Here is a 72089-nt window from a genome sequence, read left to right on the forward strand (position 1 = left end):
TCAAGTTAGGGCATGACCCAAGATTAAATGGGAGAAGAAAGTCTGAAAATCTGATATTTGGTTTGATGAAATAATAACTTTAATATCTGAAAATATGAAATCAAATATTCAATGTAAAAGGAGAACATTGTTTCATCCCAAAGGGCCAAAACTACAGGATTGTTTCCACAAAGTGAGAGGTCAAACCTACCCCATCTTGGAACCTGCCTCTATTTTTAAAGAAGGAGGGAAAAAAGGGGAAGCCTCTGAGAACTTGACCTGCAGCTAAACCCAAGCTGCATCCACCCACCAGGAAGGACCCCACGGCTTGTCCTTGGCCAGAGTTCCACCCTAGCTACTTCCTAGCAACCGTTAGTCAAATTAGTCGGATTGCTTCAGATGTACTTTCAGATCATTTTGTGGTTGTATACGGTCTTGCTTGAGAGGACCCCCCCCCGTTGGTACAATAGTCATTCAATTAGATGCTTGCCAGAATGGACACCCCCTTAATTGCCTCCATTTTTTATAAAACTTTGTCTCAGGGGATAGGGAGGAACCAGGGAGGGAAAGGGGATGTCGCAGGGAGGCGGAGAGGGGAACATGAGCAGGTATTTGGGGTGGGGAAAAGGACTGAAATCCCTGAGGGGCAGCAGAAAGAGTGGAAACATGCAACCTCGGAAAGTAGGAGGTTGGGGGCACCCTCCAGAATGTACCAGAGACCCTGGGATGTGAGAGACTCTCGGGACTCAAAGGGAGGGACCTTAGATGAAATGCCCTATGCTGGGGAGAGGGAACTTGTAGAGTCCACCTCCAGCATGAAGACAGAGCATCAAGTGAGGGATGGGGTTGCTATCCCACAGTCAAAACTCTGACCTGTAATTGTTCCTGTCTGAAAGAACTGCAGGGATGGAAATGGAGAGAAGCCCGAGGAAAAGAAGATCCAGTGACAGGCCCAGAGTGGGATCCAGCCCAAGGGGAGGCCCCAAGGCCTGACACTATTACTGAGACTATGGAGAGCTCACAAAAAGTGACCTATCATGACTGCCATCTGAAAAACCCAACAAGAAACTGAGTCAGATGCAGATGTTTGCACTCAACCAATCGACAGAAGCTGCTAACCCCTGTGGTTGAATTAGGGGAAAGCTGGAAGAAGCTGAGGAGAAGGACGACCCTGTAGGAGGACCAGCAGGCTAAACTAACCTGGATCCCTGAGATATCTCAGACACTGAGCCACCAACCAGGCAGCATACACTAGCTGTTATGAGGCCCCCCAACACATATACAGCAAGATACTGCTGGGTCTGGGTTTAGTCAGAGATGGTGCACCTAACCCTCAAGAGACTGGAGGACCCAGGGAGTTTAGGGGGTCTGGTGGGGTGGAGTGGGGACGGGGACATTCTCATGAAGACAGGGGGTGAGGAGGAGGTATGGGATGTGAAACAGCTGGAAGATGAACCAGGAGGGGGAATAACATCTGGAGTTTTAAATACATACATACATACATACATACATACATACATACATACATACATACATGCATACATACATACATAAAATTCATCCCGATGAGAGTTTGGCTGCTTCAAAATTGAGTTTATAATAAAGATACCCTAATGTGATTACATCAGAATCAGCTCCTTGGTGGTCTTTTGGAGTTCACAAATGCTTCCTGGCCCAACAATTGATGTGTTGACAGGGAATTCCAAGGCCACCAAGACCTGACCCGGGTCCCAATACCAGTATGTCCAGGACCCACCCAGCACCATGCAGGCAGTCCACCACCCTACACAAGATGCCCAGAACTAAAGCTACCCACTTTAGTGAGTAGCTAAATTCAGACATGTCTGCGAGTCTGTCTATATCTGTCTGTGTGCCTAATACAGTACCACAATAATTCTGTTCTAAATAATTCTGTAATTCTGTTCTGAGGAGGCCTAAAAATCTATATTTCATGGCGAGAAATGATTAAAGCAGACGAAGAATCCTGCTACAGCGAAGACGCTGGAAGGCTATTACCATGAGGCTTGGAAGATGATCCAGATGGATGACAGAGCAGACATGGAGCCCTACTCCATGCCATCCTGTTTGTTTTCTTTGTTGACTAACTTTCAGCACACACTTGTAACTGTCCTGTGTGTGTGTGTGTGTGTGTGTGTGTACATGTGTGTGTGTGTGTGTCACTTTAAGAAGTTGTTGTCCACTCTGTTTCTTGTTACACAGCCTGTGAATCCAGGGCTGAGGTGCAGGTGACTACAGCTGTGGAGAAACAGTAGGCAAGGGCATGGCCTGGAAAATGAACGGCAGGTAGTGATGGGAACTAGTGTGGGCAGCTACTCACTAAAGTGGGTAGCTTCAGTTCTGGGCATCTTGTGCAGGGTGGTGGACTGCCTGCATGGTGCTGAGTGGTTGTCAGACATAAATGTAGGTCCATTGTCTGACCCTATAAAGCCTAGGAAAACCATATCTTGGCAGAATATTTTTTAGTAGTTCTTTTCTATCTTCTAAGCAGTCTCATGCTCAGTTGGTAAAGCCTCAGTTCACCCTGAGATGGTATCTATAAAAAAAACCAGTAAATATCTGTATCCAAATTTCCCTGCTTTTACCTCAGTGAAGACTGTTTCTCAATAGTCTCCTGGTTTGGTGCTCCATTATCAAGTGCCAGGGTTCTTTATGCTGGCAACCACATTGGTCAGTTCACAGGCATATAGTTCTTAATAATTTAAGCTATTTTTGGAGTTGGCATCTCTAATTCTGATGTGATTCTAGCAGACTAAGTCCTGCATTCTTTGGGCATCTATGATCTTTTAAGGTTCATGAATGCCTCCTGGTACAACCAAAGTACCATCAGAAGGGAGAGGCACGCCATATTTAGAATGAGAGCATGAACAGCAAATGTGTATGCACAGGCCTGTGATCCCAGAATTCAGGAGGCTGGGGCAGAAGGAGTCTAAGTCCAGCCTGGGCAACACACACACACACACACACACACACACACACACACACACACTGTGTGGGTAGTCAAAGAACAGAAAGATACTGAGACAGTAGAACAGACGAGAAAGGAAGGGAAGGGAACTGTAAATTGCTTCTGTCTTTCAAATTTTCCCATCTGCCCAATACATTTCAAAATATGAAGCAATAGTCACAAAATCAGACTAAGAAGTCTTGAAGACAACCACCTAAAATGGCTGTACAAAGGCTGAGGTACAAAATAGTATAATTAGGTTTAAATGTTTTCATTTAATAATTAAAATAAAACAGTATTGATTGTGGAAAGCACAGGCTAGCGATCAGTGAGGGAAGAGAGAATTAATGTTTTCTTTTATACCCTCCAATATTGTTTGAATTTTCCCATCTACCAGTTGTGGTATGATTGTAAATTTATAATAAGCCCACTTCTTAATTTTTAAAAATATGAGTAGTTTTAGCCAAGCCGCTAGTTGCTCTGTCTCGTAATTTCTGCTTTTTAAATTTTATGTTGAACTATGTAAATCTGCATATGGTGATTGTGTGCCTGAGTGCAAGCAGGTACCCGGGAGTCCAGAGGAGAGAATGGGACCCACTGGGGATGGAGTTGGAGGCTGTGAGCCAAGACCTGGGTGCTGAGAACCCAGCCCAGGTACCCTGCACAAAGACTGTGTGCACCTCACCTCTGTGCCATCTCCAGTCCCTCACCTCTGTGCCATCTCCAGTCCCTCACCTCTGTGCCATCTCCAGTCCCTCACCTCTGTGCCATCTCCAGCCCCTCACCTCTGTGCCATCTCCAGCCCCTCACCTCCGTGCCATCTCCAGCCCCTCACCTCTGTGCCATCTCCAGTCCCTCATCTCTGTGCCATCTCCAGCCCCTCACCTCTGTGCCATCTCCAGCCCCCCACCTCTGTGCCATCTCCAGCCCCCCACCTCTGTGCCATCTCCAGCCCCTCACCTCTGTGCCATCTCCAGCCCCTCACCTCTGTGCCATCTCCAGCCCCTCACCTCTGTGCCATCTCCAGCCCCTCACCTCTGTGCCATCTCCAGCCCCTCACCTCTGTGCCATCTCCAGCCCCTCACCTCTGTGCCATCTCCAGTCCCTCACCTCTGTGCCATCTCCAGCCCCTCATCTCTGTGCCATCTCCAGCCCCTCACCTCTGTGCCATCTCCAGCCCCTCACCTCTGTGCCATCTCCAGCCCCTCACCTCTGTGCCATCTCCAGCCCCTCACCTCTGTGCCATCTCCAGTCCCTCATCTCTGTGCCATCTCCAGCCCCTCACCTCTGTGCCATCTCCAGCCCCTCACCTCGGTACCATCTCCAGCCCCTCACCTCTGTGCCATCTCCAGCCCCTCACCTCTGTGCCATCTCCAGTCCCTCACCTCTGTGCCATCTCCAGCCCCTCATCTCTGTGCCATCTCCAGCCCCTCACCTCTGTGCCATCTCCAGCCCCTCACCTCTGTGCCATCTCCAGCCCCTCACCTCTGTGCCATCTCCAGCCCCTCATCTCTGTGCCATCTCCAGTCCCTCATCTCTGTGCCATCTCCAGCCCCTCACCTCTGTGCCATCTCCAGTCCCTTGTTTAGTAACTTCTAAAAAGTCAGGAATTGATGATGCCGCTACTATTTCCATAAAACAATGGTGCGTTCCTCCTTTTACTGTAGTAGTGGTTGAAATCTGTGCAGCACTCTTAGATTTATGTTTGGTATTTGTATTAGGCAATCCAGGGCTATTTGATAACATAATTTAGTCTGAGTAACTTTAAATAAGAGAATTTTATACTTCACAGTTCTGGTGGTCAGAAAGCTCACCAGAAGCCCTGGCCAGTACCTGGTGAGACCTGGTATCCTTACATCATAGAAGAAACAAGCCCACTATGCTTCTTTTAAATATAATGTTAAGGTGTTTAGTTTGTCCCCAGAGGCTATGTGCTGGAAGCCTGACCCTCAGTGTAGTAATGCTGGTATTGATGTGGTGGGACCTGAGAAGGAGGTGTTTGTGGAGCATAATTAGGTCCTAGAGGCTCCAAGCTCATAAAGGAATTAATACCTTCTCAAAGAAGCGGACGTTTCACGTGCCTGGATTCGTTTTATAAGTTGCTGGTTGTTACAGAGCGAGACCGTATATGTTCATGGACACTCTGCTGCACACGTCTCTTTCCTGACTCTGTCATGCTGTCTTATGGCTAAAGGGCCTCACCAAAATGTTGTCATGCTTTCTGGACCATCCAGCCTCTAGAACAGTGAGGCAAATACGTGTATTTTCCTGTAACTAACCGAGCCTGGAGTATTTTTGTCATATGATCCAAAATATTTGAGGATGAGTACTAATCCTGTTCATAAGGACCCAATCTTCATGACCTATTCGCCTCTTACAGCCTTCCCTTCCCATACTAATGAATTCAGTGTAGTAAGGATCCGGCTTTAACATTTGACTCTTGGAGGGGAAAGAGACTGTAGTGCTTTGACGTTGCTGATGAAGGAATTCTAGCATAATGCCAGCATTGTCAGTGAGACTTACCACGCAGATCTTCAAACTCCAATTACAACTCACTTTCTCTCCTTATCACCTGTGTTGGACAGCATTTCAGGAACAGTGGAAGGAAAGTTTCTCGCTTCCAGGTACTATGCCGTTTGGCAAGATTAACCTCAAGAAAGAGTTAATTAAAATAAAGAGGGCAGCTCCTCTAATAACACCCCTTTATCCGCCTTGCCCAAATTGGCATCCGCTTGGGTGGTTTTGATGCTGAGGCTTAGCTCTCCTGTCACTGTGCGCAGAGTGAGCTTTGTTAACCAGCACAGCCTGAGCTTTTCCAAGAAGCATTATTCTAAGGCTGCTGACGCCCAGCTGCATCTAGATATGCAGAAATGTGCTTGAAGTGCTCTCCCAGGAGAAGCATTAAAATTGGGTCACGGAGAAAAACAGGTTACAAAAGCCTCTCTGAGCAATGAGCCCTTCAAAATGAGTATGAACACAAATGGCAAGAAGGCTAGGAAAACAGGTAAGCTCTGATCAAGATTATCTCTATAGGGTCATCCTCATTGGTCTTACACGGTACGTTACTATCCAGTCATTATCTGTGTGCCCATCTGCATTGGGCTTATGCTAGTGCATATCCTGTGTGTGTGTGTGTGTGTGTGTGTGTGTATACACACACACACACACACACACACACACACTTTCTTCCATCAAGCTACATATCAAATTGTTGCTTCAGAGTTGAAGAATGTTCTATCATATTTTTCTAAAGTCTTTGGGTATTTTGCACATGTATAAAATATATTTTGCTCATATTTTCCAATACCTCTCCCCTTAACTCCTTGCAGATTCATCTCATTCTCCGACCTACCCTACCTCTGAAGTTCATGTTCTTTGTATTTTTAATACCCCATACTACAGTGTTATCTGGTTTGATCTTGTGCAGGCAACCACAGCTACCATAAGTTCATGAGCACAGCAGAAATTTTCCAAGGCTGTGAGAAACAGATGTAAGGCCAACCCACCTTTATTTTGGAATTGGCAGGCATGATGCTCTTTGTCCTTTGCCTACTCTGTTTCACTTGCTAAAATTTATACTTGAAGTGAGTCTGCCTTCTGGTTTGATTTTACTGAACTTTAACCAGAAAGGCAGAGGGACTGCAAAGCATCAACAATTACCTAGAGTTCATCATAACTGTAGATACTCTCTCTGTCTCTCTGACTCTCTGTCTCTATCTCTCTCTCTTTCTCGTGTGTATGTGTGTGTGTATGATGTTCACAGAAAGATCCAGTGAGAGAAACTAACAATCAAATAAGAGAAAACTCCCAGTATTTCTCAGCAAATCCCACAAGAAGGAAGGTTTTTGATTGCATGCTACATACTACAGAATTATCAATGTATTGGCTCTCCTTCAGCCCAGACCTTTCAAAGCAGGAAGCACTTCTCAGCTTGCAGATAGTTCACAAAACTGCCTACACACTGAGGAATGCAAGGGGGTGGCCACAGCCTGACTTAGGCGGGACACTGGAATTTTAAATAGTATAGATGGGAGTGTTTTTTATTTATTTAACATGAGTATATCTGTGCCTCTATTAGACAGCAGATTTATCTCAGGGCTTGTGGGAGTTAAAAATAAAAATAAAAAGCACTCATTCTCCTTCCGTAGCCATGTTTAAAATCTCAAGTGAGTGAGGAGACAAAAAGATGAAAATCAGTAAGCAAGATTGATCTTTCAGACAGTTACTTGAAGACATGGCTTAGGTTGAGATTTCTGACCCAGAAGCCCCCGACTGCACATCTTTGCAAGCCCAAATATAGGCTGCACTGAAAGCACAGGCCTGCATTGTGAGGATTGCCCCAAAATACATAGCACTAAGGAATACGTCAAATAGCCTCTTTCCTAGAAACAGAAAAATCCCACAAAGAGCGCATGCAGGTGTGATACCAGACTGAGCATGCACAGCTCCTGTTCACAGCTCCCCGGGTGACGGGGGCAGACAGGGCGTGTGGAAAGCATTCCCCTCCTGACAGAGGTCTAAGAGCTCTCACTTTTGACCCAGGCTTTACCCACACAGATCTGTACAGTTGACCTTACTCATCTTCGACTTCATTTCGACCTCATTATTAGGGTATCACGTGGTTCTAAACTTGGCATTGGCTATTCAGACTGACCTCATAACCTGCAAAAGAGACTGTTGCCAGCATTTGGGTGACTAGAGACCTGATGGGCTCTCATCCTGCTTCTTTCGGCTTCAAAACTTTACTCTCCTGCGCTGTCTTCCTTTCTGAGATATCCCGGGTTCTACTTATGTCAAATGCCATTGATATTCAACAATGTGAACAACAGGAAAAATGAGTTAAAACATTCAGAGTCATTTACCATCCTTATCAACTTAAGAACAAAAGTTCAGAGAAGGTAAATGTTAAATCATTTTAAATGGACTAAATGAGCATTCAAGAGCAACACAAAGTTGTAATTTATAATTCCATCCTCTGTGAAAACATGGTGCGCTCAAAGATAGCATTTATCTATATCATGCGTTTTGCTCATACCTATTACTCTAATGGATTTTTTCTTTTCACTTTGAAACTTGTATTCATACCAAAAATAGCTGGGCTCCCAGCATAAGGGCAAATGTACTTCTAAAGCTATTTATTAATATTGAAATATTCTAAGAGAATAACCATAGATAAATCAAAGTCATTGACAAAATAGTCAAAGTTAATAAACAAGGAGCAGATGGACACATATGGCCTCTATCCGTGCAGTCAGTAAGATCTTTCCTAGAAGATGTGTTAGGAGGCATGTGTTAGGAAGGGATGTGTTAGGAGCTGAGGTTTATACTAGTAAATAAGGCTAAGCCCCTACTTTAGACTGTTTACCTGAATATGATAAATGCATAAGTTATATATGTATATATTTTGTGTATATATATAATTTCACAAATACACACACACACACACACACGTGAGCATACACACAGACATTAAGACATGAACTATCTTAAGCCAAACATCAGAAGCCATGCTAGAATGGACAAACCTAAACAGGGTGGTTTGTTACATTGTTTATTTGTGCCAATTTCCCCAGACTCACAGTAAAGCAAAGGAATTAGATGTGTATACATGAGAGGAGGCAAGCATATGGTATTTTGGGTGAGGCTTCAAAGAATTTCTGGGAAACTCATTCTTTAGGCTGATCCTAAGCTCTCCAACATTTTTGGTTCAAAATAATGTTATATAAAGTATATGGTTCAGTAAATCATTGATTTTCCCTTTGCTGGCCTTATTTAACAAACTAAGAAGCTAGCAGCCCTATGTGAGTTCCCAAATTATTTCGGAAACTGAACTTGTTCTTGATTTCTGGAAGTCTGAGGATTCTGTTAGAAAGGAGGATGGACCTGAATGGGCTGAGTTAGCAGGCACGCTGAATAGTGAAATAAAGCCAAAATCGTTAAACCTCAAATTAATGAGCATTAATATAGAAGGAGAATCAGGCCAACACAAGGCAGGTGCAAAATCCCTACATCAGCACTTTTAATTTGTAAGTTGATTTTCAAGACTGCTGGAGATCTGAATACCTGGGAATACAGGCCTGACACGAATGCAGAGAAAATACGACTTTGGAAATTCAGAACATTCTGGGCAGTTCTCCTTATCTGTCTTTTACTTGTATTTGAAATGAGGCCGAGGAAGAAAGAAGCTGTTGGATTTTTCTAAGGGGAATACGGAACAAGCCCATGTGTGTCCAGTTCTTTGTCGTTTCACAGTGAAGACCTTACACTCCGGTCTCTAAAGCATGCTGCCTGCTTTTGTCTGCGACCACATCCTAGTGGTGTCCACTCATTTCTATACACAGTCACCTCTCAGGATAAATAATTTACAGCGAGTGAGACAGGGGCATCCACTGCCAAGGCCTAGAGTCCTGTTTGAGAAGCAGCTGTCCCAGACAGGCTGTTTACACATCCCTAAAATTCAGGCATGCAAGTCCCAACCCCAGCGGGACAGTATGTGGGTGTATGGACAACGGAAAGTGATCAGGTTAACAGGGGTCAATAGGTGGAACCCCTGGGATAGCGCCATTGTAAAAAAGGAGAAGTGTGAGCATGCCCTATATACATTCGCAAGGCAAAGTTCATGTCCCCATGCAACCAAGACCCTATCTCCAACTCGCAGCTCCAGAAGCATGAGAAATAAAATGATAGTGGGTCATAGAAACCAGACAGGAGCCGAATGAAGCTCAAGAAGGAAGACTGAAGGGGGAACAAAATACCCACAGGAGGAGATACAGAGACAAAGTGTGGAGCAGAGACTGAAGGAAAGACCATTCAGAGACTGCCCCACCTGGAGATCCATCCCATATACAGTTACCAAACCCAGACACTATTATAGATGCCAACAAGCAAGCACTTGCTGACAGGAGCCTGATATAGCTGTCTCCTGAGAGGCTTTGCCAGAGCCTGGCAAATACAGAGGTGGGTGCTCGCAGCCAACCATTGGACTGAGCACAGGATCCCCATTAGAGGAGCTAGAGAAAAGACCCAAGGAGCTGAAGGGGTTTGCAGCCACATAGGAAGAACAACAATATGAACCATCCAGAACCCCCAGAGCTTCCAGGGACTAAACCACCAACCAAAGAGTACACATGGAGGGACCCATGGCTCCAGCCACATGGGTAGTAGAGGATGGCCTTGTCAGACATCAAAGAGAGGAGGGGCCCTTGGTCTTATGAAGGCTCCATGCCCTAGCGGAAGGGAATACCAGGACAGAGAAGTGGGAGTGGGTGGGTTAGTGAGCAGAGGGAGGGAGGAGGGGATAGGGGGTTTTCAGAGGGGAAACCAGGAAAGGGGATAACATTTGAAATGTAAATAAAGAAAATATCTAATAAAAAATAAAATAAACTTAAAAAAAGAAAAGAAACCAAACAGGAGACTGAATTTAATCCTGAGGTGAGGTGCTGCTTTAACAAATGCATATAGTGTGACCGAGGCTATGACTGGCTAACAGCAAAGGCTAGGTGAGCATGGAGGCGATTTCCCGAAACAGCTGGTCCTGCCAGAAGAACCACGGTGCGGTGATTCTGGCGAGGGTTAAGGACAAGATGGAAATAGAATTCCAAATAGAACTGTCTTATTAGAGAAGACAAGAATCATCACAAAGGAGTGTTGGTAGAAAAGAGTAGGAGGTGCCGATCTGCTGTGCTCTTAGAGGGAGCAGCGTGCTTCAGAGACAGGAACGTTCGTAACCTTGGTTGTGAAACAGCAAAGGGTTTTCTGTGAGAGGAAAGACATGTAAACATTAGGTATTTAGCTAAAGAGACTTCTCTAAGTATCGGGTCAAAAAAAAAAGCAGCTTGGTCTGTGTGTCCTATTTCTGTGTCCCATTATCCAGTTCTCCCGTTCTTGAAGAAGTGAGTTCAGTTTGGCTACACTACTAGCAGTATAGTCAAATGGCCCTTTACTGTACCAGTGTGGCTATGAGGCCAGCAGGAAGGCTGCCTGTCAGAACTGAAGGTGGCACAGACAGGAGAGGAGAGAAAGCTGCCGCTGATCGCCTGGGATTTTATAAAAAACAAAGCAGAGATTCCCTCCAGCAGTGGAAGCACCTGGTCCCCCCCCCAAAAAAAAATTCTAAGCAAACAGGCTTTTATTCAGTGGAAAGAAATCTGAAATATTAGTGAGGGCGAGTTGTAACTAAATATTGGAGAAAAGTAAATAAACCATCTAGTTTAGTTTAAAGATGGAAGATAAAGTGAAAAATAAAATCAAATTTTCCATGAGATAAGAAGCAGCTCCTAATAAACAAAATAATTAAAAGGAGGAAAATAATTAAAATAATTAAAAGAAGGAAAAAACAGCTCAGATTATGGGAGAAACTTCTAGAACTTTCCATTAAAGATAGAATATCTCTAAGTTGCCCCTATTCATATCAAAGACAAAACAAAAGTGGTCTCATTAAACCTGGCCTAATTATTTATAAAAGTATGCTGAGAGTAGTGACTGACCACACCTTTTATGGCTGCTCTGCTAGAACTGCTAATAATGAATCTAGGACTACGTGTTTAAAACTCTTAAAGTTGAGCTCATTTCCTATGTCATCTCTCTATCCATAGAGTTGAGTACATTTGTTTCTTTCTGAGACTTTTTGTCCAGCCAGGAACTGCTCTTTCCTTAGCTGTAAGGCTAGCAGCCCCATAAATCAGCCAACAGGCCCATTTGTGGAACAGTGCTTTGCAAACATTGCGTTAATAAGCCAATCTTAGTTTCTCTGCACCATCTGAAACTGATTCAATGCACCCCATCCTCAAAAGTGACAGGGCAGTCAGAGCTGTGGTAATATAAGCAATGTTTCAAGGAGAAAGTGCTTTAAAGAGAGGGGGGGTGAGGAGTAAGACAGGGAGGGACGTAAGGAGGGGGGAGAAAGAGAGAGAGAGAGAGAGAGAGAGAGAGAGAGAGAGAGAGAGAGAGAGAGAGAGGAGAGAGAGAGGAGAGAGAGAGGAGAGAGAGAGGAGAGAGAGAGAGAAAGAGGGGAGAGAGAGGAGAGAGAGAGGGGAGAGAGAGAGAGAGAGAGAGAGAGAGAGAGAGAGAGAGAGAGAGAGAGAGAGAGAGAATGGAACTATGTCTCTTTTACCCTGTGAATCCTCTCAAAGACAATTGAAGGCTCTCTGGAAGAGCCTTCCCAGGATTCTTACTCTGCAAACATTTCATTCTTCAGAGCAAAGAAAGAAATCGAAGACCTCAGAAAATGGAAAGATCTCCCATGCTCATAGATTGGCAGGATCAATATAGTACAAATGGCCATCTACAATACACAATCTAGCAATATACAAATTCAATGTAATCCCCATCAAAATCCCAACTCAATTCTTCATAAAATTAGAAAGCACCATTCGCAAATTCATCTGAAATAAGAAAAAACCCAGGGTAGTGAAAACTGTTCTCAACAATAAAAGAACTTCTGGGGGAATCAGTATCCCAGACGTCAAGCAGTACTATAGAGCAATAGTGTTAAAAACAGCATGGTATTGGTACAGTGACAGGCTGGTAGATTAATGGAATAGAATTGAAGACCCAGAAATGAACTCACACACCTATGGTCACTTGATCTTTGACAAAGGAGTTAAATCCATCCAGTGGAAAAAGATACCCTTTTCAACAAATTTCTTTATCCTTAATTGATTTAACAAAGAAGTTTCTTTCCAAAATGACAATAATAGCTACAATGCCTCTGACTATGTACCTGTTGACATATATCTTGTTCATATGTGCATATATGCTTATATCTGTTTATATACAAGAGAAGTGAAAATGACTGATAAAAATACAAGAGGGAAGAAATACTCCTTTACTAGCATATATGTATATATGTATATATACTAGCATGTATATATGTACATATACTAGCATTTATATGTATATGTACTAGCATGTATATACATCAAGCTATAAAGCAACTACCTAAAAACACCTTAAAGAAATATAACTTATATGTGAAGGAGAATAATAATATGGCATTATAAACATGTTCTATTGAAACAAAACAAGAAAAGTGACAAGACAAAAAATAGAAATGAAATTAAAACAAAACAAGGTATGGCTGAAAGAAGCAATGCAAAGCCCAGTATCATAATGTCAATCATCAATATCCCTGCTCATCAATGGATAGGTCAAGCAGGGAAAGGAGCCAGGAACTATAAAGTTGAGCCTCACACAACCAACCGATGTGACAAATGTCAATAGACGACTGCTCTAAATAGCCACAGTATAGCACACATTACTACCTCAAACAGGACATTCACAAAGAAAGGCCCCATGCTAAGCCATCAGGCAGACCTGAGCAAGTGCACAAGAACAGAAATGCAGATGCCTATCTGCACACCGCATGGAAATTAAGCTAGAAACCAGCAACAGAAAGATAAGTGAAAAAACCACCAAACCCACAGAGACTGAAACATGCATTTCTAAATACCACCTTAGAAAGTACATTTCTAAATATTTTTTAATATAGTGAAAATGAAAACCCAGTATAACAAAATGTATAGGTGAAATACTAAGAACATGCTGGAAAAATTGTCGTTGGAAATTAGAAAATGCAAAGTAAACACATAAAAAAGAAAAAAAAAGGAAAATTCAATGGAGCATCAATCAGTGAAATTAGAAACAAAAATAAACACAGGAAAACAATGAATCTAAATTAGCTTTATGGACCTTGAAAAGATAATAAAATTGATAAACCTCTAGGAAAGATAATCTAAAAGAAATAATAGAATACTAAGTACCATCATCAAAATTGGACATAGTCTCTACATATTGTGTATGATAAAAATGCACTGAACAACTCCATGTTCACAAATTCCATAACATAGTTGAAATTTACTAATTCCATAAAAGGTATAATTTGTCAAATGTGGCATAAAAAACAAAAAATATTAAATATGTAGCTATTAAAGAAATTGGGTTAATCTGTAGCCTTCTCAACTAGAAATTACCATGTAAAACCTATCAAATTCACTGGTAAAGTTAACCATATATTTGAGAAAGAAAACTATACAAATTCTTCAAAATCCACAATCTCCTTCAAAAGATAGAACCAAAGAATATGTTTCTTTTTTTGATATATTTTTATTTACATTTGAAATGATTTCCCCTTTTCTGGCTCCCCACTCCCTGAAAGTCCCACAAGCCCTCTTCACGCTCCCTATTCCCCCATCCACCCCTTCCCCCTTCCCTGTTCTGGTATTCCCCTATACTGCTGCACTGAGTGGGTCAACAGATACCAAAAACCTGGTAAAGATATTATAAAAGAAAACTATAGACCAATTCCTCTCATAAATACATATGCAAAGTCTCAACAATATGTTAGCACCGTGCACCAAACATGTATTAAAATAGTTAGGCACCATGACCAGATAGAATTTGTTTCAGACCCATAAAGATGGCTTAACACCAAACAAAAATACTCAATAAATTAAGATTAAAGAGAAACTCATAGCAGGATAAAAGTTATCTCCAAAAATTCTTTGGTTAGCATCATGCCAATGGAAGCTTAAGAAATGGAAAGGGGCTTTAAGATCAGAAATACAGGGGAAAAATATCAGTTCTCACATTACATTTTGAAATTTATTTATTTTGAGATTTTAATATATTATTTCCCTTCTCTCTTTCTTCCCTTAAGCCCTCCCATACACCCCTCCTTGCTTTCTTTCAAATTCATAGTCTCTTTTTCATTAATTGTTGTTATATACATATGCGTGTATACATACATTATTTCTTTTTTATTTTATATTCTATATTCTTTTTTATCTTTTTTTATTCTATATATTTTTTGTTTACATTTCAAATGATTTCCCCTTTTGTAGACCCCCACTCCCAGAAAGTTCCATAAGCCCCTTCCATCCCCCTGTTTTCCCACCCAACCCTTCCCACTTCCCTGTTCTGGTTTTGCCCTATACTGCTTCACTGAGGCTTTCCAGAACAAGGGGCCACTCCTCCGTTCTTGTTGTACCTCATTTGATGTGTAGATTATGTTTTTGGGATTCCAGTTTTCTAGGTTAATATCCACTTATTAGTGAGTGCATACCATGATTCATCTTTTGAGTCTGGGTTACCTCACTTAGTATGATGTTCTCCAGCTCCATCCATTTGCCTAAGAATTTCATGAATTCATTGTTTCTAATGGCTGAATAGTACTCCATTGTGTATATATACCACATTTTTTGCATCCACTCTTCTGTTGAGGGATACCTGTGTTCTTTCCAGCTTCTGGCAATTATAAATAGGGCTGCTATGAACATAGTGGAGCATGTATCCTTATTACATGCTGGGGAATCTTCTGGGTATATGCCCAGGAGTGGTATAGCAGGATCTTCTGGAAGTGAGGTGCCCAGTTTTCAGAGGAACCGCCAGACTGATTTCCAGAGTGGTTGTACCAATTTGCAACCCCACCAGCAATGGAGGAGTGTTCCTCTTTCTCCACATCCTCGCCAACATCTGCTGTCTCCTGAATTTTTAATCTTAGCCATTCTGACTGGTGTAAGGTGAAATCTCAGGGTTGTTTTGATTTGCATTTCCCTAATGACTAATGAAGTTGAGCAATTTTTTTTAAGATGCTTCTCCACCATCCTAAGTTCTTCAGGTGAAAATTCTTTGTTTAACTCTGTACTCCATTTTTTAATAGGGTTATTTGGTTTTCTGGAGTCTAACTTCTTGAGTTCTTTATATATATTGGATATTAGCCCTCTATCTGATGTAGGGTTGGTGAAGATCTTTTCCCAATTTTTTGATTGCCGATTTGCCCTTTTGATGGTGTCCTTTGCCTTACAGAAACTTTGTAATTTTATGAGGTCCCATTTGTCAATTCTTGATCTTAGAGCATAAGCTATTGGTGTTCTGTTCAGGAACTTTCCCCCTGTACCGATGTCCTCAAGGGTCTTCCCCAGTTTCTTTTCTATTAGCTTCAGAGTGTCTGGCTCTATGTGGAGGTCCTTGATCCATTTGGAGTTGAGCTTAGTACAAGGAGACAAGGATGGATCAATTCCCATTCTTCTGCATGCTGACCTCCAGTTGAACCAGCACCATTTGTTGAAAAGGCTATATTTTTTCCATTGGATGTTTTCAGCCCCTTTGTCCAGGATCACGTGGCCATAGGTGTGTGGGATCATTTCTGGATCTTCAATCCTGTTCCATTGATCCTCCTGCCTGTCACTGTACCAATACCATGCAGTTTTTAACACTATTGCTCTGTAATACTGCTTGAAGTCAGGGATACTGATACCCACAGAATTTCATGCTTAAATTGTGGGAAAGAACAGGAATTCAAGGCCCATGCCTAAACATAGTAAAAGCAATATACAGCAAACCGGCGGTAGCCACCATCAAACTAAGTGGAGAGAAACTTGAAGCACTCACACTAAAATCAGGGACTAGACAGGGCTGCCCCCTTTCTCCTTATCTTTTCAATATTGTACTTGAGGTACTAGCTCGGGCAATTAGAAAACATAAGGAGGTCAAAGGGATACAAATTGGAAAGGAAGAAGTCAAACTATCATTATTTGCAGATGATATGATAGTCTACCTAAGTGACCCAAAAAACTCCACTAGAGAACTCCTACAGCTGATAAACAACTTCAGCAAAGTGGCAGGTTATAAAATCAACTCAAGCAAATCAGTAGCCTTCCCATACTCAAAGGATAAGCAGGCTGAGAAAGAAATTAGGGAAATAACCCCCTTCACAATAGCCACAAATAGTATAAAGTACCTTGGGGTGACTCTTACCAAACATGTGAAAGATCTGTATGACAAGAACTTCAAGACTATGAAGAAGGAAATGGAAGAAGACCTCAAAAAATGGAAAAACCTCCCATGCTCATGGATCGGCAGGATTAGTATAGTTAAAATGGCCATTTTGCCAAAAGCAATATACAGATTCAATGCAATACCCATCAAAATCCCAACTCAATTCTTCACAGAGTTAGAAAGAACAAATCCTCAAATTCATCTGGAATAACAAAAAACCCAGGATAGCTAAAACTATTCTCAACAATATTTTCTATATTCTATGTTTACATTCCAAATGATTTTCCCTTTCCCGGTTCCCCCCTCTCCATAAGTTCCCTAAGCCCTCTTCCCTCTGCCCATTCTCCTATTAACCCCCTCTTACTTCTCTGTCTTGGTATTCCCCTAAAATGCTGGAACAAGCCTTTTCAGGACCAGGGACCTCTCCTTCTTTCTTCTTGGGAGTCATTTGATATGTGAATTGTGTCTTGGGTATTCAGAGTTTCTGAGTTAATATCTACTTATCAGTGACTGAATTCCATGAGTGTTCTTTTGTGACTGGGTTGCTTCACTTAGGATGATATTTTCCAGATCCAACCATTTGCCTAAGAATTTCATGAATTCATTGTTTTTAATTGCTGAGTAGTATTCCATTGTGTATATATACCACATTTTCTGTATCCATTCCTCCATTGAGGGATATCTGGGTTCTTTCCAGCTTCTGGCTATTATAAATAGGCCTGCTATGAACATAGTGGAGCATGTGTCTTTATTGCATGCTGGGGGAATCCTCTGGGTATATGCCCAGGAGTGATATGGCAGGGTCCTCAGGAAGTGTTATGCCCAGTTTTCTGAGGAACAGCCAGACTGACTTCCAGAGTAGTTGTACCAACTTGCATTCCCACCAGCAGTGGAGGAGTGTTCCTCTTTCTCCACATCCTCACCAACACCTACAGTCTCCTGAGTTTTTAATCTTAGCCATTCTAACTGGTTTAAGGTGAAATCTCAGGGTTGTTTTGATTTGCATTTCCCTAATGATTAGTGATGAACATTTCTTAAGGTGCTTCTCAGCCATTCGGAAGTTTTTCATGTGAAAATTCTTTGTTTAGCTCTGTACCCCATTTTTAATAGGGTTATTTGGCTCTCTGGTGTCTAGCTTCTTGAGTTCTTTGTATAGAGTGGATATTAGCCCTCTGTCGAATATAGGCTGGTGAAGATCCTTTCTCAATTTGTTGGTTGCCATTTTGTCTGCTTGATAGTGTCCTTTGCCTTACAGAAACTTTGTAATTTTATGAGGTCCCATTTGTCAATTCTTGATCTTAGAACATAAGCTATTGGTGTTCTATTCAGGCACTTTTCCCCTGTGCTCATGCCTCCTATCTGATCACTATGGAATAAGAGTGGTCTTCAATAGCAACAAAAACATCAGAGGCTGAACAACACTCTACTCAATGATACCTTGGCCAAAGAAGAAATAAAGAAAGAAATCAAAGACTTTTTAGAATTTAACGAAAATGAAGACACAACATACACAAATCTATGGGTAACAATGAAAACAGTGCTAAGAGGAAAACTCATAGCCCTGAGTGCCTCCAAAAAGAAAATGGAGAAAGCATACACTAGAAGCTTAACGGCACAACTGAAAGCCCTGGAACTTCCGGAGGACCCTGCTATACCACTCTTGGGCATATACCCAGAGGATTCCCCAGCATGTAATAAGGATACATGCTCCACTATGTTCATAGAAGCCCTATTTATAATAGCCAGAAGCTGGAAAAAACCCAGGTGTCCCTCAACGGAGGAATGGATACCAAAAAAAAATGTGGTATATATACACAATGGAGTACTTACTATTCAGCCATTAGAAACAATGAATTCATGAAATTCTTAGACAAATGGATGGAGCTGGAGAACATCATACTAAGTGAGGTAACCCAATCTCAAAAGATCAAACATGGTATGCACTCACTGATAAGTGGATATTAGCCTAGAAACTCTGAATACCCAAGAAATAATCCACATATCAAGTGATGTCCAAGAAGAACGGAGGAGTAGCCCCTGGTTCTAGAAAGGCTCAGTGTAGCAGTGTAGGGCAATACCAGAACAGGGAAGGGGGAAAGGGGTGGATGGGGGAAAAGGGGGAGGGAAGAGGGTTTATGGGACTTTCAGGGAGTGGGGAGCCAGAAAAGGAGAAATCATTTCAAATGTAAATAAAAAAATATATCGAATAAAAAAAGAAAACGAAGAATTCGGTGCTCACATGATGGCTAGGAGGTACCGGTTTCCTATCATAGTTTTTATTACTACATCACTTCTCAGCTTTATGGGTATGTGCTGTTTCATAATACAATTCTCAGTTTGGCAAAAAATGTTTAACATACTCCAGTATGTATAACCTCCCTATACCAGCATATAAATAAGCCAAATAAAACAGCAATATATATTTTAGTAATCATACTTAAAAATTGTCTACATATTTTATGAGTATTGATTACTTGACTTAGAATAACCCTAAAGTTAAAAGTTACCAAAAACATTTTGGAAACTTACTTATAAGCTAGATACATTGTAACATTTTATAATAGCCAGAAGCTGGAAAGAACCCAGATGTCCCTCAATGGAGGAACAGAAAATGTGGTATATTTACACAATGGAATACTACTCAGCAATTAAAAACAATGAATTCACGAAATTTTTAGGCAAATGGTTGGAACTGGAAAATATCATCCTAAGTGAGGTAACCCAATCACAAAAGAATACACATGGAATGCAATTTCTGATACGTGGATATTAATTAGGCCAGAAGCTCTGAATACCCAAGGCACAATTAGCATAACAAATGACTCCCATGAAGAAGTAAGGAGAGGGTCCTGATCCTGGAAAGGCTTGATCTAGCATTGGAGGGGAGTACCAGGACAGAGAAAAAGGAGAGAGGTGATTGGAGAATGGGTGGAGAGAAGAAGGTTTATGGACATATGGGGAGGGGGTAACTGGGAAAGAGGAAATCATTTGGAATGTAAATCATTGGAATGTAAACAAAGAATATAGAAAATAAAAATATATAATAAAAAAAGAATTAGATATCATCTCAAGGTTTTTCTCTGTTAACTACCTTCTTTGAAAATAAATCTTCAAAGATGTACATGAGTATTTCACTGCATTTTTGAAAGTACACTGCATGTGTTTCTGCTATCCAATAAGGTTATAAAAGCATGCTGGATCCCTGAAACTGAGTTACCATTATGAGCCACCAAGTGGATTCTGGGAACTGAACTACAGTCCTCTAAGAACAATAAATATGGTCTGTGAGTTGTACCTTGGGTATTTGGAGCATCTGGGCTAATTTCCACTTATCAGTGAATACATACTATATGTGTTCTTTTGAGACAGGGTTGCCTCACTCAGGATAATATTTTCTAGTTCCATCCATTTGCCTAAGAATTTCATGAATTCATTATTTTTAATAGCTAAGTAGTACTCCATTGTGTAAATGTACCACATTTTCTGTATCCATTCCTCTGTTGAAGGACATCTGGGTTCTTTCCAGCTTCTTGTTATTATAAATAAGGTTGCTATAAACATAGTGGAGCATGTTTCCTTATTACGTTTGAAATTAAAATAAAGAAAATATCTAATAAAAAAGAAGCAGACTGCTGTGGCACTGAATTCTACTAGATAAATATTATCTTAATTTCTGGAACAATAACAATTTATAACTGAAAATTATGCAGAGAAAAACTTAATCATACCATAAATTTGTAATTTATGATTTTGTAATTTTGCAAATAAATTATTTCATTTATTTTTTTTAAAAAAAAAAGAACAATAAATGCTCTTACTGGGTGAGCCATCTCTTCAGCAACATTTCCCCTGCCCTGTGAACTACTTTCAATCTCCTTTATCTGATAACTCAGGTAGATCAAAAGTGTATGTTTATATATGCTTATGCTGATAATTCAGGATATATGACTGATTTTATTAAGCCAATAATACTAAACTAGTCATATTGAACAAGATTCACCCAGCTTATGTGGATATGAAAAAACATTCCAGTTAGTTTCTGTACTTCCAATGTATTTTATATGAGAACTTACTCAGATATCTATAGGATATTACCAATAAATTTGCTAATAGCATCTGAAAATAGGGAAAAAGCATATATATATAAAACATACATATACCCTAATACACAAGAAGATGCAGATAGGCCTATAGTCTAATTTTCTAAGCTTTGGCTATTGATAAAGCATTATAATTATAGCATGAAGCTCACTAAGAGAGCTCAGATACGTGAATTGGCTCTCAGTTTTGTTTACTTCTCCCTTTTGTCAATATTGTGTTTTACCGACATTGGTGTAGGAGACTTGAGATTTTCATTTAGCCTGACATCCAATCTTACAAAGGCTATGGATTACGTTTTAGCAAGAGACCAAGAGGTTATTAAGCATCTATGGGTGTACTCAATCCTTGTCTGAGTAGACACAATGCTCTGCCTACTTCCAATCAGTTTCAAGATGGTTTCTCTTGGGATCCGTGAGCTCTTTTGAGCCCTGATGGGGCAGAGACTCTTGAGGGCTGGGGAGTAGGAAGGGAGTGGTCTTGCATGAGGAAACAGAAGGATGAAGGAGGTGGAGGGCCTTGTCTACTGTGGAAATAATTAGGATCAGGAGCAGAGAAGACCAAAAAAAAAAAAAAAGTTAAGAGGGAGCAAATTTAATGTCTAAAAATGTATTAAACAGACATAGTCATAATGCACTCCAAAAGTGGAGAAGTGGGCTGAACGTCAGAGTGGGCTGACCTGTGGAGTGGGCTGACCTGTGGAGTGGGCTGACCTGTGGAGTGGGCTGACCTGTGGAGTGGGCTGACCTGTGGAGTGGGCTGACCTGTGGAGTGGGCAATAGCAAGAGACTTTTGTAAGAGGTTTTTATGAATATCTATGGAATGGGTAGTATATTCATGGATGTAAGGTGACCACCAAAACCACAGAATTAATTATAAGGACAATCTAAGCTCTTTGGGAGATACAAACCTTTCCCAGTAGTTAGCATTATGGTCAGTAACACTAGCGTGTCGCCTAAGCTCCCAATACAGTAGAAAGAACCTCACCACAGTTTCAAGGATGTTTCACTGCAAAGGACATTTTAAGCATTATGAGATAACAGCTTCTGTTTCCTTGGTTACCCAGCATCTACCTCCTCTCCCAACTACTCTTACTAAAACCTCAAGGAATTTGTCATGTTTAGGACAGGCTTGGGACCCATAGCCTCATTTTCCCTCTCTCTTCATTTCAGAAAGAATGTGTTTGATCCATCAGTGTATTTGAGAAGTTCATACCGGGTCTGGCTTCACAGTTGAAGAATTGTGTGAAGGAGTCGCACAGAGCATCTCACTTATACCTGAGTTTAATGATGTTTAAATGAAACTTCGAGTTTGGATTTAGAGTTTATTTGGAATGAGTTAATACCATGGCAGCTTTTCAGACAAAATAAATGTATTTCACAATTCTGAGAGTCGTTGTCTGAGACGGATAGAGTGGGTTGTGAGTGCTGTGTCCCTCTCTAATTCATTATCTGAAGGCCTAATCTCAGACGTGGACTTTTAGAAAGTATCTAGGATTAGAACAAGTCAAAGGAATCATTCCCCCATTATAGAATTATCTCCATAATTTCAAGTGATGGGATGGCAACAGCATGTGAACACAACAGCAAGAAAGGGTCCATCACCAAACCAACAGAGACAACTCAGCAATAACCAAATCAGGAAGCGCCTTGATGGTGGAAACCTCAGCTCCAAAAAGTGTGGAGTATGAAGTCCTCTTGTTTAAATCACCCAGGCTGTGGATTGCTATTTATTATTGCAGGATAAAGACACTGAAACAGGAGCCACAAGTTTCCTGTGATGTGGGTAGGGGGATTACACAACGTACAATGATAAGGTACGTGCTTTGTAGACTGCATACCCTGCCGTGTTCTCTGCAGAAGCTGAGAGGTGAGAGCAGTGCAGAAAGAAGCCAGCAGTGAGCCTGGGAGAGCAACAGTGGCAGGTTGGCCACGAAGGCCCTAAACGCAGACTTTATGTCCTCTACCCCTCTCCCCTCTCTTCATGACCCCATGTTCCAGTTTACTGTTAATTCCTGCTTCAAGCTGTAGCACCATCGTTTTTCATTTGGTCCCTTTCCTTTAGTTCTCTCTTGCAGGTGCATCGGTTGCTATGGGAACCATGATGCTGGTTCTAAGGGTGGAGTTCAGAGAGGCCCACAAGCACAGAGGAAAAGAAATTTAATCACCAGGTTTGAAATATAAACCCCAAGTTGGAAAATCACGGAAGAAACATGGGCCTTCAACCTCACAAAAACATCCTGTGTTGGACCAGCTCACCCCCTCAGGCCGTAAGTAATAAAATTCTAAGAGTAAAATCACCCTACAAAGGCAGAAGTTTCTATGCTACCCTTCACTGGAGCTTTTTACATAAACAATCCATCAAGGAAAGTGCTTCTCATAAAAACTTCCGACTGAAGGATTTATGTCTTCTCTTCTTTTGGATGAGAAATACAGTTAAGCTCTTACAAACTATTGACTTGTTATAGGTACATTGCCTTCTGCTAAGTTAGAGCTCTCAAATCTTTCAAACATATTCAGTCACCAAAGAGGTTTCTCCAAAGAACTGTCAAAAGGCAAGATCTAGATTCCTTGAGTAAATGTCTCTCTCCAATATGGTATCAGTCATTTCTCTCTGTCTCTGTTGTTCTGTCTCTCCATTCTGTCTCTGTCTCTCATACACACACATGTACAAATACACACATAAGCACATGCATGCATGCATGCACTCATACACATACATTCACACACATGCATACACACGCACACATGCATGAGCATACACACATATACACACATATGTAATTATATAAATAAAATTTATATACGTGTGTGCTGTTGTCGTTTTTATAACCCAGAATGTTCTAAGAATCACAATAAAACTTATACAAGCTCCAACTTATTTAACTCCTTTTCCCTTGTGAGTGTTCATACTGATGAGAACCATATTCCATGATCTAATGAACTCATGCCCACTCCCAAGCAATATTCCACATATTCTGTGGAACTGAATCTTGAAACTGTACAGTCAGGTTAAGACATTCCAGGTCCCTCCCTCTAATATGTGAGTAGGGCAGCACCAGCCTTCCTAGTCTGTCCCAGGTTACAAACAAGGTACGTGAGCAGCTTTTGATTCTAAGATGTAGCTGGACATATGGGAGCGACCAAGGAATCTTGCATACAACTAGAAACACTAAGGAGTCGTTTTTATCTGTTGACATGTGTGTGTGTGTGTATAATGAATTTTAATCATTTTCACCCAGATATCCTCTTCTTTCCTGTTGAAATTCTTATTATTTCAAGCCCTCTTCCTATGTGTATACTCATGTGTTTGCATGTTTTTGTATATGTGCCCCACTGGGTTTAATCACGGCTGCTTGCATGAACACTGGTCTGAAGAGGCATAGGAAAAAGAAGACAATGAAGCCAGTGAGAAGCTGTAGGAGAGAACTAAGCTGGGAGGGGCACTGGGGCCATTAGTGGAAGGTGACGAGAGCCACAGGATTGAAGGGAAGAGGTAAACAGATACACGCATTAACCTATGCCCCCTTCTGCTCTCTGCCTCCCCACACATCCTCTGTTTGGATGCACCAATCCATACCATAGAAAACATGAGATCTGCAGTATCCTTAGAGGTCAGAAAAACTCAGGGTGTTTGGATAGAGATCTGAAGATGTAGAGAATATCTTTTGTGTGTACACTTAAAAAGAAGCCATTGCCCAGTAGGGAGTCCCAAAGCTTCACACAACTATTAGAAAACTAAAGCCTGTCCTTGATGTTGAAAGAGACATACACAAACAACCAAAACAAAAGGAAAAACAAACAAACAAACAAATGACCGTGTCACAGAGTGACCACCAAGTCCAATGACTCACAGGTGTTTCTGGAAAACTGTTTTCTGCAAGAGAAGCATCTAGACCTTTAGTTTTTACGTAGACTAAGATACCAAGCTTCTGGAGAGGTCAGCTATAATCACAACTATAATAGCTAATATTTAATACATATACTATATGCTGCAACATTGAAAACACTGTACCTTAAGTAATTCAAGCGCCACAACTATATGAATCTTGTCTCCAAGATAACAGAAGGTGAATGACAAAGAATGGAGATATTACATACATGGCAAAGAAATATCTGGTTCTGAGCAAAGACACGCTGACTCTAGAATCTGTACCTAAGTATTCTCCATCCCTGTGTTTGTTGTCATTTTAGCTACTGTGCTTCTCCACATTGTTCATGAACTGTGTCTGAACAGAAGCAAATGTAGCTACCCAGAGTTACAGAATTTCACAGCTGAAGGTAACAGCAGCAGCTCTTGTTTTATCAGTGAGGAGCTATGCACAGCAGAAATTGCACAGGGATGTAAGATATATTTGACCTGCAATGAGCATGCCTCACAGAAAATCAGCAACTCCTCTCCTGACTACCTGCCACCGTGCCTTCCAACTTCACTACCGCTTCCTCTAAGTGCAAAATAACCGACCCAAGGCATTGTAAGAGATCAAGAAAGAAATTACCCCAGTACTTGCCTTCTAGGTATGGCCAGAGCACATGGAGTGACGATAGATGTCATCTCTGAAGTGTATAAGACCTTGCTCACTTCCTGTGACTCTCCAGGAAGTGCTATGGAGTCCAGGAAACCTGTTTACTTTCAGAACAGCATCTGGTAGGGTTGGGTCCCACAGACAATGTCTAGTTTAGAATGTTTAGACTATGTGTACTAACAGAAATCATTTCTAGCCCAGAGAGTTTGTCTAGAGCTAATAATAACCTATCACATTAGAGGCAATATCACTGCTGTATACAAATCCACATGGTTTGAATCTTCTGAGTTTGTAGGCTAGATGCTTTACAGATTATTAAACACCAAGAATGCTTAGCCCTTTGTCCCGCCATTTAAGAGAGTCTGCACACCAACTCACATGGATGCAGTCACCCAGGAGCTCTTACCCTTAGAATTGAGCTATAAATATAACTATGGGCTTGAAGAGAGGGAGTGGGGCTTTCAACAGCAGGAAGAACTACAGAATGTTGCCGAGTTGCATTTGATTTTGCTGGCCTTGAGTGCAGTAGTTTTTGTGCAGCTGCAGTTTTGGTACCTCAATGGTATGAGGGCACTTTACCAAGAAGAATGCACTCCGGCCTTTATGATTCACACTAAAAGGCCCCAGCAGGATGCATGGTCCTCTTTCTCTCATTCTATGAGGCGAGCTAACTACGGAAAGGTTGTCTATGTTACAGGTATTTGTGCTTTGCATTGCCTCCAGACAGAACAAACGTATTTTGCTTCCCTTCATCAAGGTGTTCGTTCCCTTGAAACTCAACTACATCAACTGCAAAACCCTCTTTTTGTGATTCACCGTCCATAGCTATTGAAGGCCTGACAACATGGTCTGAATCCTTCCCAACGTTTACTTCTCTCCTCTGAATATCCCATCCAGCTATACCAAAATTCTGTCACCTCCCAATTTTACATGAATTTCTTGATGCAGATATGTGAAATTCCTTTTTGATATATCCAGCAATGCCTCTCACCAACAATGCAGAGTTATTTAAATTTAATACAATTAAATGGCATGGAGGTGGCACAACTACAAAGCTAATACAAAGGACTCCCCAGGGTTTGTGCTTCCTTCTCCCTTTGACACTACAGTTTTAGCGATTTCCACTTCTCTTAGAAGAAAACACTCTTGAGCATTTCCCAGGGCACTATGTTTTGAGTTGTCTCCGCACAAATACTTAAACATCTGCCTGTAACTAACCTCACTGCCTCCTCAATGAGGTTTCCCTGAAAAGTCAGGTCAAGGCCTGTTCCTGACAGCTGTCCTGTTGGTTCTCTCAGATGCAGAGTGCTAGGCCTGAACCTCTTATTGATCTCATCAATCGGGTTACCTTACCTTACCTGTGACAATCACCCAACCTTGAGGATCACATTTCCAATGAAGCACAGTACACAGTATATGTGGCTATCCATCACTAAAAATAGCATCAGATTCCAGCTTCCCTGCATGGCTTTAACACTTGCAAATTGTCTAAGTTAGGGTTTCTATTGCTGTGCTGAAACACCATGACCAAAGAAACTTGGGGAGCAAAGGGTTTGTTTATTTGGCTTACACTTCCACATCATTGTTCCATGTCAAAATCAGTCAGAACTCTGGAGGCAGGAGCTGATGCGGAGGCCATGGAGGGGTGCCGCTTATTGGCTTGCTCCACATGACTTGCTCAACCTGCTTTTTTATAAACCCCAAGCCCACCAGGCACCACTCACAGTGGGGTACCTGGCCCCCATATCAATCACTATAAGAAAATGTCCTATAAGCTTTCTTACAGAGTGATCTTACAAAGTCATTTCCTTAAGTGAGGTTCCCTCCTCTCAGATGACTTTAACTTGTGTCAAGTTGACATAAAATGATCTGGTACACAACTCCTTATGGTTTATGGAAACAAACCAGTTCCCATCCACAGGCCAGTGATTCAGGGGTTCAGACATAGTTTGGAGTAGAAGGTACATTTTGTCACACATAACATGTTGTGTATTATATCTTCTGTCAAGCTACATCAAAGATGTCAACTTCCACATTGATTTGAAAAGGATTCTTATCAGTAATACTAGAATAACTATATATTCTACCATTAAATAAATCCAAAAGCAGATAGTATGTAACCAGTGACTTAGAAGAGCCCTCCTCCCTGATTTCCTGTAGACAGATATGGCTCGGAGATAGTCCTGGAGGAGGAGAATTCTGAACCAAATAACCAAGGAAAATAACCAATAAGCTAGATAAAGCATGTGGAATAGCCAGGGATGGTAAGCTATGGACCAGAGTCAACAGAATGCCCTATGGTTGAAGAAAGTGAGGCACTGCTGAAAACACAGCTTTGTGCCCAGCTGTGGAGAACATCTGCTGTAATACTTAACTCTGAGTGCCACAGGATTCATTGTCAGCTATCAACAGCAATGCACTTACTCTCAATGCAGTGACCTTCTACTGTTAGAAGTGTGTCTGTCAGCACTAGCTATGCTGGCATGCGAAATTAGAGGCTTCTTCTTCTCTGCAGGCAGTGACTGCTAAGGCCTACACGAAGCAAGACACGCCTTCAAAGATCAAATGTGAAAAAAGAATGTAAAGTATTGTAAGAATTTTTTATTGGTTGCATGGTAAAGTATTAATTGGAGAATATTGAGTTAAATAACAACTGTTTTGGTGATTTAATCTACTTTTTTAAATATGGTTAGTGGGAAAGTTTTAATGTAAGTGTGGTTGAAATTTTATTTCTGTGGAATTTTGTTGGTCTAATACACAGTTCTAAATAGAATCACAAAGGCCCTCTGTCCCATCTAGACACCTGAGGGTCTTTCCAGAAACTATGAGGGACTGTGAAAGATTTTAAAAGATCTCCAATCATTGCTAGGGGCATAGAATTTCTGCAGTTGTACATTGTTAGTGTACTCCTTCAGTTTTATTTCAGTTTATACAACACTGTTTGGGGAAAGCTCATTATATATCAAATTCCAGCCCCAGAGAATCCAACATGTCGTGCCAGAGAAGGACTGGAGACTGCCTGGGAAATCCACTTATCATGTTCTCCACAGGCTCTGAGGCAGGTGACTGAAGACTACACTTGGACAAACACTGATGTGAGAATGAGAACTGTGTAGACAGATGGAGAGCCTGCCCAGCACGGACGAGTCAAGACAGAGCCAGAGCGTAGGAAGGGAAGGTGAGGAACACCATTGGCATTAGAGCCAGCAGTGGTGGCACACAGGCCTTTAATCCCAGCTCTTGGGAGGCAGAAGCAAGTGGATATCTGTGAGTTCAAGGCCAGCCTGATCTACAGAGCAAGTTTCAGGACAAGTGGGACTGTTACACAGAAAAACCCTGCCTTGAAAAACAACAACAAAACAGACAAACAAATAATTTGCATCACATCACCATGCATCATAGGCTTTGATTGGTCATTTCCATTCCAACAACATCACCATCATCTTCTAAGGAGTCACAATGGTAGGGTTTCCTTTTTGTTTTTGTTTTTGCTTTTGCTTTTGCTTTTTGTTTGTTTGTTTTGTTTTTTAACTTTCTAAAAAAAATTCTAATTGTCTTTAATTTTATGACAAAAGTAAGTTCAACATACTTTTCAAAGCCTGGAGCCTCTAAATAAAGGCCTCATGCTAGCATGTGTGAGTATAAAAATATCACCCAAATGTAAAGGCTTGCTCTTTCCCTACAGTGCATGTTGGTCTGAAGGACCTGCACACGTACCCCCAAGATCAGGGTTCATCAATTGTGAAGGACGAAACCCTCACCATCTGTATTTGTAGATTTTTTTTTTTTTTTTTTTGCTACTTGACAAATTAGATTTTTTTTTCTTTTATCATTAACAAGGAAAACTACATTCCAAGGAAGACAGAAGCAGGCAACACCCTCCCCTAGACCTTACTCCCACATTTATGCCCCTCCTGTATAACTTGATGGGACGGTGGCCAGCACCATGACACCACCTCTAACGCCTTGGAAAAATGGCTTTCTAGCTACAGAGAACACGTGCTCAGTGAGGAAGGAAGTCCAGCACTGGTTAAAAGCTTGCCTGCCTTAAACTGACAGATCCCAAACCCAGGGCCAGACCAGCCATCTCCATAGCACAGCAAAAGCCCTTTTATCCCTCCATTTTAAAGTCAGTTTCCCAAATGGTCATAAATCTTCTTTCTGGCAAGTTTCCCTTATTTTAATAAAGAAGCACATCACAATGGAGTACTATTCAGCCATTAGAAACAATGAATTCATGAAATTCTTAGGCAAATGGATAGAGCTAGAGAACATCATACTAAGTGAGGTAACCCAGACTCAAAAGGTGAATCATGGTATGCACTCACTAATAAGTGGATATTAACCTAGAAAACTGGAATACCCAAAACATAATCCACACATCAAATGAGGTACAAGAAGAAAGGAGGAGTGGTCCCTGGTTCTGGAAAGACTCAGTGAAACAGTATTTGGCAAAACCAGAACGGGGAACTGGGAAGGGGTGGGAGGGAGGACAGGGGAAGAGAAGGGGGCTTACGGGACTTTCGGGGAGTGGGGGGCTAGAAAAGGGGAAATCATTTGAAATGTAAATAAATTATATCGAATAAAAAAAATAAAAAAATAAAAAAGAAGCACATCACTGTTAGTGAAAAAGGATCTCATCCAACTCAGAGTCCTTAGGATTGTTTACTTGGGTGAATAACTGTGAGGCAAAAACTAACAGAGGAAGGTGCTAAGAACTCCCGGAGGACAGCACGTCTTTACAGGCCTGGGAAACTTGATTGTCCAGCCTCCAGGTGACCGCTGTTGTTTCTTAAATCATTTCACCCCTCTCTAACAGTTCCTATGGCATAGCTGGTTACCTCCTTGTCTTCATGGGACCCTAAGCAGCTGATTGCCTCCTGATTGTGGAAGTCCTTGCTTGTCTTCACGGAACACAGAGCAGATAGGGGTGGGAGAGAAGATCTTGGGACACGAGAACACTAACAGAAGAATCAAGCCACTGAGCGGAGCCTCTCAGCAGCCCCAGGCTCCCTGACTACACACTGCCCTTTGTAAAGGCTGCTCCTGGGAAACCTGGGCTGGTTACTATCAAAAGGTATTGAGGCCCCATAATCAATGCTGGGCCCAGGCTGTGAGGCCCACTCTGTCCTGCAAGTCAGGACGAAAGCCTGGAGACTCCAAACTTGTCCCAGCACACACCCCGGCTTAGTAGCAGAGTCAAGGTGGGGCCCAAGATCTGATTCCTATTCAGCTCTCTGCTTCTCTTTAGCATTCATTATGAAAGCAATTGAGAACTACGGCAAACCTTCTTCAAAATTTTAAAATGCTTGAGCTGGGGAGATGATCCAGTGTGGAAAATGCTTGCAGGGAATGCATGCAGACTTGAGTTTGGATGTCTAGACCCTTACTAAAACATCTACACATGTCTGTAGTCTGACACTAGGGAGTAGGCAGGAGATCCTGGGGCCAGCCAGTTCATCCAACATGATGAGCTCCAGGTTTAGTGAGAAGCACTATTTCAAAAACATAACGTAGAAGGAGACTGAAAAGAGGCCCGACGTTGATCTCTAGTTTCTATAAGCACATATCTTATGAAAGTCCTCTATGCACACACAAGCACCACACACACACACAATTAAACATTATTAATGTGTATAAAAGTTTTACTCCATATATAGAAAAATAACCTCCATTGGATTTTGTTTCCTTATGGAATCTGCTTTAACAAGTACATTTTATTCATATTCGCCACGTGTGAAGCACTGTGCTAAGAATGTGGCTTTGCCCGTTTTAGAAATGAGGACACCAAGAAGTTATGCATCCATATTGATGCAGCGAATGAGTGGCCAGCCATATGCATCTAGCTGATCCCCTTTCATATTCAGAGTAGACCCTCCTAAGGACAACGTGACAGACGCACCTCTTAGAACTTCTGCCATGTGTTACATAACAGGTTCTTTCCTGGGCTGCGGCTAGGTGGTGAAGCCCCCGCCAAGGGCAGATTCGATTCCTGTGCCTGTCACGCTCTCTTGGTCGAGCCATATCCTTATGTGGTTATGCGCGCACCTCTGCACGGCCTTCAGCCATTCACAGTGGAATATTAATCTAATCCTCCTCCCACCATCAGCACCACTGAAGAAAATGGTCTATCAGACCTGAAGTAAATATGTACCAAAGTATCTTTAGCAGAAGGAAAGAGGCTTGGTAGAGCACACTGAAGGACTGAGCAGAACTGCTACTTCCTCCATTGTCTTACTGTGGAAGCATCCAACTTTGGGAGGTAAAGAAAAGAAAAGCCAGGGACAAGGGGTTTTTCACCTCATGAAGGGATTGCGCTCAACCTTGATGAGAAAAGATACCATTGTGTATCTTTTTCCCTTAGGAATTGCAAGGGGCGTGGTATGGAGGTGGGGTGGGCTGGAGGGGAGCTTCCCTAGGCCACTTCCGTGTTCCACGTATTCTACCTTAAGTCTCTCTGTGGTCCAGTTTTCACATGGAGGCAGGGAGTCCATCTGAAAGCAACACTCTCCCTGTGGGTTTCCAACCACGTTCACCCAACAACTTCCGAACACCACAGCCTCTTGCCAGTGTCGCTCCTATCACTGGAACAGGGGCCTTCAAACAACTGGTAACAAAACTAATTCATTTAAACTCAGTTCTTTCTCCTGAAATCAAGTATCTTCTGTTCCTCCTAGTTGGGAATGGTGTCCATGGAGGTGTCTGTCTTCAAAAGCTCCATCTAGGGGCCTTGAATGGGAACCGCACCACCCACCCCCCACTCCTCACTTGCCGGGGAGGAGCAAATACGAAGGTTTACTGCCCCCTGCTGGCAGGTGTCCTCAGTAACAGGAGAACAGCAGCTGAGCTCAAAGGCGCTTCGGGTCAGAGATAACCACAAAAGCATCGCTTCAAGCACGGATTTAAGGAGCTTTTTCTGGGAAGTCTTCTGTGCCCTAATCTACAGGAGAGATAGACGGTTAGAACGAAATGCCCCCGCGTCATGAATCTGAATCTGTTTCACTAGAGGCCATCATGCTGCGAAGCGAGGGAGACAGAAGACTGGGGCTAAGATTTCACCTGATTGACTTTCATAGCTTCCAGAAAAACGAGCTTAGCCCCTTGGTACCCTGGACTGATGAGGAACCTCCCAAGGAAGACGTGCATGCTCTGGAATCTTCTCCATTTGATTGGGGGGGGGAGGAAACATAAAAATGTCACAGAGGAGATGACCCTGAGAAATATCCGTTCCTCCACCTTTTCTTTTCCTTATGACCTCTAACCTTCTGACTCTCTTTCTACCCATTGTGATTACAGTAGGAACAGCAAAAGTTTGAGGAATTAACCACGTAAAACATAGCAGTGTGTGGTGCACAGTGGGTGTTCACTGGGGAGTGTGTCTGACAACGTATGTGCACCTTTTCTCCCAGGTGCAATCAGAGAGTCAAGGGCTAAATTCCAGTTCCTATAAGGATTCAGGAACTCTGTGCAATTGACAGTCAAGGGGCTTTGGCTGCAGTCATCAGTGGAGTGCAGCCCACTGTCTACAATGACATCCCGTTGCTTGTCTCCAGGGAGACCATTTTTTTATAAGTTTGTGAAGCACAGACGTAGGCCTTGTTGAGCTGAGCCAGGACCAAACCCCAAAAAGTAACAAATGGGCCATTTCTACTCCTGGTGACAGTTGGGTAAACTGAGAAAGCAAAACAAAAGTAAATTATGCAGTCGTGTTTTCAAGGATGGTAGAGGCTGTTTTAGATGTACTCTGTTGGAAGTCACACCCTTTCCCCACACCTACTCCAAAAGTAATGAAGGCTTGGCAGGCTGGTCCCGCATTTGCACCAAGTAAATTCTGTAGGCAGTAGCTACTGTAAGCGTGTTATACAATCAAAGAGGCCGTGTTTGGAAATCCCCAATCTGCACTGCAAACAGATAGAGGAAAACAGGTGGCAAAATACTAAATGTAGAGCTTAAAACATCAAACACCCATAGATAGTCACATAAAGAACGTTGTGGACTTTGTAACACATGACTCTAATCCAAACAGGTGAGGGCAATGAGGAGAGAACAGGGTGGAAACGCCAAGACAGCATCAAGCAGCTGCACAGAAAGCCAGGGACCAGGGGGTTTTCGCCTCCTGAAGGGATTGCGCTCAACCTTGATGAGAAAAGATGCCACCATTGTGTATATGCATTATCTACAATGTGTTTTGTGGGTCCATTTAAACCCATTAAAGGAATTAAACACAGACCTTTCCAATATCTCCTTAAATCTCACTTTGACACTGGTATATTCTATAGGCAGAAGCTGGAAATAACCCAAATGTCCCATGACAGGAGAATGGATGCGGAAAATGTGGTTCATTTACACAATGGAGTACTACTCAGCTATTAAGAACGAGGACATCCTGAGTTTTTCAGGCAAATGGATGGAACTAGAAAATATCATCCTGAGTGAGGTGATTCAGACCCAAAAGGACATGTGTGGTATGTGGTCACTAATAAGTGGATATTAGCCAAAAGAAAAAAGTACAGAATACCCCAGATATAGTCCACAGAACTCAAAAAGATCAACAGGGTGAAGGGCCCAAGTGAGGATGCCCCAGTCCCACTTGGGAGGGAGAAGAAAACAATTACAAGGTGGGGAGGGAGGGACCTGGAAGGGAGAAGGGATGGGGCGCAGAGAGAACATGATTAGGTATTGGGTGAGGGAAAAGGATTGAATCTCTGAGGGCAGCAGAAAGAATGGAAACAGGCAACCTCGGGAGGTAGGAGGTTGGGAGGACCCTCCTGAATGCACCAGAGACCTGGGAGGTGAGAGACTCTCGGGACTCAAAGGGAGGGACCTTAGATGAAATACCCTATGCTGGGGAGAAGGAACTTGTGGAGTCCACCTCCAGCAGGAAGACAGGGCATCAAGTGAGAGAGGGGGTTGCCATCCCACAGTCAAAACTGACCCAGAATTGTTCCTGTCTGAAAGAACTGCAGGGATGGAAATGGAGAGAAGCCTGAGGAAAAGAAGGTCCAGCGACAGGCCCAAAGTGGGATACAGGTCAAGGGGAGGCCCCAAGACCTGACACTATTACTGAGGCTATGGGGTGCCCATAAAAAGGAACCAAGCATGACTGCACTCTGGAAGACCCAACAGGCAGCTGAAAGGGTCAGATGCAGATATTTACACCCAACCAATGGACAGAAGCTGCTGACCCCTGTGGTTGAATTAGGGAAAAGCTGGAAGAAGCTGAGGAGGAGGGCAATCATGTAGGAGGACCAGCAGTCTCAACTAACCGGGACCCCTGGAATCTCTCACACACTGGACAATCAACCAGGCAGCATACACCAGCAGATATGAGGTTCCCAACGCATATACAGCAGAAGACTGCCCAGTCTGGGCTCAGTCGGAGAAGATGACCTAACCCTCAAGAGACTGGAGACCCCAGGGAGTTCAGAGGTCTGGTGGGGTGGGGTGGGGTGAGAAGTGGGGACATCCTCATGGAGACAGGGGGCAGGGAGGAGGCAGGGGATGTGGATCAGTGGGAGGGTAGCCGTGAGGGGAATACAATCTCGAGTTTATAATTAATTAATTAATTAATTAATTATAAAATCTCAATTATTAAAATAACATTTCTAAATTGAAAAGGATGATCTCAGTAAGCCTACTCCTGTTTGCACATGGAGGATATTACACATACCATCCTTATGTTTATGCACCAAATGCAATTTTTAGATGATCAAACTGATAAACAAATCTTAATGACTCAGTTAATGATGTTGAGTTTCTGATCCAGTGAGCATCGTAGAAATTAGTCATCAAAATGACACCAAAAGAAAAAAGAATAAATTAAAGTGTCAAAAATCAGTTGCGTAGCTTGAGGCTCAACATTAATGTTTCAATAATTCGGTCAGATGTAGTTTCTGTGTAACACAGCAAAGCCTCTTCCTGACTCATGACGGAACTCATGGGAGAAGCATGACATATGAGCTTGGCTTTCCCGTGTCTATTGGACTTCCCAACCCGGCAGTTCTCAGCTGCTTCCTGCCTTCCCACACTCTGCTATGTTCTGTAGTTTATGGTAGATTTTAAAGCAAAGATCCTGGTTTATAGTCCCTCTTCTGACGCCATGTGGTCTGGGTTTTCTTCTCTTCGCAGTGCTGATCAAGCCCGAGGCCTTGTGCCTATTAGACACCCCCTGTACTATTGAGTGCTATCATCTGACTAGAAATATTTATCACCAAATCCATCTCAACCAGGGCTGCAATGGCATATCCAATAAAGACTTCGTAGAATTAGGGAGAACTGTCAGTCTCCTGGTCCTCATTTTTTTTTTAGCATAAAGGCAACCTAGTGTGGCTCCAAGGGGGCCAGGTCATCCTAATTTGTGTTCACTTAAAATAATGCAGGAAGAGGGAAGAGCTACTTTCAATTTAGACTGAGCAGGAAAACCCAACCCGATGGTGGTAGTGTGTGCTAGAACTGTCCGCTAATGAACCGCTGGGCTGGCGAGCACGCTTGACCGGAAGCAGAGCTGGGCAGACATTAGGCTAGCATTTCTTTCCTGACCTACATAGAATCTAGCAAAAATCACCTGGACAACTGCCCTGCACATCACAGACGAATCCCTCAGGAAAGGCCCCTGGGCACCGACATGTCAGATCTGAGAGGACATGTGTCACAATGAGGTCGTTAGAAGTGAAGACAAACCGAGGCCTGGGGAGACCTGGACTCAGCGCTGCTCCCTTAGAAGATGCTGAGAGGAAAACATTTCCGTGGAAGAAAAAAAAAGAGCTTCTCGCCTCAGCCTCTCACACAGCCACTCTGTCTGTCACCACGGGTAGAATTCCAGCGGTTGCCAGATGTGAACTGTGCAGAGAATGCGACCCCTAGGATCCCTTTGAGGTTTCCAATTCTAGATAACTACCTTTTAAAAAGCCATTCCGCCGGCCTTGCTTTTTCTCGTGAACTAATTCTTGCATCTTAGGTATGGAGTAAACTTGGCAGTCAGGGAACTCTAACGTTAGGAGAGGCTGGAGGGGTCCTTTGGGATCCATGCACACCTCGGGGGACCTGCAAGGTGAGTGGAAGTAGTTCTCCTGGAGGAAATATTTCCAAGATGGGCAGAGGGAGGAAAGCATGCCCCACCGCTATAAATAAATGTTCAACAGAACCTGAATGATGAGCTATGCCCTAAACGTATTTTGATGGGGGCACTGGGAAACAAACAAGAAAATCAGTGTTGGAGGCAAAAGATGAATTCTGCCCTGAAAGGTATTTATAAATTCCCAGTGGATCAGCTGGGGGTCTTGTCCATGGTGTTATGGACTATGACAGAAAGGGAACTCCTATTCTAATTCAGAGGATCAGGCACCAAGGCTACAAGCAGGAGAAACAGTACTTCCTCCCTGGCATGGGGAAACTAATTTCCTGGAAGATTTAGTCTGTGGAGTAAGCCACTGTGAAGTAAGGCATATGTCCTAAGTTTTTATCTCACAAAATGGCTTTTTGCACCCAGCCGTCCCTTCCAATCCTCCACTTCCTGAACCTTCCATCTAGTTCTACTCTTGCTTATTTAACCAGTAAGTGCTGAAGTGCCGAGCAGGGTGCCGCAAAGTCTGAGTTTCAGTGCTTGGTCTGAGCGGTTCATTTTTACCGCACAGACCTTTGGCTTATATGCTATGGTTTCTTATTTTGTTGTTAATGGGCCTCCTGTTGTGTGAGAATGTGTGTGTCTAAGCACCCATATGTGGTTTCTGTGCTTTTTCTTGGGGTCTGTTTTTTTTTTGTTTGTTGTGTCCTTTTCTCATTTTTTTAATCTTATTTTTTAATGCCTATTTGTAATCTAATGAGCGAAAGAAAAGGTGTGGATTTGTGTGGGTGGGGATATAGAGAGGATATAAGAGGAGTTGGGGGAGGAGAAGTCACTATTAGAATATACAGTATGAAAAAAATCTATTTTCAATAAAGACTCAGATCATTCCTCAAGTATATAAGCTCTAGCAAAACTTCCATTTTAGGAAAATAACTCCCATACTGAAAGTGTGTGCAAACACGCATCTAATACACAGTGACTCATGCATCTCTCTCTCTCTCTCTCTCTCTCTTTCTGTGTGTGTGTCTGTGTGTGTGTGTGTGTGTGTGTGTCACTTCTGTGAGGGTAAGTACACATATTAAATTCTGTTGGCTCAGAACATTCAGAAGGTTCAGCAGACACCGAGTGGAGTATTTGAGAAGGAAACCGGCCGGGCCCGCCAGGGCAGAACATGTTAAGGCAGATGAATGACATCTTCTAAAAGCCTGAGCCAGCAGAGGCACTGGGGATGCTGTCTGCGGCTGCCCACATTTTTGCATTTCTTTGCTAGTGGAGTCTTGGACGACAGTTCATTTCATAGAGATGCATTTACCTAAGTAAGCAATTGGGGACAGTGGGCCAGGACAGCTGTCCTCATGAGGGTGACCAGTGGTGTAAGTCACTGGACTTACATGCCGGGAGCCATCCTCAGAATTCAGTGCCAAGAACTCTCCATACCAGGAGCCATCCCCACCTGGCTCTCAATGCCAGGAGACCTCAATACCAGGAGTCATTCTCACTTAGGTCTCCATGCCAAGAACTGTTCCTACATAAATCTCAAAACCCCCTCCCTTTGAAATTCATCTGTAGATGCCAAGAACTATTCCTACGTAAATCTCAAAACCCCCTCCTTTTGACGTTCATCTGTAGATAGGTTACTGTAGCAACCCCTTTCCACTTCACCGCCTCATGACCCCCCTTTTATCATGCCAACATTCCAACAGCAATAACTAGCTTTACCAGAAATTATGAGAAACTGTTTCTTAGAAATGATGCCAACCCCCTGAGATTGTTCCCCCCCCTTTACCCCTCCCAAACCTTGTATGCTTCCCTTTATATTGACTTGTCTGGAAAATAAAGTTTGACAGCTTGATCAGAACTAGACAGGCTGTCCTGCCTCTCTCTTGTGTCTTGTCGCCCCATCGCCTTTCCTCTAGGTGGCTTAAAGGAACCCTGTTGATTGTCCTGCGGGTCGGGACACTTTGGCGCCCAACAGTGTGGTACCTGTGGAGTGATCTAGAGAAAGGAGGTCGTGGATCAAGGAGGAGGGCCCTCCGCGTTCGGCTCCCCGAGAGGAGCAGCTCCCTGAGAGAACTGGATTTGGTCAAAGCACGGTTGACCCGCCGGCGCACTTGGCCAGGGGAAAATCTCCACGACAACTTCGTCTCAGAAGGTGAGACCCCATGGGGCAAGCTTTTACTTAACAATCCCTGCTCATTTCAGGGATTCAGGAATCTCGCAAGACACGGGGCTGGGTTAAAAAAAGGAGATCGGACAAATTGTCCCTGGTTCCCAGAGAAAGGAACCATAGGTAAGAAAACATGGGCTAGAGTACGAGATTACTATGCAACTTTTGGTCAAGAAAAGGAAAAAAAAGTTCCGGTTACTGCCTTTAACTACTGGTCTCTGATTAATGACATTATTCAGAATTCTTCCTGCTTCCAGGATCTACTTCTCTGAAAAAGCTCCCGTCCGGACACTTTCTCTGTGCTCTCTTATCCCTCGCGCCTCTGATAAATATGGAGGAGGGACATTTAAAACGGTTTCTGTCTATGTCTGCTCTTTTCCCTAATTTCTCAAAAAGACCAAAGTCTATCCTTCTCTACAAACTCTGAAATCTAGTCATAATTCAGGTGCTGACACTCTATCTCCCAGGGAGGAAGACAACTTAGAAGAGAAGCTGCCAGCAGGAGAGCCACTGAAAAAATTTCTTCTCTCCACCAAACGGTAGCCACAAGGAGCAAGTAGCCCTCTTAAAGGAACTACGAGACTCAGAGGGACAAATGGTCACTCTAACTTCAAGATTTATTGCAAAGACAAATAGCTAGAAAAAGCGAGAGGCAAAACAAGCCCCTTGACTTTAAAATTTTAGAAAAATTAAAGTCCGCAGTCACAACCTATGGGCGGACTGCACCCTTAACTTTGGCACTTAGAATCTTCCACAGAGGCTCACACCTGAGGAATTTATGCAGTTTACCCAAGCTGAGTTCTCTGGGGGAGAATTTATTCTTTGGAAGTCAGAGGCAGCTAAAACTGCCAGAGAAATCGAAAGTAAAAACTACTCACGGGACAGAATGTAAGTCCTAGACTGTAAAGAAATTCCTGGGCTCTCCTCCCCTCCTACCTCTTTCTACATGGTCATGGCCAGTTTGTACTTATCTACACACTCTCTCTGCCTCTCTCTGTCTCCACTACCCCATTAACTCTCATCCTCCATCCTGAATAAACTTTATTCTATACCATGTCTGTGTGTTTGCCTAGGCACCGCCCTTCTCTACCCTGAGGTATATCACATTCTCTAAACCTCTTTCTCTTTTTATGAACGCAATAGGGGTTACAAAAGCAGGGCACTATGGAGTAACTATCAGTGGATGCCACTGTGTCTCCCCCCCCTGCCCCTGCCCTTCTCTGGCAGAATTCCTAGAAGAAAAAGAAGATAAGGAGTTAACTCTTAAACAAGAGGAAAAGCAGGTTTTAGAAAAGCAGTTTTTCCATGTGCAGGACGTGGTATCAGAAAAATTGGTTAAAAACTAATTCAAAACTCTCCTGAAAAAAAAAAAATCCTTAGTTCTGGTTAAGATATTTGGATCTCTTTGGGACATCAAGTTCCATCTCTGTCTGTTGTCTGTCTTTGGTGCACCAAAACCTGTCCATATGTGTGTCAATTTGTTTGTCTATTGTTTTGATTGGCTGAATGATTGTTGTGTTTATGTTATATGTTGAAAAGAAAAAAAATGGTAAAAAAAAAAATACGTTATCTACTGGTAGTCCTGCCAGTCTGCAATTTACACAGAAGAAGATGATTAAAGGTGCCTCACATTCTTAACTACGAGTTAAACACAGCTGGAGAAAAAGCTACTTCTTAAGGGGCCAGCAGCCTCAAGCTCAATGGTTAATTCTCCTAGACAAATTTCTACCATGGTGATGACTGGGTTCAAAGTGCTTTATGCCCCTGAAATTACACCTGGAAAAAAATGTTTGGTTTAAATTAATGAGATTTGTGTAATTGCTTCATCTTTATTTCTAATTGGTCTTAAAGGTATAAATGTTTTACATGCCTTGACTATAGAGTATTGGCTCATAAGTTATTGGACATGATTTAAAAAAAAAATATAATGATGGTAACAAAAGGTAAGTTTAAAACTGATAATTTAGGGTTAAAGCTATCTTAAGCAACACGTGGCATGACACAATCCAAGAACAACAGGCCTCTAAGATATTTCTAAATTGACATAATGTTTTATGTGATTCCTATCCTAGAACTCAGACTTACAAAAAATAAGATTTAAAATAATGTCTCTTCAATAAGTTACACTGTCATACACTCAAACACACAAGCTGATAAACAAACTTTGCAATATGAAAGTATTGTGTTTGCCATTATTTTTAAGGAGAAAAGATTGCTTAAAACTGGGTTTTGCTTTCAAAAAATTGTAGTTATGCTTTGATATTACAGGTTCTTTTGTTATTTGACCTTCATACAATGGGCTACTCCTTGCAAGACTGATGGGTGTAGGTCTAGCCTTATCTTGCAGGCCTCACCTAGAGAGTTCTGGCCGAAAGAACATTTTTAACAGATTCATATAGATGTGGTTCAAAATAAAGTTCAAACTTACATCTGTGAAAGGTTAAACATAAGCTAACTTAAACAATAAAAAAAATAATTTCATTAGAAAGTTCTTCCTCAAGAAATGGCTTGCTCTTAACAATGGGCTTTTAAATTTTTTAAGTAAATAATTTTAAAAAAATATTAAGATAAATTATTTGGCTAAGACACTGCTTTAAGTTTACGATAAGAGGATTTAAGCCTCTGATGTTCTCAAGGTAAATACAAAATAAATATTGAGAGACATAACTTGGAGAAAGCTACCGTAAGTATTTGTTAACAATTTATGATATATGTTTACTTCCATTCCTTGACAAAGAGAACATTAATGTAAAATCTCTCCAAATAAGGTTTTGACATCCTCCAATGAAGATTTGGTGTAATAATAAAGTGTTACAAAATAAAATCATAGAAATAATTTTAAAAAGAATGTTTTAAGAGCATGATAAAATGTTTGTTCCTTATTTTAAACAGCAATCAAATTAATTATTAGTGATAGTCAATGTAAAACATGGCAAGCGTTTTTTTGACAAAATTAATAATTGTTATTCAAAAGATAAATTGTTAAAAAATTTGCCTCCATACATGATTTTATATTTTTATAGATTTATACATGCATCCTATAAAAATGCATCTACTGTGGGAGTAAAGCTCATATAATTAAATCACATGTCTATTCTTTTGAGAGTCCCCTTGTTTCAGCACAGATAATTGAATTGGGTGCTGTAGCTCCTCCTTTTAAAATGTTAAAAGTCAAACTTTTAATTTTTATATTAATAATATATATATGGCTCATGCCTTACAATTGCTTAAAATTGTTTCCTTTTTAATGCTACCAACTCTTAACTTTTATAATTATCTATAGAAATACAATTCAAAAGAATTGATTAAAAATATGCATATGATTATTAACAGCTTCTCAAGCTTTCTAGTTATAAATGTTTTAACAGAAGAAACAACAACAACAATAAATAAAATTAGTCATTACATGTTATTTTTCTATATTGGATGTTCCAAATTAGATTAAGACAAATATTAGAACTGATTATTATAGCCAGTTACTTGAGATGTTTTAACAATTTGGTGTTGGTCATATTATGGAGATTCCTCATAATTCTCAAAGACAAGATATGAAACAGGCCCATAGAACTTTAAAACAATATTTTTATAAACAAAAGAAGGGAAAATCGCATCTCTATATACCAGGGAACTCTCTGAGTGTAGAGAGAGGGCATGTTTGTGTTTTTTTTCTGCAGGATGCCGAAGGAACTTGCTAGCTGCCAAAGTATGCTAATGCTGAGACAAAGAATGATGCTGATTATAATCATTAAAAATGACTACAGTCTTCAACACCTTTGGATGCCTCTTACTAGTGCTGACACCACGGACATCTATGGACTCAACATCCCTCTTTGTATGGCAAATTTATTTAGCTAAAAATTGGACAAATTATAAACAGATTAAAGGGGAGATATTGGCTACTGCTGATTGCCCCCCTTTAGGGTGTCAAAAGGCCATATATTTAAATTTTACAGATTTCAAGTGCAGACCAAATAGAACGTGGCCTGCCATTTATTTTAAGACATCTTCAAGATTTACTTTGGTTGTTTGGGGCCTTTGGGAGAGCCTCTGGACTTCTCCTGTGGGGTTACATCTAAGTAAAACACAATGTTACACCCTCAGCTAGTTTTCTAACAGATGATGAGTCCACAAGGCCTCTAATCCTCCTACAAGGGGATGGTGCACACTTTTACAAATTAAGTTTACCACCTATGCAAAATCTCCCAATCCACATTGGCAGATAGGCTATGAATGGGATCTTCGCCTCTATGTACTTGGGTTTGATGCAGGTATTATTTTCTCCATTAAGCTCCTTAAAGAGCCTTTATATCATGCTCAGCCAGTCCCAATGGGACCTAATTCTGTGTTGGTACCTCATCCTATTCCTCCTAAAGGAATTGATCAGGACAGCACCCGTGCTCCTTCTATTAAAGACACTTCCCTACCTTCTGTATTTCCCCTCCAGCCACCAGCTAAGCCATCAGCTACTACACTGCCTGTACAGCCAGCTCCCACTAAAAATCTTGTACTTTCTTTAGTTAATCAGACTTTTCTCACTTTAAATGAAACTTCCCCTGAACTTGTTGAAGATTGCTGGCTATGCTACCATTCCCAACCACCCTTTTATGAAGGAATTGCTGTTCTTGGTGATCCCCCCCATGCGGATGATCCACGGCGCTGCCGTTGGCAAAAGGGCGCTTGGCCAGGTCTTTCATTAACCCAGATATCTGGCCTGGGACTTTGTGTGATCTCTAGTGGAACAAATGTCCCCTCACTTTATGCTCACTTGTGCAATGAAACCTATTTCCCCCCTCCTGGCAATTATTTTATTCTCCCCCCAGAAGGAACTTGGTGCACATGCCTTGATGGCCTTACACCTTGCCTCTCTGCCTCAGTTTTTCAAAATCGAAAGAAGGGGGAGAAATCTGAGTTTTGCATTCTTATTAAGATGTTCCCTCGTTTAGTTTATTATCACTCTGAAGAATTTTTTCACTTGTGGGATCAATCCACATCTACTGGAGGCTCCACTTCTTTGAGTCGCCCTCGCAGAGAACCTATCTCTGCAGTTACTCTCTGTCCTACTTGGCCTTGGAGCTGTAGGAGCAGGGACAGGTATTTCTTCCCTTGTTCTTTCCAACTCTAGGTACATGGAGCTAAGTGCTACCATCGATCAAGACGTCCAACGCCTTCAGCAGGGGATAATTGATCTCTCCGACTCCGTTGACTCCCTAGCTGAGATTGTCCTCCAAAATAGGAGAGGACTTGATCTCCTGTTCCTCCAACAGGGTGGACTTTGTGCAGCTTTAAAAGAAGAGTGTTGTTTTTATGTTAGTAAGACAGGAGTTGTAAAAGACAGCATGAAAATGGTCAGACAAGGCCTAGAAAAACGTAAGAGAGGAAGATGGCATGAAAATTGGTTTTCCACCTCTCCATGGCTCACTACACTTTTACCCAGTGTCCTAGGACCCTTTGTAGGTCTGTTATTGTTATTTTCTTTTGGACCATGGGCTTTTAAACGTCTCACAGCCCTAATTAAGAAGCGGATAGATGACCTGGCAGCCAAACCTATTCAGGTACATTACCATCGTTTGGCTATGGAGGACTGAGAGATGGCTACCTAAACCCCCAGGGCAAAACAGCCCAAACAGCACACTCTAGTGCCTTAACAGAAAGAGCATCCTTGTCACAGCCATTCCAGCCGGGACTCCAGAAGGAGCCCCACAAGCTCAAGGCATCAATAACAATTAAACTTGCTGGGCAGTTAGCCAATGACGGGCAACTTCCCAGGGCCACTCCCACCTAAGACAGGTATCTCTGGAGGCTGGCAGGGATGACCAAACGGGAACGGGATGTTGGATGACCGGGTCGATTCCTAAGACAGGCGCTGTCCCATTATTTTGATGCCTTATCTGCTTGCCATCAATGGCTGTCTGACCTCTGCTCTCTATACAGAGAAGGGGGATTTGCCGGGAGCCATCCTCAGAATTCAGTGCCAAGAACTCTCCATACCAGGAGCCATCCCCACCTGGCTCTCAATGCCAGGAGACCTCAATACCAGGAGTCATTCTCACTTAGGTCTCCATGCCAAGAACTGTTCCTACATAAATCTCAAAACCCCCTCCCTTTGAAATTCATCTGTAGATGCCAAGAACTATTCCTACGTAAATCTCAAAACCCCCTCCTTTTGACGTTCATCTGTAGATAGGTTACTGTAGCAACCCCTTTCCACTTCACCGCCTCATGACCCCCCTTTTATCATGCCAACATTCCAACAGCAATAACTAGCTTTACCAGAAATTATGAGAAACTGTTTCTTAGAAATGATGCCAACCCCCTGAGATTGTTCCCCCCCCTTTACCCCTCCCAAACCTTGTATGCTTCCCTTTATATTGACTTGTCTGGAAAATAAAGTTTGACAGCTTGATCAGAACTAGACAGGCTGTCCTGCCTCTCTCTTGTGTCTTGTCGCCCCATCGCCTTTCCTCTAGGTGGCTTAAAGGAACCCTGTTGATTGTCCTGCGGGTCGGGACACTTACAGAGCTAAAGCAGCAAAGGATTTCCTTCTGAGGGTCGAGCAGAAGGGCTACTGAGAGAGAACACAGCCGTGAGTAGGAAGGAGCTACAAGGTGGTGATGAACACCTCAGGACAGCAACACCAAGACATGTTGGACAATGGCAGCTAAGACTCCCCGACCCCAGACATGGTTTCTACCTAGCTTACCAAGATGGAGTGGAGGTGTGTGCCACGCCTGGACTGTGCCATGAACTCGGCCATCCATTAAAACTTTCCATTCCACAAGAAAGTGAGGGAACAAATCTTCACACTGTCAGAACTCAGCGTTGCATGTTATTATATAATGTATATTCACATATGTATGCAATTCCATCTACAGGGTTGCAAGAATGAAAAACAGTGTACATATATAGGTGTGGTTTGGTTTTAGTAACATAGGAAAGATTTTTAAATTGGTTCTTAAGAAATTGTAGCTTTTTTGTTGTTTACTACAAAGCCTTACTAGTTTGACAACATCTAGCAAGAAAACATGTTCTATACTGGATTGTGTGTGTGCCCTCTCTTTAAATTATACAATGCTGTTATTTGACACCCCCCCCCAAACCACCTTAGACAAAGTGAGTGCTTTCCACTGAGGATATGTCCCAAGATATAAGGAAGAAAGCAGGCACATGCACACATACATGCCCAGGAAAATGTGAATTAGGAACAAAACTGTTGTTTATGTGAACATCTCCGTAAAAGAGAGCAATCATTTTTCCAGTTTAACACTGCTTGATAAATACTAATTAACTAACATCAAAATCCAATCACTTTAATATTAAAGGCCATAAGATGTCAATTTAAATGTCTTATTTAGAAAAAAAATAGTCTCTCACTAAAAAGGGTGGAAACACTCCTCACTCTGTCAGGATCCATCTGTTCAAATGTTTCTAGAGCCCAGTCCACACGCCAGGCACTGCTATGGTGCTGAGCACAGAGTACTTAGATGTGTCCCCATATGGCCCGTATCCCAGGCTTTCTCACCCCTGTGATTCCGTGTTGTGTCTCCTTCTCATGCCAGCTTGCTTGCCATCCTAGAGTGGAGCATGTTTGGATAGAGAAGAAGTTCCTGAGGACCCCTCACCACCCATATCCTCCCTCAAGAACGAAAGACAAGTCCTGTTCCAGCCTGCTTTACAGAGTGAATTCGCTGTAGGAAAGGGAAGTCAGCTAAAGTCAGACCACACTTGTGTACAGCCAATACCCAACGATGGTTCTGTGTGGGTCCATACAGGCCCCAGAAGGACCGTGCTATTATCAGAGCTCATCAATTGAGATTCTTTGTGTCTCTCTGTCACTGTCTCTGTGTCTCTCTTTCACTCACATCCTCTCCTCTCCCTTTCTTCCCTCCCTTCCTCCCATCCCTCTTTCTCTCTCTCCATTTTGTCCACAAAGTACAATCTCAAGACCATTACCAAATGCATTTTCTGATAAGCCTCCATACACCTCTCTCTCATCTTACAACCAACTTTCCAGGGAGGTCACTTTGCAAGTCCTCAGTCCAAGGAGCAATACCAATAGCAGAAACACCAAAGTGAGAATTTCTGATGCCCTCTCCTGCCTTTACGGGTGAGAAATCTAGGACTATGAGTAATTCAAGGACAGTGCCCTCTCTGTTGTTTTAATGACTCAAGTACAGTACTTTCTTATATTGTGTGCACCTGGAATAGCACCTGGAATACAGAATAGGTCTGAGAAATATTTGAACAAATGTCTGTTACTTTCTGCCCCAGGAAACAGCACAATTTCTGGAACTAAAGTGGCTGGGATGCATAGATTTTGAGGAAATAGCTACCATAAGGACAGCAGAATTCGGTAGCTACTGCCATCTGTTGATGCCCTAGAAAAGAAATCACAAAAAGCTGAGATGAATAAATTGACAATGGCTAAATATAAAAGGAAAAATACTTAGTGGCAAAATAGATTCTTATCGCCCTGGAAGAGGAGCAGAAAAAGCTGTGAACCCCACAGTGGAACAACCGGTGTCCACAGAAGATGAAAGCCAAGGAAGGAATCTCGGCTATTCCACTAAGTATCGATTAGAAAAGAACAGGATACAGACACATGGGGATGGAGACATCAGGTTAATGGAGACAAGATCTCGAGTCTCTAGACCCATGAAATCCTATCCTGTGCCTACAAAACTGGTTCAACCCCTCAGTTATGGGGTGTCATTTGGTTTTGCTCAAGGACCATGACAGAGACCCTGTCCACACAAAAGAACATGTGCTCTCTCAGGATTTGCCCCTTCTCCTTCCTGTCCACTTGGTCAATAATTATGGTTAAGTCACAACATAACGCAGTTGAAAGCACAGTGAAATAAAGTGGGGAGTTTATCCTAAACTAACCGCATGATGTGGACGTATCCAGAAACCTAGAAATTGGAGGAGGTTTTGAATGTTCTAAACCAAGATGAGCAAAAGAAATTTGAATAAACACTCATTAAATTGAGAGCAATTTGTTATGACACAGCACTTAATCCTTTGACAAGGATACCTTGGAAACGGTGCAAACACGTGGCTGAGATACCTTCTCAGAACATGAACATGGTTATGGCCCACAGTGAAATTATATCATGATTCCCATACGGTAATGGCAAGAGAGATGCAAAAGCATGAAGATGAGATTATCAAAATGGGTGTGTGGAGCCAGAAAATCTAACAGGATACTTTGTTTCATAGGAAGGTTAGCAAAGAAATAAGAAATTTCTAGTTCAATAGCCAACAGCTTTGTCATGGTATCTCTGCATAGGCCATAGCCCAGTGCAAAAGATGCAGCAATGATTCCTAAGGCTTACCAATACCAAAAGCATCCTTCATCTTTGGAATGGAGGAGGCCATGTTGCCCAGCACTTAACAAGAGGAGGCATATAAATTATTGTAATTGGTAGTGACAAGAGAGGGCCAGACCTATGGACATGGTCACTCAAGAACAGCTCCCTGAAAGAGCGCTAGACGTCCAGTTCACAAGGGTTCCCTAGCTGTACCATCAGAGAAAACCCAAGCTGGCTAATCAAGAGCCCGAAGGCTGCCTTCCACAGTCTCCAGATTTAAGCCAGGTCTACAATGAGAAGCTACTGATGGGAAGAGACTCCAGGCCTCCAGGAGGAAGAATGCAGTGCCTTTACCAGGAGTAAACGTCTCAGTTCTTCCCAAAGGGACTTAAGCAACTATACAGGGGACGGGGAAACAGCAGGGACTGATGTAATACTACGTTTAAATATTCAACCCACATGAATGACTGGCCAACAAAATACTTATACCTCATCTCCAGAGAATTCTAAAGAGTCAGCCCAGACCCATGACTCCCAGGATATTAGCTGAGGGGCTTTTTGTGGTATGAAGTTATAGCTCATCTTCTGTGGTCAATTGTACTTCCTTCTCTTCCTTTCACAGGTATTTATTGCCTAAGTACCTTGATATCAGATGCTCTGATCAGAGGCTCTCCTCAGAGCCCATTTCCCGGTTTAACGAGTCTATAATACTGAGAAATTGGCGGGAAGGAAGTGACCGGCCTTCTCCTGCTGAGGAATCTTCTGTTCCTGCTTCTGGATGTCATCTCTGCCTTTCTGCCTTCCTGTGAACTACATCCTCCAACCTCCTTTGCCTGCTGACTTCTCAATCCTGAGAGAGCAAGTGTGAACACAATCTGTGTGACCTGGCTTCCTTGTAGGCTGGCCTTGGCTTGGACCAGGGCTACTGTCCTCGGAAGAATATATCACGTGACACCTCTCATGTGGTAGCCTAGGCTCTCTCCAGTGTCTCCTAGCTTCCCCTGCCTCCCTGCTCTTCCCTTCCTTCAGTTCTAAGCTCTGAATGGACACTTGTCTGTTGTAAACTCTGGGGAGCTTAATTTGCCTTGTTTTCCAAAATTTAGTGGTGTCCACAATTTTCAAAGGACTCTTACTAATTATCCTACCTCAGTGTATCATTTGGGTGTTTTTTATTTGCTTGTTTTTATTTGTTTGTTTTTGCTGAGTCTCCGATGAAGACAGATCAGAAGTTTGTAGAGACATGATGGCTGTCAGAGACAGGAGCCTTCCTAAAGAGTGAGGAAATAAGATAGATAGATAGATAGATAGATAGATAGATAGATAGATAGATATAGAGATATATTATATTTTATTTATCATATATATGATAGAGATAATAGATACAAATATATAATTATATGTAATATATATTTTTAGTACAAAGAATGATAAAGTTTATGCCATTTGCAAGGAAAATGAATGTAACTAGGTCACTTGTATTAGGTGAATTAAGCCATCCTCAGAAAGACAAATATACTGTATTCTTATTATGTGGTTCCAGAGTTTATATCCAAAAATTCATGTATGTATACACAACATGAGAGTGGAAACTATCTAAGAGAAAAACGACTAACAGAGATGAGAAGGAAGAGAACAGGAAGCCTGGAAAATATCTTCACTGCACGCTCCGTATTTAACACTGTACGACACACAGTGTTAAATATCTTTACTGCACGCTCCGTATTTAACACTGTACCACACACAGTGTTAAATATCTTCACTGCACGCTCCATATTTAACACTGTACCACACACAAATTAACACTGTACGACACACAGTGTTAAAAATCTTCACTGCACGCTCCGTATTTAACACTGTATGACACACAGTGTTAAAAATCTTCACTGCACGCTCCGTATTTAACACTGCACCACACACAGTGTTAAATATCTTCACTGCACGCTCCGTATTTAACACTGCACCACACACAGTGTTAAATATCTTCACTGCACGCTCCATATTTAACACTGCACCACACACAGTGTTAAATATCTTCACTGCACGCTCCATATTTAACACTGTACGACACACAGTGTTAAATATCTTTACTGCACGCTCCGTATTTAACACTGTACCACACACAGTGTTAAATATCTTCACTGCACGCTCCATATTTAACACTGTACCACACACAAATTAACACTGTACCACACACAGTGTTAAATATCTTCACTGCACGCTCCGTATTTAACACTGTACGACACACAGTGTTAAAAATCTTCACTGCACGCTCCGTATTTAACACTGCACCACACACAGTGTTAAATATCTTCACTGCACGCTCCGTATTTAACACTGCACCACACACAGTGTTAAATATCTTCACTGCACGCTCCATATTTAACACTGTACCACATACAAATTAACACTGTACCACACACAGTGTTAAATATCTTTACTGCACGCTCCGTATTTAACACTGTACGACACACAGTGTTAAAAATCTTCACTGCACGCTCCGTATTTAACACTGCACCACACACAGTGTTAAAAATCTTCACTGCACGCTCCGTATTTAACACTGCACCACACACAGTGTTAAATATCTTCACTGCACGCTCCGTATTTAACACTGTACCACACACAGTGAATGCATACAATGAAAAGTATCTTAAAAGAATGACAGGGTGTGTTCAGACTGATCTGGGGGCACTGCACTGGAGGTGGATCACCCTTCACACTGAGCACACATCTTCTCTGATTGGCCAAGACCTAAGCACTGACTGAATTGCTATGGAGAAGAATGATGCTTCAGTTATTCCTTTAAGCTAGTTAAATGTTTGGCTGGAGCTAGAAGCAAAGACCCGAACCCAAGTCCCACCAGCTTCCTAGGGCGAGGATAGATACCTTTCAGGTGAAGGGCTCAAGTGAGACACCGTCATCAGCGACTTGCTGGATCCCATGGGAAAAGGAGTCATCACAAGCAGGCTCGTTCTCCAGTATCCTGTGTTCAGCTGGTTTGGACTGGCAAAGCTGTGGGCAGAAGGCTGAACTACTGGAAAAAGACATTATTCTCTCACTGCTGCTCTCCATTCTTGTAGCCACTGAGTTCCTAAAGTGGAGTTCTGTGTGTACAATGTGTGCACTTATACACACACACACACACACACAATTCCACCTTGCATGCCCTGTAAACTGCTGCCCATCTTTCATTCTGTATTTTAAGCTTATCAATGAGAAATATATCAGTAACATTTCTCCATCTTCTGTTTATTGTTTAATCCAAATGCTTTGAGATACATGCCCCTCTGTTCCTTTAAGCTGCTATGTCCTAGAGTTGTCAACTGCAAAGCCAATGGACACCTACCTCTCTGTGTTTTATTTGACTTCTGGGTAGCCTTCCACATGGTAGGCCTCCCTCTTGGTTGGCTTCCATGACGGCACACACACACACACACACACACACACACAATGTTATCACTCTTACTGATACCCGGATTCTACTGCTATTCATCCTGCTCTACAAATCTCCAAAGTATTAAAGGCATATCTTAGTAGCCTTCAAAGTGCAACACAAACCAGAATCCCCCAAGAAACTTACCAAAGGGCCCTCACTTCCCCCACCTGATTCACTAGCTCTGGAATGGAAACTGAGTGTTTACATTTCTAACAAGTTCCTAGGGAGGTGCAGTTGGCTCTAGGATCATCAGCGGGGGACCACTGTCCTAGCTCATTGTCCAAAGCACTCTTCTGGACTCCTGATCTAAATGTTAACAATTCTATTTGAGTAATCCCTGGGTCCATCAGTGCCCCGTTATCCAAAGCTGACTTCGTGATTTTGTACTTTTTTCTGTTTCTTTTCCAGACAATAAAATGAGCTGCTTACTGAAGCCAGAAACTCGAAGCCTGCTTGGCTATTTACCACCCTCTCTCATCCTCGTATGGTTCCCAACACCTGCCCGCCTCTGCTCTTACATCTCTGCATCCTTCACCATCACCACCATCACCAAATTCACGCATCTGAGTTTCACTTGCCTTCCCCACAGGCCTCCCGCACCCATACCCCCGAACCATTCTTGGTCTTCTCTAAGGAAAACTATTCCATCATTTTCTCGTGTTCTTTTAAATTTAGAGTCCAAAGTTCTCATATGAGGACAAGGTTGGTGGTATATCTCATGGGGTACTCCATCACAGCCACAACCCACAACCACCAAATCGCAAGAGGCTGCTGGCATTCCTGCACACATCCCGTACGCATCAGCCATATTTATGCTCCCCAGTGCTTTACACCCTCCATTCTGTCCCCCTCCTGAGGGCGCCGGTGCTGCTTCCCCATCTGATCTCACCTTTCTCCACCCATCTCTCAGGCTCCTCCTCTTTATTGCTTCTCAGTTAGTTTGCTGTAAATTCTGTAAAAAGTGTTCAAGTTCTGAAATTTAAAACACCTGCACTTGTCCTTTGTGATTCTTATCCAAACTACGGTCATCAAAGGATGTACCACTCGGTGCTGAATGTTAGAAAGCCGAGAGACAAACAGTAGGTTTCTCTTGTCTGTGGTGTACTTCAAAGACAGGCAACACTCAACAAGTAGTTTTGAAACAGTGAAGAAGTTACTCTGAACTTAGAGGGACCAAGAAAAGCTGCCCAGAGCAAGAGCCGTTTGACTCGAGCTTAATCTCGAGAAAAAAAAAAAAGTAGCGGCATTTACAGGTGAACAAAAATCCTGTTTGAATTTTCTTAGCTTGGCCATTCCCAAAAGAGTTATAACACTCTTACCCATTCCTTTAACATGCCAAGGAAACTGTGAGCTGTCTGGAGAGCAGCATTCCTGTTTTGGAATTTTAATATCCAAATTAAAGTCCTATTCTGTTTATACTCAAGAATTTAGTCACAAAGTGATGTGTGTGTGCATGTGCGTGTGAGTACAGGGGGGGGGGGGAAGAGAGGTGTTGGTGGTTGTGGGTTGTGGCTGTGATGGAGTACCCTGGGGGTTATACCACCAACCCTGACCTCATATGAGAATCTGCAGTCTAACATATCAAAACAAACTTGGAGATTAGCTTTAAAAAAAAATTAATCATCATCACCCCCTGGAGAGATGTGGTTGGTGAAATGGAGGGAAATTAGGAGTAAACCACTTCCAAATTAACCTGAAAAAAATAGAGGGAAAAAATGCGCTTGCATGAGAGCTAAAATAAGACGTTGGTAGGTGGGAAACTGTTTCTATCTTTCAAGGTGCAGAAGCAGCAAACCCCTGCATCCTGTAATACCAGCCTTTGTCCTAGGGACATGTTCCGGACAACTGAAGCCAATGTGGAACTCCTCCAGTCGCTGCCTTAAATAAACATGCTTCATGGACAAAAGTTATGTGACCTTCTCTCCATTGTCTCTCTTCTAAGTTTTAGTACAATCGATATATATTGTTAGCCATTCTGTGTCCTTGGTAAAGCCGACTTTAAATGCTATGAAATATCGCCATCTAGTGTTCATTGGCCTGTGTTGCAGAGAATGTATTAAAAGTATCTTTCATGGGGTGAGAGAGATGGCTCAGCAATAAACCGCATGTCGCTCTTGTAGAAGACCTTGGTTTGGATCGCAGGACCTGCTTGGTAGCCACAAGCACCCATAACTCTAGTTACAGGACACATGGTGAGCATACACATGGGCAGCCAGAAACAATTATATGCATGAAGTGAAATAAATTTAAATGAATAAATAAATATTGGTTTACATTTTTAATTATAAATTTTTATATCATAAATTACATAAAATATAGCATATATTATATTTTCCTTACATTTCAGCAGCTTTTCCTGTACAAACGTTAATGTCATCAGTATATTGTGTTTTCTGTTGTGTGACAAAGTTACAGTTACATAACTTTATTGCAACTCTAGACTCTCATCTGTATCTAAAATATTCCAGGAGAGACAGATCCACATGTCCTCATAGACAAATACATGAACACTCCAATGAATATACAGGTGTAAACCCACAGACATACAATCTTGTATGCATATTCGTATACACATATAATCTCACATGTCCTCAACACATACATACTTATGTGTACATATGCACATGCTCACATACACACATGCCCACTTATACATTCATATCCACATATATTCATACTCACAGAACTGTATGCACAGTGTATTCACATGCACACAAACACTGTGCACATGCAGGTGCATACATATATATGCATATATAATTTATGCATCAATATGTAAGCATGCATATATTCATACTCATGTGTGCCTATTCACACACATCCCTGTGAAGCATATGCAGGCACATGCACACACATAAACGCAGAGGTACCCAAAAAGTTTCAGGATCTTAGGTAGTGACAAATACATCAAGGCCCCTCGAGTTGAGTAAGAGCTGAGACCTGTCCTAGCATAGGTGACCTTTTCATATCCAGCTATTTCAGGACATGGATATATCTGGCACAGCTGAGGCCTCCTGTGGCCACTGACACCTGCCCACTATCCTTAAATTCTGTGCCCTTGCCTGCCCTTTTTGGGGCTTCATAAACTTCTATCCCCATTTCAAAGCCAATAGAAATTGTTTCCCCCCTACTTTTTTAAAAGCATGCTTAGTATTTTATCCTGTTCCCCATCTTAAATGCAGACTGCCAGTTTCTGTTCTACTAATGTCCCAAATACAGTCAGCCTCTGTGTGAAACAATACATTAAGCCCTAAGCTGAGCCTTATATGTGGCAGGGACAGTTGTCTGTCTCAGGGAAGTTGACTTGGTGACGGGAGCAGTCTCCAGGATCGCACCATAGAAACTTGCAAGACAGCTCAGCAAGCTAGAGGAGACAGGTGATCACCTCAGGCCTCTAATCCTAGGGAGGGGGATTTTCACCAAAAAGTTTTAATTCTTCCTTCTTATTATTGGAATGTTTTTAATGGTGTCATTGTACTGTTTAGTACTATATGTGGTGACATCTCAGGTTGCATTTTGCATTAGGAAGATCACAGTATTTTATTGACATCCTAATTATTTATTTAATAACTCAAAACTTGCAATAGAGGCTCTAAGGAGTCAACATTCAGCATACTTCGCACTGTTGCATTCTGGGAAGGCCACTCAGGCTCTGAGTTCAATTCCCAGCACCCCAGATGCCTAAGGAAGCTGTCACTGCTGATTGGCCATGATTAGATATTGGCATTTTGAGAATCTGGGAGGAAAGTCTCAGAAGCTGGATTTATGGAACACAAATACTGCAAGGGGGTTAAGGCTAAAAGTCCAGGCTGTCACAAGGCTGAACTACTATTCAAAGAATCACCTTTTTTATGGAGGCACACGAGGTGACACAGGAGCCCTGTAAAGCTTTTCAGTTTGTACAGGTGACTTCAAGATACCTACCACCACCATTTTATACTCACCATAAATGATGTAAGGTTAAATTTCGAGAAATTGGCAACTGGTTCTACTTATTCACTTAAAAAGCATCTTATGAATGTTTACTAACTAAATGAAAGAATTGAGTGTTACATTAAAAAACAGGACAGACATTGTCCCTGTAGTCTCGAGGACTGGGTAAATGGCCTGCTGATGAAAGAGTTGGGGTGATAGACACCATTACCAGGGACCTTAACTTAGTAACGGCCCCTGATTTTCTGCCAGAGGTCTGCTCCAAGAGAAGGATCCATACCTTAAGGTTGAGCCAGTGAGATCATTTGCTCTCGTGTATGTAGAGATGAGTTCTCAGTTGGATTCATGATCCCTGAAGATTTAGCTTTGAAACTGAGTTGTTGTTGTTGTTGTTTCTTATTCAGTTATTTATTTATTTATATCCCAAACGTTGCCCCCACCTCCCGGGCCCCCCTCACAAAGTCCCTACCCCCACTCCCTCCCCTTTTCTTCTCCTCCTCACCACCCTACTCCCGGGTATGCCCCCAAGCCCAACCCTGGCACATAGACGCACCTAATTGTGCAGTTTCCAAACTTGGTTTCAGCTATAAGAGGATCCTGGGAAGATTGGCGGAACTTTTAAGGTTGGAACTGTGATAACTGTGATGCCTCTTGCCGCCACAAGGAGGCGGATACAGGAGCTCTGAGAAAGCAGGGAGGAAGCTCCTTCGCTGCTGAGAAAAACCTGATGCCTGAGGGATTGTGGGAGCCCCACCCAGCTCCCGGAATCCAGTGACATTTCTGTGGTTCTTTTGTCACTTGAGCCGATTTTTTTTTTCACTGTTTGAGAAATATTTCTACCAACAATTTCTAAATTAACTGGTAAATTCAGCACACGGTAAGAGTTTAGTCCCAGAAAAACAAAAGCAGCAGCCTTATTAGGAGAGAGAGAGAGAGAGAGAGAGAGAGAGGGGAGAGAGAGAGAGAGAGAGAGAGAGAGAGAGAGAGAGAGAGAGAGAACAAGAAAAGAGCACACACACACATACAGACACAGACACACACAGTCATATTGCTACTAGGAAGTATGCACTTCTCTTTTTCCCCAAAAACTTTCACAAAACACCCATCATTTTAATGATAAATAAAATGAAGACATTTGTGAATAAGAAACAAAGAAATACAAAAGAAATCATGTGTTGGGTCTACCTACACTCACATGTTCATAGCATGAACACACAAGTTCATGTGCACTTGGATACTCATGTGTCCATAATCATTCATGCACACCAAACTGTGTACACAGGCATATTCACATGCATATGTACACACTGTGCACATGCAGGTGCATATATACATACATATGTATACATACATAGGCATGTATACATATATATAATATATGCCTCAGTATGTAAATATGTATATATACACATTCCTGTGTGCATACTCACACACATCCCTGTGAAGCATATGCAGGCACACATAGACACAGCCATACCCAAAAAGTTTCAGGATCTTAGGTAATGACAAATGCATCAAGGTCCCTCCAGTTGCGACAGAGCTGAGACCTGTCCTAGCTTAGATGGCCTCTCCATATGCAGCTATTTCAGGACATGGATATATCTGGCACAACTGGGGTCTCCTGTGACCACTGACACCTGCCCACTATTCCTAAATTCTGTGCCCTTGCCTGCCCTTTTCTAGACTGCATAAACTTCTATCCCCATTTCTAAGCCAATAGAAATCGTCCCCCCTCCCTTTTTTTCTTAAGCATGCCTAGCATTTTACTGTATTGCAGGTATTCACTCACTGTTACACGAGTGCCCCCAGTATAGTCACGTGTTTCCTGCCATTTGCTCAAGTGTGTAGCAGGAAGGAGGGAGCAGAGGCAAGTTCTGAGTTCCAACTCTTGGGGTGTCCAGGCCCCGATGCACTCCAGGCAGGAAAGGATGAAAGAAAGTCGGGAACAGATGGGATCCTGGTCTGTCAGTGAATGCTTGGGGCAGAGGTGGGAGGTGGGGTGGGAGATAGGGGTAGGAGGTGGGGGTGGGAGGTGAGGGTGGGGATCTCCTCCAAGGAGTTCAGGGTTACATTACAGCTCTTCAGGGTTATAGCTCTTTTAGAAAGCAGCTCTCTTAGACAATAGTCAATGAAACACTTTCTGCTAAAACACTTTATTTGGAGTGAATCAAGGGAGATTTATATATATGTTCTAGATTGGTTTACCTAGTTAGCTCAGCATTAGACCCATTCTTATCTGAATTCTCAACATGATCGGCTGCCAGGAATGGTTTTGTCGGTGTCTGATCCTAATGCCCAGACGTCCAACTAAGCAGGCAGCTCCCGCAGAACAGCCTGCACTGCTAGGCTGGGCAGCTGTTAATATCAACAGTGAGGTTGCACACTCTGTAATATTTAAACAGTGTTTATGTATGTGCATGTTTGGCCCACAAGTACATCTGTGCACCGTGTACCTGGCACTCTTGGTGGCCAGAAGAGGGCAGTGAATCCTTGGCAACTGGAGCTGAATATGCTTGTGAACTTCCAGGTGAGTTCTGGGATGAAAACCATGAAGTTCTGGAAGAACGAGTGCTTTTAACTGCTGAGCTGTCTCTCCAGGTATATCCTCACAGATTCCATTTTTTTAAAGTGTGAGTTAGAGCTACACACGGCCAACAAACTTCATTGCTTACAAATAAGCCAAAGCTACAAAACCCTTAAGATGCATTTTCTTCCCGGATTTAAAAAAAAAAGAGTACACACAAAAATAACAAAACACACATGTTACAAAATATCTGGTTCATATTTAGGAAACTTGAAACTGAGCAGTTTGTTCTTAAAAGAATAAATTGGTTTTGTAATTTAAGACAAAACATACGCCAGGCAGTCCAGTTCCCTGAGGTACGCAGAGTCATTAAGGGAACATTCATTCCCTCGAGTCGCTTTTGAGGATGTCTGTCTATGGCCTGAAAAGCAGAAAAGGAATAATGAAGTTGAGGGTTGGTTTCACAAAGATAATAGTCTTCCTCTGGTGGGCTGCGGGGGAGCAGCCTGGGTTTCTACCCCTAGCTGCTTTTGTTTTGAGCACGGAAGGAAATAAAGGATGCACACAGCTGCCTCTACCGGAACAATGGCTAAAAGTGTGAGTCTAAAAACAGGGAGGCCAATTAGGGAATTAATTATGTGGGAGTCTTCACCACATCCCTTACTGGTTTTCATAGTGGTGGTCTTCCTGTCTTACGCACTGACTGACACAAAACCCATAGCCAGTGAAATCCACTCATCGAGTGGGCGCTAGCGAGTCTAAACAGCCCATCTGAGGGGAAGACACCCGAGCTGTGGGAGACCCCGTGGAATGAGAATCGCGGGATTTCAGAGCTGGCCTTCCACTCCCTGTCCTTACACTGGTGGATGTTTGAGTCTTTCTGCTTTCATACAAGGTATGGCTTCTTTGACATACCTCCATGTTGAACTCACTGAAGGCATTCTGGGTTAGACCACGCGCCCAAGGCATGGGAAGGCAGAGGAGGCAGCCATACTTGCGCATGAAGGAGGGCAGGAGATGGGAGCTTCGTTCTGAACAACTGAATAGAGGAAAGTGTTTCAAGCAATATTGTAAGACTGAAAGCCGGGCAGTGGTAGCTCATGCCTTTATTTAATCCCAGCACTTGGGAGGCAGAGGCAGGCAGATCTCTGAGTTTGAGACCAGCTTGGTCTTCTGTTAGGAACTCTGTCACTATGTCTGCTGTCTGAGAGTGTTTCATTCTGCCATAATAAACTATCCGAGACTGAGTAACTTATAAACAACAGAAATGTATTCTTTACAGTGATAGAGGCAATGCAATCGAAGGTAAAACCACTGGTCAGTTCAGTCTCTGGTTCCAAGGTAATGTCTTTATCATGGAGTCTGTCCTCTTCCAGAGACGAGGATGTGTGTCCTCCTCCAGAGACGAGGATGTGTGTCCTCCTCCAGAGACGAGGATGTGTGTCCTCTTCCAGAGGAGGATGTGTGTCTTCAGGTAGCAGAGGCACAGACAAAAGAATGAGAGCCACCCCTATGCTTTTCTTGTAGCAGCATTAGTTCACAAGGAGTCTTTGTGACATAACGTCTTCCATTAGGCCCCACCTCCCAACACTGTTGCCTTGGGATCAAGGAGGGATTGCCGTCCACCACAGCACTGCCTTGCCTTCCTCCAGGGGACCTCATAGATTTCATCTGTCTGAGTCTCCCCTGAGCCTCTGAGCTCCTAAGCTGGACCAGCTGTGTCAGAAGGAGGTAGAGACCCGGGTAACCACTGGCGGACAAAGCCAATGGCTTTTCTTCCTCGTGTATGTTCCATTCTGAGTGAATCTGTCTTCTACGAAGGTTCCATTTCTGGTTCAGCCGCCATCTTCACAGCTCAGCCTGTTCGTTGGTTTTCACTTTCTACCATCGCCCTTCTGGAGATTTTGTTTCTCTTTGTTTTGAAATCCACCTTCATTTGAAAGCTGCCCCCTCCCCACACACACACTTTCAATCTGTGTGATTCAGAAAGCTTTGGGCTGTGCTCACCCTCTCTCCTCAACTGCCCAACCTATTCAGGAACACCCAGCATTCTTCTGGCTTCCGACCTGTCTCCAGCCGTCTGGATTATTCTCTTAGCTCGGCCAGTCAGATGGCTGTGAACTGCAGCTGTGGCTGGCTTTGCAAAGTTCCTCCTGCCCTCCCACTCTCCTAGGCTTGATAAGCAAGGCCCTGGCTCTTCGGTTTATCCTCCTGCTCACCTGATACATCTTCCATGTCTCTCTCAGGCTACAGGCCTTGCTACTCTGCTTGGCACAGTGGTCCCCTGATGCCACCTCAAGCATAAATTCTTCTGTTTTACTTTGAAGCATCTGGAAATATTCCTAAGCTAAATTCACTTTGTTTCAACAATTAACTCTCACTATTCTGTGAATAGGCTGCTTTCTTTGTTAATCCCCTCTTCTAATACTATTTTTGATATCCAAAAGTTCACCTCTGCCTTACCTCTAATACTGGTAGTCAGCAATTAGATTTCATTGGCGACAAGTGGGAAAACAGAGTCTGAGCCCAGGGGTGCTAGAGACAACAGCGATGGTGAGCGGCAGTGTCTCGATGAGCAGCATCAGCACTGCAAGCTGTAGCCCTAGTGCCAGAGCCTCCGGGGTCTGCCCGCTGGTCGGCACTAGTTTCTCTAGGACTCATATTTCCAAGCTCCTGGCTTGGATTGTAAATTCTACTGCCTTGCCGGGTGGTGGATGAAAGATAGATAGATAGATAGATAGATAGATAGATAGATAGATAGATACATACATACATACATACATACATACATACATAGATACATACATACATACATACATACATACATACATAGATACATAGATACATAGATAGATACATACATACATACATAGATACATACATGCATGCATAGATAGATAGATAGATAGATAGATAGATAGATAGATAGATAGATAGATAGATACCTAGGTGTAATCCCAGCACTCTGGGATACAGAGACAGGCAGATTTCTGAGTTCAAGGCCAGCGTAGTCTACAGAGTGAGTTCCAGGACAACCAGGGCTACACAAAGAAACCCTGTCCCGAAAAAAAAATTATACTGCCTCCTCTTCCTGACTGTGGGGCTACTCTCCAGCCTGTGCCATCACCCTAAACTCTGTACCTTTCTTCCATCCTAGGCTTCCGGTCCCCCTGCCCTTCCACAATATCTCCAGTCACTACTTCATGCTTCCTGTTGTTCCACTCTGTTTTCTCCTCTGCTACCATCAACTGCATGCTGCAGTACACCACATGTGTGGACTATGGACTAATGTCCTTTGTGAAGCCTCCTTTATCAAATAAATATGTATAGATATAGATAGATAGATGATAGATAGATAGATAGATAGATAGATAGATGATAGATAGATAGATAGATAATCGTGTATTTACTAGATCTTACAAATATCACAACTGCAGCATCCTATATTTAATTGGGTTGTTTTATTTTATGACACAGGGTCCCATGTTGCTCGTGCTGGCTTAGAAATTACTATGTGTCTCAGGATGGTGCTGAGCTCAGGATCTTCCTGCTCCCACTTCACAAATGCTGTGATGGAGACACACGCCACCACACCCAGCTAAACGTCCTATTTCTAATGTCTGTGGGATAGTATCATCCAACAAGAGGCTCAACTAGTTTCTTCTTGCCCTCACATTTCAAAACTTCATTAGAGTGCTCATATTTTCATCCATTAACCAATGCATTAGAATTGCATTGCTGAAAGGTTGTTTGTTGGGAGACACTCGTCCTGCCAGGAGCTCAGGGTGGCTTACCAATTTACTGTGATATTGTTATGTGACCATGAGTAAGGGATTATTTATAGGAACACAAGCAACTTGTCAGTGACTACACTAGTGAAGAAAACATCTCTCCCTTTCATAGTAACCATTTCCAAGTTTTCCCTTAAAATGACAACCTATCTATAATTTATAAAATAACCATAACCCACACCCAAACCCAAGGGATCAGGGTGTCGACCGTCGACAACTTCTTCCTGCTGAATACAGGTGATTAAAGGGGTGGGCAGGGGTAGGAAAATTAGAAAATTGGGTTAGACTTCAGAAAGCTAGATTTAGCATATTATTCAGTCTCTGTATGCTTAGAAGGCTCGGGGCTTGACTGAAGTTCTCACTGGATCCATCTGAAAGGCTGGATGAACTGAGTCTATCGGGAATCAGCAGCAATTTCTGAAACTGTTCTGAAAGTGAGTCTCTGGACAGCATCAAGAAGCAGAGGGGCTGGGCAGTGGGGTCTTGCACCTTTAATCCCAGCACTTGGGAGGCAGAGGCAGGTAGATTTCTGAGTTCGAGACCAACCTGGTCTACAGAGGGAGTTCCAGGACAGCCGGGGCTATATAGTGAAACCCTGTCTCCAAAAAAAAAAAAAAAAAAAAAAAAAAAAAAAAAAAAAAAAAGGAAAAAAGAAAAGACTCAGGGGGGGCTGGAACAGCAGGTCATTTCAGTGTCCCCACCGATGAATCTTGTCAGAGATATATACAAATTATGCAAATGCTACACATTCACAGGTGGCCAACACTTCTTTGGAAAGCAGTGTGCGTGGAGGGCAAAGGCTAATTTCGGGTGTCTTCCCCACTTGTAGTTTGTGAGACAAGCTTTCTTGCTACTTGGGAATTCAGCAAGCCCCAGCAATCCTCCCGTCCCTACCTCCCAACACTGGGTATTGGATGCCTGTGCTGCCACACCAGGTGTTTACATGGATACTGGGGCTGCAAAGCTGGGTATGCCTGGACTATAGGCACTTTACCAACTGAGCCATCCCTTCTAACTCCAAACGTGCTTTTAGGAGCATGTGTTTTCCACACAGTTGTTTTTGAGGAAAGCTGTCTAGGAGACAGAGAGAGCTAGAGTGATGATCAGGAAGCTATGGTGTTCTAATCAGGATGCAGACTGGATATTGTTGTTACCTCCAGGAGGGTCTTAATCAGGGTTTCTATTGTTGTGAAGAGACACCACACCATGGCAACTCATAAAGAAAACCATTGAATTGGGGCTGGCTTACAGTTGCAGAGGTTCAGCCCATTATCATCATGGTGGGAAGCACAGCAGCCTGCAGGCAGGCATGGAGCTAGAGAAGGAGCTGAGAGGTCTCCATCTTGATATGCAGGCAGCAGAAGGAAACTGTGTGTCACACCGGGCATGGCTTGTGCATAGGAGACCTCAAAGCCCACCCCTCAGAGTGACACGCTTCCTCCAAGGCTACATCTACTTCATCAAGGCTGCATCTCATAATAGTACTACTTCCTATGCACCAAGCATGTGACTCTATAGGGCCATACCTATTCAAACCAACACAAGGAGCCTGGGTCCAATACCACAATTGTGCTTTTGTCTGGGAGCATCACCTAAATTCTCTCAGGTGATATCTCCTCCCATATCCAGGACCATTCCGTCATCCATTGTTCCAGGATAATGGGACATAAGTTTATAAAGCAGTAGGCAGGCAGGAATGTGTAAAATTATCTAAAATATTCTTCAGTTGAAACCAAAACCCAATGAAAATACACGAAGTGAGAGTAGCAATCACTTCAGCCATCTGTCTGAAAGGCACTCACACCCTTAGAGCAAATCCAAAGAAGGAAAAACACTAAGTTTTGGGATCATGCCCAGGATTCTTTTCTTCTAAATATAGAAACAAATATTTAAGTCCCCGGTACATTTGCACCAGCTGTCCGGGTCGCTCCCACGGTTCTGCCTTCCCACAAGTCAGCTGCTGCTTCTCCCTGGGCAGAGAGCTCTCTTCACCTATGCTGATGCAATCCGTTTGGTTCCATTCAATTATGCAGGGATCCGAGAAAAGGATGCAGCATGCAGACCAGACACAGCGAGCCGCTTAGCATTTTAGAATGTTTTCCAGATCCTAATGGCCCATCGATGACATCAACGTGGAGAGTTTCTATAGTTGCTTCATCTTGAAAGGCAGAGGCAGCACTTGCTAGTTGATTTAAGTCCCTTAATTATTTACTATCAGTACAGAAAATATCCTCCGAGAGTTTGACATGAAAAGGAAGGTTAGCCTAGGTAGATTGTATACAAAATAGGGCAGTGGGGATAAAGGTCCACAGCCTCGACAGGTTCCCTCTCCACAGTGACCACAGTCTTGTCCCAGATGTCCACAGCGATTACATAGACAGTTGAGCCACAGCTGTCTCCAAGAGTGATGCTGACCATCTGGCTAGTCGCCAGTAGATATGGCCCTGAAGCACCTTGGACCAAGTCTTCCCAGGAGGCCAAGTGGGGGTGACATCATTCTAATTTGATAATTAAATAATCATGTATTTTATATTACTAACAGATGAAATGGAGATTATGAAACAGCAGATTAAGCCTCAATATTTGCCTTCCTTATGAGCTATCAAAATACTATGACCAGAGTTGCCCCGAGTGGCTCTGAATCATCTTAGTAATAAATGATTCTTTTTCCTCATCTGTCGGAAGGATTCTTCGGTGCTTGTGTTTACACAGCACCATTATGAAACATTTCCAGACATCACATTTATGAGGTGATAGTAAAAGTAGCTTCCAGGTAAATGAATGCTTGAATATAGTTTTCACTGTGTGGAACTTATGGGAAAAATATAAAAGACCTACCCCAGCATGAAGAAATATCGTTGGCAACATGCTCACTATCTCTGGTCCAAATTAGGCATACTTTTCCAGATCCCTGTGATTGGTGTGGGTCAGTTTGTTCTTGAGTTACTAAAATAACTATACATTTAAGCAAGATGTCTGACTGGATGTTCACAAGGGAAAAAATGCATTTGATTGCAAACACCTTAGCCTGGCTAATTGTGTGCTATACACAACCGTGGCTTACAGGGGTCTTCCTGCCTATTTCTCCAGGTAAATTACCATCAAGAAACAGTGGGCACACCTGTTGAGTTAATTGGGAAGAAAGCAACTATTTTGATGCTGAAATCTATAGCAAGTTCTGTCTTGTTTTTGATGACTTCGGCTACCTGACATTCAGGGTCAGTTTCAAGAAAAGAAAATGCACCGTGAGGAGGGTGCATCTTCCAAGCCATTAAACAAATGTTGCATCAAAAAGAAAGCAGAGCTACCCACTTTTGAACTGTGACCTCTGGAAATCAGAGACATCCCGCAGCTGCCACGTCCAGGACCCCACCTCCCCTGCTTCACAAAGGCTTCCATATTTTGCCAGTAATAAAATTTTTATTAGTAACATGTCAAATACGTTATAAAATACAGTCACCTTTCTTCTTCCTCCCAGCTTAAAAAGAACCCAATCAAAACTTCAAACCATGACCCAAATATTTTTAAATGTGAAAAAGACATATTTTAGGTTATGTAACAGATACACATTTCCCCAAAATAAATGTTGTGGAACGCCATCTGCTCCGCATCTGAGTGCATTTCCACGGAGCCAGACTTCTGCTGCTCTCCCTTCATTAACGGATTATTATGACACAGGATTTCACAATAGCGATACCAAGAACTCATGACCAGAAGAGAGTTGACGAAAACACTTGCCATGCTCAAACTAGACAACTTACACAACTCTTCGCTTACAGTGATTCTTCTCCACCCCTTTACTGTGACCTCCCCGACCTGGGGAGAAGTGGGGGGGGGGGGGCGGTCCCTGGCAGGGGCAGGATTTTGTAAAGAACAGAGCTCAAATGGAGTTTGAGCCAAGGGGTAAAGGAAACAACCCAAGATCACTTTCTAGCTTGGAGTTGCCAACACCCAGAATCTTGGGTTTAACATAGAGTACTTTTAACTACTGTTACAGATTTGACCAAGCAAGAGATTGTCAAGGTCTTGTTAACTCTGGAAGCTTTTACACTTGCTGCAGTGTTCTCATGTGATGCTCCTGAGGGAAGAAATGCCCTGACTGGTTAAGACCAGAACAGAACTCTATCCAGGCTCCACTGATGCATTTGATTTGGACCCAAACTTCCAACCATCGAAATCAATTCCCATGCACGTTACACTGTTATATTTGTGACTATTTGGGACAAATGGCTTCATGGCTTTGTGATATTTCTTTTTGCCACTTATTTCTTTCCTGTTTCTTCCCCTTCAGACAGGGCTATTGCATGTGGCCTAGGCTGATCTCAAATTCACTATGCAGCTGAGGAAGACCTTGAGCTCCTGACATCTCTTGCCTCTCTACCTTGTAGGCCCTGGGATTGTGAACATGCAAGACCCACACCCATCTGTGTTTTATGTTTCTTAAAAATGAAAAAAAACAAAACGTGCTATAGAAACAGACACGAGCATCCATGTGTATGCTCACATTAGCATTTTCATCTTGAATCACAAAAAACCCTCTACTCAAAATAGCATTTACTCAGGAATATTGACAAATGAAGACCTGGGTCCCATTGAAGATTGACAAAAAAAAAAAAAAATAATAACCTGCATTTTAAACAAGACCCCTGGGGAACTGCATGTCCAAGGGGATTTCAGAAGTACCAACTCAGAAGAATGTTCTTAACTCAGCCAACTGCATAAAGCAAGCCTTGAGGAAAGACAGAATTATTTTCATTCAGGTGGAAATTTTTTCCCAAAATGTAACAATTTTTAGACATGATTCACTTTTTCAAAAAATGGAACTTGTCATGTTGCTAATGTATGGTAATAAAGTTTAAGAATACATAAGTTGACATATATTACATAAGGTATTTGAATTAATTATATACAATCTTTGTTTCCAACACAAGAATTTTTCTAGCAAAACATTATTACACTGAATTCTAGAAACAAGAAAACTACCTTACCTCACAAGTACTCAGTGACTAAGTATGGTCACTTTTTAACAAGAATTGTGTTCAATCAGTGACGTTACTATGAATGGATTCTAGTTTGATAAACTTTGGAACTCTTTCTCAGAGGAATTCAGCTAGGATTTTAAGCTCTTGTCCTCTTATGACTATCTCTGGACAAATCAATGGCCATGCAAGAGGGAATGGACAGAAGACAGGGGATTGCAAACAGACTGCAAATCAGAGAGGCAGCTTGTGAGACAGAGAGAAGATGGCTTCAGTAGCAAGGTTTGTGGGTTTTTTTTTTTAAATAAAACAGTCCCCAAATGCATTCAAATCAAGAGACAAATGAACAAAGGCTGTCTCTCTGACCTTACTGAGACACCAGACCCAGCTTTTAGGCTGTGGTCTACCCATTATGATTGTCCTTTACAGCTTTCCTTGACGTCAATATTAACCCAATCCACCCTATAACAGAACAAGAAACTAGAGAGATGGAGGGGTTGTTGTATACTTGAATTTGTTTCGCTGCCACTTCCGAAGGAAACATCTCAGAGGTCAGTGTAGACCAGCCCCATTACCCCACGCACCAGAGGCATCCTATGCTAACCAGCATAAAATAAGCTATGAAGCACAGTGTGTGCCTTCCTTCGTGACCAGCTCTGTGTGAGCATAACTCCCTCCTCCCTGTGCATCTTATCACCTGCAAACACTTTTGGAGAAAGCTGTTGGATAGCCATTCCAGTTTGGAAAAGAGGAGGCAAGTTTCAAATTATCTCCATCATCTTATAGGGAAACTGAGCAAGGTGGCGGTGTGTCACTCAGGTCATGCCTCCGGTTCTGGCACAATGCTCCACCCTAGGGGTGTCTCAGTGAGTGCTGCACCACACTTCTGTCTGAGACCCTGGTACCGACTTGCTTACTCTTGAGATGTACATTAAAAATGGCCCATGCATTTAAACATATGCATTTGTACATGGCCCCAGGATTTAGCATCTCCTCCGGCTGTGGCTTCTGTTTCTCCTTCACTAGTCTGTCCAGAATCCAGGTTCAGCGGTGTTTGGGGGTAATCCCATATTTCTGACTGTTCAAATCTCATCTGTGCTGAGTCTAATCTAAGGTCAAGCATCGTTGCTGAATGAAAGAATCCACCCATTCAGAGAGCAGGTGTTTTATGTACAGTGGACACGGGAAAGAGAACATGAGTACAGCAAGCCAACGTGCAGCGAGCAAAAGACCCTCACTCGGAACAATCTGTTCTCTCACTTAGGGACCCTGCCTGCCACTGCTCCCCCGCCCTTGATTTCTCTGTTTTTCTCATCTCCTTTTCCTTGTGTCTGTGTGTGTGTGTGTGTTCATTTCCAGGCGTGTGTTTGTGTGTGTGTGTGTGTGTGTGTGTTGGAAGGGTGTCTGTGTGTATATTATCTTGTGTGTATATTATCTATGTGTGTATCCACATGTGTGTCTGTGTGTCTGTCTGTGTATATGCGCGCATGTGTATCCATGTGTGTCTCTGTTTCCCCACCTCTTTGTGTCTGTCTGTTTTGCTCATGTGTGTACGTGTGTGTATGTGTATGCATATGTTTGTGTGTTTGTGTATGCATACTTGAGTGTGTCTCTGTCTCTGTGTGTGAGTGCGTGTGTCTCTGTGTGTGAGTATGTGTGTCTCTGTGTGTGTTCTTTTTGCCAGGGTATTTCGCAGTACCCTCAGGAGAGCAGGACAACTGTGAGGCTCAGAATGCTCATCTCAGTTCCCCTATCCTAAGGATGGCTTCCATCTCCAAAGGAAGGATGCCCAGAGACAAAAGAGCTATAACTGGTGCTGGCAGCATCCGTAGTAAAACATGCAAAAGTTCTGATCAAGGCAAACCTGCTCAGAATCTCCCTCTATCCCAGCATGCCCTGGCAAAATCACAGCTAAACACGGGCTAACCCGGGAAAGTCTGTGGAATTTAAATGCAAGTTAGAAAGAAAAAATAATCAAGATTACACTTGACAACTCCTTATCTATGAGCTGTTTATTGGGGGAAATTATTTCCACTAAAAAGTATTTTTAAATAATCTGTTTTTAAATCAATGCATATTTAAATAAAAGTAGAATCACAAATACCACTGGCTTCTAAGACAGCTTATATATGAATGTATAGATCAAAGCACTCAGGTATGATGTCTTGAAATAAAATGGATTTTTACATCTGTCACTGGTTCTTTGTCCTGGAATTCTGGCTTTGTTTAATGTTTCTGACATACAGGAAATATTACAAATTTACACTTTCTGGATGATTTTTCCTCCTTTTCTCTTCTATCCCAAAATATGCATATTTCTATAGTTAGCCAATGTAAGCATGTTCATTTTTAAAATGTCACACCTGTGAGCATTGGTGGCCTCTTCTTAGAGACCTCGACAACCCCAGGTGTGCATTTCACTAAAAACTTAAAAAAACATTAGATCACTGATTCTATTTTTAGACTTATAATGGCATACTAATCCTATAAAATTTGGAGTTTTGAACTAGCCTCTATTTTAAATCAATATTTTTCAAAGAAGTTTTCTGAGAAATGCAGCCTTTTATAAGCAGTGAAATAAAAATATTAAAAGTATGTGCTAAATCTTGCTCTCCAATTAAATCCAAAATGTTTTAAATGCTTATATATGGATTTCAAAGACATCTCACCATTCATACTGACATGTCTGTATGTCTTTACCTCTATTACAAATGGTCCTTTATTCTAAAGTACTCTTCTTAATGTTGATTAGCCTGACACTTGGATCAACTGGGTGTCTTTGTAGTCTTGAACAATACGAAGCAGTTAGAGCCCCTGTATTCTTTGAACAAATCACTCTAGTGATTCTCCAAGGAGCCAAGTGTGGTACCAAGCAGTAAGATGCAGCCAGCCTGGATACAAGTCAGCTGGGTTGACCCTGTGTTGACAGTGGCCATGTTTGAGTTGATCATCTTGATTTAGCGTCGTGTTCCTGTCTGTCATCATTCTGAACAAAGCTCAGAAAGCACTCCAGTACGCAAATCATCATGAAGCCCTTGGCAGCATTTCCACACCACCCTGCACTCCTTGGTTTAGAACCTTATCTTTGCTAGCTTCTCTGCCCTAGTCTCCCTAACACTAATCTTTGAGTCTTTGGTATCTTCTTAAATACACCTTTGGCACCTAGTTTTCCCAATCTATTTTATCAATAACGGTTTTTTAAATGAAATACTCCATAGGACAAAACTTCAGACCCTAAATTCAGACATTTCACTCAAACCTCAAGAACATGATGAATCACTTCCAACAATTTCATAAGCCTATCCACCATCTTAAATCATCACCCTTCAAACTGTAAAACATAGGAACTTTTCTAGAATTCTCCCCAAAGGCATTCTCTGACATTTTGTTAAGTGGTAAGCGATCGACTACTGTACAAAAATCAGTGCAATGTTTCACTCCGGGACCTTTCGTGAACTCTTAGCAAGGTTAAGCAATAACATCATGCCTAAATTCTGTTATTCTCACCAACTTTCCAGAGCAGGTTTTTAAAAACGTATAAACCTACTGAAAAACATGTTTTTCCTGCCTACACTTTTCCTGAGCTTCACAGCCTATAAGAAAGAAAAAAGTTCATAATAAAGTTTAAACTCTTAAAGGCCCATCACAAGTTTTAATCAACCTGTAGAACTTAAAGATGATCCTATGTGCAATGCTAATTTACTACATTTCATTCTTAAAAAGTCTGCTAAAGACCAAATAAGAATAATCATCAACAACAACAAAAACAAAAACAGATGAACTTGGGGCGGGGCTCCAGCTGTCGACAAGAAAGCTGCAGTCTGTGCTGGCCCCATCTTGAACTGCCACTCATGGTTAAGGACACTAATGACAAACAGCCATCCAGCACAGTGTTTGACCATCCAAAGCATTTCCGAAGGAACGAATCTCATCGAGTCAAGAAAATTAGATTCATTCCACCTTTAACCCTCAGGGTCACAGCATTATCAATTCAATGTGCTCTTGTTACTTTCAATAAGAGTGGCAGAACTTAGGTGATGAAGTAGCTTAGGAATTTTAATTTAACAGGTTGATCAATCCATTTCTATCTCAAAAACAAAACCAAAACAAAACAAAAACCACCAACAACAAAACTAAAAAAAAACCCAAAACCCCTTTCTTCTAATACATCAATCCACTGCTTTATGATAAAATGGGCACATTTCCATTCAACGTGATGGCACTAGGGGTTGCTGGGTAATATCCATTATCCTCTCCCCTCGGTTCAGCATGCATCTCATCATTGAGATCAAGTGCACTGGTAATTAGTGTTTTCTATTAACATCTTCACTATAAACGGTTCAAGCATTTAGAAACAAAATATCAATGAACTTAACAGTTATTTTTTAATTCATTTTATAAATGAGCAACTGAGAATTTTGCTCCAAGTGGTCACCAGTGTAGCCCATCCCATAGATGGCATTCTCCGAAGTATAAGGCACAATGTGGTAGGAATGCAGCTCTTCATAGTAGAGAGACTGGGAACAGCACTCCTGTACCATAAACTTCAGCCGTTTTCTTGTATCAGAATAAGCAGTCTTATAACAGGGAGCTTCCTTGAAGTATTCATAGCTCTCTTTCTCCGTCTCTAGGTGTATCTTCCTCAGCAAATTGTTAATTAACACAGACCTTCTTAGGTAGGTTTCTGGGTCTTCAAGAAACCTGAGCTTCTCCAGAGAAAGTTTGAGGATACAAGTCCTGTCTTCGGGTAATATCAGGTGCTAGGAAACAAACAGAGCCGTTAGTCTCCACATAGGACACTGAAAACTAGAGCTTTGTACTACCAACAACATTCGGGAGGGGGGCTTGGGAGAAAAGTAAACCCTTACTTTTGGAAAATACCCATGGTAATCTTGATGTAAATCTTCTTCTTCTGCATATTTTCTCTTAAAGTAGGCTACTTTCGACGTTGTTAATGAATATGATAGTACTTCTCTTGGATAAGCTAAAACAGAAAAACAGTTGGAGAAAGGTCAGGTGGCGTTGTGGCAAAGAGCATTTCATCATGTAGAGACCATTCATAAGAGGAAATCCAGCCACCCCAGAGATTGCCCCCTGTTCACCAAACAGCACAGTGGTTGGCAATTGTCTTAAGATCACAATACTATTGGCAGAGAAATGCCATTTCAGACACAAAATAGATGATCAAGGTTAAAATTCTATGTTAATTTCCCTATACAGTCCCAAAAATCAAATTCAAGTACGGTTTAATTTTGTACCTTTTCCTTTCAACACACACAGGAATTTGAAATTGATATGCAAAATATATTAGAAGGGGTTATGTAATTTTCTCTCATTTTTTTTGTTAATCATTGCAATATTCAGGAGAAAGTTAAATGCTTCTAGGCTAATCAAATTGACATAAAATAGTTGGTGCCCAATTATACCTTTAAAAGTAATGGCATAATTCCTAACAATAAAACGTTCTGTCCTGAAACCCACGGATAAATGTAGTCTTCACCCCTTGTCAAGGAAAGTTCTCTTTGTAACAGGTGGAAACCATT

The sequence above is a fragment of the Apodemus sylvaticus genome, chromosome 6 (genome assembly GCF_947179515.1).
Source record: "Apodemus sylvaticus chromosome 6, mApoSyl1.1, whole genome shotgun sequence".
In the NCBI taxonomy this organism is placed as follows: domain Eukaryota; kingdom Metazoa; phylum Chordata; class Mammalia; order Rodentia; family Muridae; genus Apodemus; species Apodemus sylvaticus.